The sequence below is a fragment of the Mercenaria mercenaria genome, chromosome 6 (genome assembly GCF_021730395.1).
Source record: "Mercenaria mercenaria strain notata chromosome 6, MADL_Memer_1, whole genome shotgun sequence".
Taxonomy (NCBI): Eukaryota; Metazoa; Mollusca; class Bivalvia; order Venerida; family Veneridae; genus Mercenaria; species Mercenaria mercenaria.
The window spans coordinates 72,640,033-72,712,121 of NC_069366.1; the positions used below are offsets into that span (position 1 = coordinate 72,640,033).

Here is a 72,089-nt window from a genome sequence, read left to right on the forward strand (position 1 = left end):
TAGTTTCTGATTTTATACCGTAATAACTGTCTAGCTAGTAAATTTCAGCTGTCCACAATGGGCTCTTACACAAATGGTATCGAGATTATAATGTGAATCATCGCAATAATATTTACAGGAAACTTTTGACTATTGAGACTCTTATTAGAAAACTTCGCTTTATCACGATAATTTCTTGAAGTATCGTGACAGCTACCTACCTATCTCGTGGCAGAGGTTATAATGCAGTAATTTAGTCAAAAATGTGCTTCCGTGGTGTGGGTGTAGTCGAAAGAAGTCCCTAATAAATAGATCTTAAGTTTTCTATATTTTTTCGCGCATTTTCGCATAAATCGGGAGCCAAATGGGCATCATTCTACTCGTGAATGAATTTTACATAAAATAGGACACTTTTCATGCTAATAGTCGCTTGTTTTCGAGTTGTTTTACTTGAAAACGAAAGTAGGGTTTTTATTCTGCGGACCGCTTTCTGAAATGCGCCAATATGAGGGTACCTGACTTCAGTTGACTTGCATTCCACTGCATACTATTCAACACCCCTTTTTCTTTTCGTTTTCTTGAAGGAAATGTTGTTACTCTGTTCTTCCTTTTAGTAAGCTAAATCTTGTTGTATTCAGCGGAATAAAACAATAACAAGCTTGATTTTCTTTTGCTATAGCTATATTTCAATATATGACTCGTTATTGTTGTAATTAACGATGTTCATTGTGATATACTTTAAAACTTGAGAAACCGATACATTGAAGAATAAAGAATTTTCCAGTTATGACAGTACAAAAATATCACATGGGTTTCTTATCTACGTCATCGCTTTTAAATGAGCTGTATGCAAGGACATCACTTATTTTTTTTACTGATTTAGTTGTGTTTTATATCACGTCGTCTTTATCTAATGCAAGAAATTTCACCACACTGAAAGAACCATCGGTCTACCGTAAACGTTGGATGGCTTCTTCCAATGAATGAATAATCACCTAATGCGAAGTCCAAACCAATAGTGGTATGGGAAAAGTCTGCTACATTAAGCACCAAGCAATAAATGTATATCAAAATAGTAAGCTGGTTTCCTGCTTAAATCTTTCGTCGTGCTTACACAAGTTTATATAGTTAGAGTAGTCCTAATGTTATTTCTACTTTTCAAGAAAACGCAAATTATATCAGCTAATTCAGCATGACAGTACAATAATAGCTCTGATTGATTATTCCCACTGAGCAGGTAATGGATACAAGGGTATCATCAAAGGCATCCGAATTCCAGTAGGGCGGCGCCATCTTGTACTCATGCATATTCATTACAAATAGCCTCTTTGCCAATGTGTGTTTACGCATCTTTAAGTCAATCTTTAGTGAAATATAACTATGTAAAAACAGACCTACAAGAAACAATAATATAGTTTAAATCATATAACTCCTAAATCTAACATGCCATAATGTAGAATCGAGATTAGTTAAATGAATATACATCATCTTAAAATAGACTCCCGCCCAAAAATATCGTCTGCTATTATTCTTCTTAGTTGCATTATTTGCTTCCAAAGGATCTTTTTACAGATTTTATTTCTTATCAACTATATTATTTTGACATAAGGTATTACCGTCAAAACATACTGTACTAATAAAGTAATTCGAGAGTGTTTCGCTTGTCTGTTAATGCTATTTGCACGCTACGCACCGTCACCGTATTACAACATTTCAATTACTTCCCTTGTTTTTATCCAAAACTGTATGCATTTTTTTTCTTCACTTTATTGAGCTATAAAATGTTTCGAACTTTGTAATTTTATGCCTTTTGATAAGTTGTTTGATTCAAGCTGTGAACTTTTTGTACGCATTATTTCAAACCCATTAGATTGTTGGTGCCGACTTATATATAAGCCCTTTTTCTCCTGGCTTAACTTTTATACGGTCTATATTCTACGTGGCATCTTTATGTTTCGTTGTGTCCGAAAAGGCGGATGGACCGTTATTAAACTTAAACACTGACTGACTGCTTAACTTTTATGGGGTCTATACTCTACATAGCTAAAAATGCTATATACTATGCCCGAATGGGCGGATGAACCCTTATTAAACTTAAATAGAAGAAGAAGCTTAACTCGCTTAGCGCAGATCTACGGATCTCGGGGTCGCGAGTTCGAGCCCTGGGCGTAAGTTCTCCGTGACGATTTGATAAAAGACATTGTGTCTGAAATCATTCGTCCTCCACCTCTGATTCATGTGGGGAAGTTGGCAGTTACTTGCGGAGAACAGGTTTGTACTGGTACAGAATCCAGGAACACTGGTTAGGTTAACAGCCCATCGTTACATAACTGAAATACTGTTGAAAAACGGCGTTAAACCCAAAACAAACAAAAAATCTTAACTGACGGCCATATTTCGTTCTGGAGCTGATAGTATCAATCATGCGATGCAATTTGCGTTTGGCAGCACCTTTCTGTCCATGTATTGCTATGTAAAACTTTAAAGTTACAAAGAGGCACACGGCCAAATTCCGATCTGTGCTACTAGGGAAGGTTACGAAATTTTGATAGAATGATGGTCTTTATTATTTATTGTCCGCTGATAATATTTAGGTAGAATCGTTTATCTAAAGGTGTTTGATTATTATTATAAGTTAAATAGATGTTTGTGTGAAATAACTTCAAATATTTTTAAAAGATAAGAATGCACGTAAACAAAACACATTTTTCATAATTGTTTTATTAAACATCTGTAACAGGATGCTAAAAACAGATCCTTTAAGATGAATATTTAATATGCGCTAGAAGGAACATTTTGGTAAGCTAAATCTTGTTGTATTCAGCGGAATAAAACAATAACAAGCTTGATTTTCTTTTGCTATAGCTATATTTCAATATATGACTCGTTATTGTTGTAATTAACGATGTTCATTGTGATATACTTTAAAACTTGAGAAACCGATACATTGAAGAATAAAGAATTTTCCAGTTATGACAGTACAAAAATATCACATGGGTTTCTTATCTACGTCATCGCTTTTAAATGAGCTGTATGCAAGGACATCACTTATTTTTTTTACTGATTTAGTTGTGTTTTATATCACGTCGTCTTTATCTAATGCAAGAAATTTCACCACACTGAAAGAACCATCGGTCTACCGTAAACGTTGGATGGCTTCTTCCAATGAATGAATAATCACCTAATGCGAAGTCCAAACCAATAGTGGTATGGGAAAAGTCTGCTACATTAAGCACCAAGCAATAAATGTATATCAAAATAGTAAGCTGGTTTCCTGCTTAAATCTTTCGTCGTGCTTACACAAGTTTATATAGTTAGAGTAGTCCTAATGTTATTTCTACTTTTCAAGAAAACGCAAATTATATCAGCTAATTCAGCATGACAGTACAATAATAGCTCTGATTGATTATTCCCTGTCATACCGTACAGCTTATGGAATATATATAAAACATCTAAGGCATAATATAACGAATTTCAATGAGGTAACCTTGGCTTTGTTAAAACATATACGTATCTGAATTTTGATGTCAAAAATCGGGAGTCTTTTTATTTGGTAGACATCTTCTACTTCGAATCAATTGTTATGGTTTTATGGGAGGCCGAGTCTTTGAACGTGGCCTTTCTTGTTTGATGTATGTTTTTATTAAGTCATAATAATGGAAGTACATCAAACGAAATAAGAGTAACTTAAAATCGGAAATTCATAATGACATTTATATTTACTTTAAGAGTATAAAAAAAGTTATGAAACAACTCCGTCCGTAGCATGCATATGGGAAAATTAGACCGATCGTGAAAATCACCACGGCTGTCACTACTGGATGCATATGCCATTAAATGGGTCATGAAAATGGCCTTAATTTTTTCAAAGGTTTTTTAACAGAGTTTTAACAGGTCACCATTAAAATTCACCCATTACTTCTTACTATTTAATGGGATTTTCATGACCATAGTTTTAATGTCATACATTAAAATGACTTTGATGGCCATGAAAAGCTGCTTAAAATAAACCATCAAAATAAGTTAACAGGCTCCTTAAAACTCCATGAAAAATTTTAATTGGCGTGAAATAATTGTGCCATTAAAAAATTACCCCTTAATTCCCCATTAATTAGTAAGAACTAATGGGGCCATTAATTTTTTTAATACTCTGTGAATGGCCGTTAATTGTTAAAAAATTGATTAATGGTCGCATTAAATATGTCAGATTCAATTTTAATGGGCTTATAATATTTTTATTGTATATCAAATTAAGGGCCATGAAAATTTGCCTTCAAGAATTAGACATCTTAAGATAATCAACTTCATATTAAAATTTGCCGTATTGTTTTAAACTACGTATTACTACACATGTTATAGTATCTATACATAATGTACTGTTTTGTAAAATGCTAGAAGAATATTTTTTCTTCTTTTTTCTCTTATTATTTTGTAATGTAAACACATGTAAGTTGTAACAGCCTCGTACAAACATTTGTTATATTGTATCCTTATTCTGTCATATGTTCATATGAAATGAGAAAATAAATGGATATTGTATTGTATTGAGTTGTATTGAGAAGGGTTTACAGGTACCGGTTTAATAGATTAAGTGACCATGTGGGTAGTTTTAAGTATTCAACATTATAATATTGACAAACATTCTGACCAAGTTTTTATTGGTACAGACATTAGACATCAGGTGTATAAAAAAAGCAACTGTTGATGACAATGTCAGCGCACAATGGGCAATCACAATTTAGCTCTACTTCAGTATTTTGTGCTCACATGCAAGCACTGTACAGCTAAGAGTAAATGTTTGAGGGATTGCATCAAAAGTAGCTTCTCCCATCTCCAATTAAGCGTACCACGTACACTCTTTGATTCATTGAAACAAAGAAGCAATTGATCTGCCCATGCCCCAAATGAATTTAAATCAGACTGTAAATCTTCACAATTATGTGTATAGTTCACTTCTCTATAAACCTTAGTTTCTACTCAAGAATTTGAAAATCTAAACTAGTCTGAACACATTTTATAATGTAAATTTCTTACCCCACCCATTTTCTTATACAAATGCTGATTATTTGGACAAAAAAAACAATGAACAGAAAAAGTGGCATGCATCAATACGTATTTACCCTTACCAAAATATTGTAGATTGATGTTATCAAATAAATTAATACGTTTCCATCCGACTTCCATTGAAATAAATCCGATTTTTGTAGGAACACAAAAGGAAAAAATGGCGTAACTGCATCAAGGGGAAATAACTTCAATGCAACTAAATATAACATCATGGTATATTATAGGCGATGTGTGCGTGGTAGGTATTTATTGTGATTAAAGTCCATTTTAGAACAATATGAGATGGAATTATAAGCATTCAATAGGAGAGCAAGCCAAAAACCAAAAAGAAAATATATACGAATCACTTTTTACAGAATTTAGGATTTAATGGGCATTACATTGCTGTTAAGGGCCATTAAGTTTACTCTTAAATGAAATCGTACACAACCTGAACATTTAATGGGTATTAAATCAAATCTAAGGGTCATGAATAATCCTGTTAAATTCAAAAAATACAGAATTTCACTACTTTTTCAAAGCCATTAACTATTTTAGCTACCAAACAAAATTTTTAATGGCATGATTCATGGTTAAAAATGGGTGTTTTAATGATATTTTAACACGTAACCCATTAATATTGTGAAACCTGTTAAATAAAGTGATGCAAGAATTAATGGGGTTAATTAACGTTTTTCCTATTTTAATGTATATTTTACAGGGTTTTAAACTATGTTTAATGGTATGTGCATCCAGTAGTGTGTCGAGACAGCTTGGTAGTTTTCGGTCTACTCCGTTATTTTAGGCCGATGTCTAACTTCACTAAAGTATCGTTAGATTAATACCTTTGATCATATTGATTTTTCAAAGCAATCGAATTTAAAGCTAGGATTGAATGTGAAATAACTTTTAAAACAGCTGAATTTCGATCTTGTGCTGATTTTATATGCGAGCGAGCTCGACGTTTGGAAAATCTAGCACTGTATGTCGAACAGGTTTGAAAGTCAAAGTCAAATTTTCAATCTGTATACCAAGCAGGTATTCAATTAAAAGCCAGTTGAAAGATCACAATTTAAATTTTCAAAATGCCGATTGACTAGAAATTCATACTAGCTCAAATATATGAATTTCGATCTTCCATCTGGCTCTAATTTCAATTTTACCTGGGAAGTTTGGTTCTTTGTTTTGATTATATGTCCCCAATAGGTGGGGAAGACGTATTGCTTTTGCCTCCGCCGTCTATCTGTCCGTCCGTTCGTCCTGCTGGCCGGATGTCGACGAAACATAAAGTATACACAAAAGACCATTTTCTTTTTTATAAAAATCATAAGAAAGGCACTGTATTGAATATTATCACATCGGTTATAAGTCAAATTACCTAAAATACTTTTTTCCATATATTTAAATAAAGTAAAGGACTCCTTTGCGCTCTATAAAATATTTTCACTCGATTTTTCCCTACGGCCAGTAATAATAAAGTTGAAATGTAAGCTATTTATAGTAACGACAAATGAAAGTATTTCTAAAAAGGGGTGCCTCATGGTGGTGAACAAGTGTGCCAAGTTACATCAAAAACCCTCTATGCATGAAAAAGAAATGATCCGGACAAAAATCATTCTTGAATTTGACATTTGACCTCTATGTGTGACCTTCACTTTAGACCTAGGGACCTGGTTCTTGCGCATGCCAATCCGTCTCATAGTGGTGAACATTTGTGCCAAGTAACATTAAAATCCCTGCATGCATGAAGAAGAAATGCTTCGGACAATGTCATTTATGTATCTGACGTTTGGCCTGTAAGTGTTTCCTTGACCTTAGACCTTGGGACCTGGTTCTTGCGCATGACACTCTGTCTTATAGTGGTGAACATTTAAGCCAGTAATATTAAAATCCCTTTAATGACTGTTGAGTTACAGACTGGACAGTAATAAAATCCCGTTTGGCCTTTGACTTCCAGGTGTGACCGTGACCTTTCAGCTAAGGGCCCGGGTTTTGCGCATGTCACATTGTCTTATTTAGGGGTATATTTGTGCCACCTGATACTTAAATCCTGTTTTGCATGACAAGGTTATAGATCGGACAGGAATGAAATCCTATGGATGGCAGAATTATGGACCGAACAGGGAAAAGGCCCTGTTCACTATAGACCTCCAATTATGACCTTAACCTCTGAGCCAGGGGTCGGGACTTGGCTCAAGACACGTCGTCTCATCATGGGGAACATTTGGGCCAAGTCTTATTTAAATCCCTAAATGAATGACAGAGTTACGAACCGGACATGAAATTTCGGACGGACACAATGACGGACAGACGTAAAAGCGCATTCCTATAGTTCCCGAAACTGCTTTTCAACCAGCAGACGACAAATAATTTGGCTGGTACTAAAACTGTATCTACTTTCAAATTAATACATAACATAATATGGTACTCTTCCCTGTTTATTTTCAGGCAGGTATACCGTACACGAGTTATGTTATTGTTTGTTTGTACTTAAGCTTATTATTAGTCATTACAGATAATGAAAAAATGTAGAAAGGTCTTCGCAAGCACCTAGCACTCGCTTAAGCGGAATACTATTACTAGAATAAAATGGACTCCGCGATCCCAAATGACCAGAATATACGTGTCCGAGTATTGCAGTGGCAATACAAAAGTCCTCTACCGGTATAAAACTTTGCTAGTGTTCGTTTTCTGTGGCTCTTGACAACTGTATTTAGACTAAAAATACTTCCAGGCATTAAGGAGCTACGAAACTAAAACTATTTTTACTAAAATGTCAATAGTGACCCTGACTTAGACCATGTACACAACACAATGCCTCGTCATGGGAAATATTTTTGTTCAGTATTAAGATAATCCTTCTAAGCACATTAAAATTATGGAGCGGAAACAATTTTTTTACTTGACCGACAACCATGGATTATGTGTGCATTAAATAGTGTAATCATAAGGAAGATTTCCTTTTCTAAAATCAATGCACTTAAAAGTTAAGGAACAGAAACAAATTTTCACTTGAACTTAAACAGTGACCTTTACCTTTAACTGACAAGCATAGATCATATACAAACCATATTGTCTCATCATTAGGAACATTAGTGTGCAGTATTAAGATAATCAATCAATGCATACACAAGTTTGTGTATGGAGCAGAAACAGTTTTTACTTGACCTTCAGTAGTGACCTTGACCTTTGATCTAAAGGCATAAGTTATTTACCTTCATTATCTAGATTTTGCCCTCTATACACATACCAAGTTTAGGAACCTAGCTTGAATACTTTTTGAGAAATTGCAGGATCCAGATTTGCAGACGAACAGACGGACGGACGGAGGGCATTGGTAGGGGACTAATAACCGCCCTTAAACCATATTGAGCGACTCCTCGAAAAGATTATTAGTCATTCATTTTCATGATAATGCAAGATGCAGGAGATCCTCAAATTCAATGAACTTCTTTCTTTCTTGGACTTGTGCCATCGTTTTGACATTATTGCTTGTAAATATTTTCACCTACCCTCCTATAAGATTTATCACACAATCGATCTGCCTTAATAACTTTGCTTTATCTAGTCAGTGTCAAGATATCACTTTTTTGGGAACTTATAATTTATATTTTTTGCATTGAAACCGTCACAAGCGCATTGAAAATGTTTGAACGTAGAAAATGAGTGGTCAAATCATAGGTTTTTATTCCAAAAGAAAACAGTTATTGCTATTTGTCCCTTTTACCGCACTTCAGCCGGAAATTTTGTAATCATTGTATTGGAAATTTTCTAACTAAGAAAAATGTGGTAATAGCAAAAGTTTTTATCCAGAAACAAAATAAGTTTTACAAATTTTTATTTTACTACAAAAAGAATTGCACTTGCAAACGTCATATATATGACGCCAAGTTTGCACGCTGTTGCTCTTTCCATTGACTTTTTTCGCAATTTTCTGAGCAGATAGGATAAATAGAATATTAGATTATTGTATGAAAAATTTTAATTTATTACTCTCGTCTACGAAGAAAAGGTGCGGCAGAGCCTCGCCTAATTACCTTTTCTTAAACTCGCCTAATACATTTTAATTTATCAGACAGTAACCTCTATGTAAAGTTATAATTCTCTATGTATTAAAGTCGAAAACCTATACATTTTCTATGTACTCAGTGTTATTACACAGTAACCTTGGTATGAGTAAAACAGTTTAGAAAACAGTATAAAATGTTTTATTTCATATGCAATTCTCATATATGCATGTCGATGTGGTTTTCTATTAAAAAAATCCGTATCGCCTTCAAAATATACCAGATATAGTATAAAAGCAGCTAAACTAACTATTATCAGGTCAGGAAGGTTTCACAAAAATCCACCGAACTGAGTATTTTGCAGCAAGCCATTTGATAAAAGATATGCATTCGAAATATCAAATCTCTGCAAGTCATGATCTAGTCAGAGTCGTCATAGTAATAACCATAATCTTCATCATAGAACGAATATCCGTAATAATCGTCATCTGACGAGTCTTCGTAGAAGTAGTCATCCGAATCGTCGTAACGTGAACTGGCGATTGTTCTTCTATATATTCCACTGGAGTCCCTGGCAGCCATCATGCAGTGGGGACATTCTATGTCGCAACGAAGCTTACTTTTCGGGATACAAACTTGAAAGAGATTGTCTTTTATTGTATCTGGGTAGCACCTGTCAGCTTCCCTAGGGAGTGGCAGCGGTTTCCAAGTTACATTTTCCATTGAACCTTCTGATATGACGCAACTGTGCGGAGTGCTTTCAAATTTGAATTCTTCATCATAGGTTTTGCGATAATAGTGATACCAAGTATTGTCACAGAAGTACAATTTCTCCTGAGAAAACTTTGTATTTAGAAATAATATTTCTGTAATCTTATATTTAATAGGAAGAGAAGGCCCAGTTAGCCTTTGCAGGCAGATACAACGTTTGTTATTGTAAATGACAAATCCATTCTCGCTTTGAACTAATTTGTCACTGTAATCTGTCTCGACTTGTATTCTTTCTAAAGTATGATCAACAAGATCAAGGACTGACACAAATTTCTTTGATTTGAAAAGCATCGCAAGAGTTGAATTATTATTTAAACAAATCTGTGATATCTGATCGTCTTTAAATGTAAGAAATGGTGACATCCTGACAACTTCATCGTCCACGTTTCCAATATACAACGTCGACGTGTCCGTATATACACTCGATCTGGTGCCATCGTCTTGCATCATTTGTATTGCAAGTATTTGGTCAAGTGGATTACATCCAAGGAGAGACAGGTACCGTAGACGACTATGTATATCAATGGATGGAGAAGTCTGGTTTGTCTGTTTGTTCGTTTTTACTCGTTCGTTGACATTGACAATACATACATCACCATGCATTTGTAGATCATCAATCTGCTTTAAATCATTTCCGCTTTCTTTTTCCATGAACTTGAATGTTTTGCACGTATCTGACTGCAAATTAAGCGTTACCATCTTAGACTGCTGGTAACCCTTGTCAGTAAAATATATTTCAAAATCATTGCTTCCTTTACCAGAAATATGAAAGCGATATTGATATGACCTGTCTCCTTCGTATGCCTCTGAACTAAGTCTGAACCATTTTTCTCTTTCTAAGTCTAAACACCAGAATGACCCTTCATCACTTTCGCTCTTCATTATTAAAACTCGGTGTGTACTCCATTCCTCGCTAATATTTCGTAAGACTTGTTCAAAATCTATGTTTTCTTTTAAACTGTGATCCTCTTTTAACTCTTGTAACAAGGATTTGCTGACGTCACGAAAATCAATAGCCATCAACAGTTCTTTCATGTAGACATTTCTTTGACTAGGCTGACTATCTCTCCATCTAAGAAGAAACATAAGCTTTTCATCCATCGGCACGTAGGCTAGTTTTCTATCCGAAAATAAGTATTCGATCGATTCTTTCGTCAGGTTCACCATTTGTAAATGTCTCAGCATTTCAGACAAGTGTGCCTCGATATATTGAGTGCAGTTTGGAATTTCAAAGCCGTAAATGCTCGACAGCTGTAGTAAAGTCATGCAATTTTCCTCTGTGACATCGGTAGTCTTCAACCAGCTTATACATGCAGACTTCAAATTTGGGATGAGAAGAAACTCCGCCAAGTGCAAGACATGCTCTATATTGTCGTGGGTTAACTTTGGTCTCTTTCCATAGAGGAACATTATCGCCATTTCCAAGGTGGTAGGAGTACCAAGTTTAATTTCAATCTTTCCTGAAGAAGCAAAGATAAAATTATTATTGTTCACTCTAAACTTAGCTATATGTGTTTTTTTTAGTTTATATTCATCGAAAATTTGAAGAAAACAGTATGCGATAGCTCTTTTGTTTATTAGCAGAATGGAATGGTATTACGTTATCGAATCGCCGATACTTTCATTAATTGTTTATCAGATGACCATTCTTGTAAAACTCTTGCAACATAAACACATTTACAAACAATACACGACAGGATTATATGCATAGGTTGACTCAGTTTGAATTACATAAAATGTGCGAGTTAGTGTTTTAATTTGTTTTAATGTCTACATATTGAGCAAATATGACAAACGCTGATGACAATTAGACTTGGTATAACACAAATCTAGTATAATGTTCTTGCGACTCTAAATTATCTCTAGAATGCATGTATTGTCTCCATGTTATATATTTAAAATATCTTTCTTTTTATAAGATTACATGATATGATACCCAATGTTTAAAATAGATCTTAATACAATTTGTTAAAGCCTCTCAAAATATATCCTCTACGAGTCGATATCGCTATCCCTCTTTGCAATCAACACACACACCTAATGCTGGTCAATCACATTTGAGCAACATTTATGACATTTTCCGGTCTATAATATAAAATTATCTAAAAGCGGGGTTTTCCTTTCGAATTCAGTATACTGTCTAGTTTTGCATTTTTCAAAAATGACCCCTGCAAACATATACATATTAATTAAGCACTCAGTATTCATAATTACTTGTGAATGATCAATTGTTTAAGTTTCAAACAAATCCAGTACTTGATCAAAATATGATTAACCAGCTTTATATACCAAAATATTTACCTTAAATAAAGCCACACCAATCAGGCTTAAATGTTGTCAGGCATTCAAATAGAAAGCTAAATTATGTAACTTACCTTTCTGCTCCTCTGGGAAGTTGTATAATTATAGCATATCCCTCTCAATAAGGATGTAATTAAATTATTTACCTGTCTGTTTCTCAAGAAAGTTGTTTTTAAGAACGTTGTCGAAGAACGGACTGGCTACAAGCACACAGCGGTGAAACTTCTTCTCCTGAATAAAATATCGTAAACTGGTTACTTTGGAGGCAGTAAACAGTTTTCAGCTGTTAGTGTCGAATTGGCCGGGGTCAAATTTACAAATAAGAGGCAGTTTACGGAATGAAGTGCATATTTGAACTTCTAAATAATAATAATTGCTAGAATTGAAGTTTCAGCGGCTAGAATTGAGTTTCACTTATTTAAAGAAAATCAGTTGAGTAGCCTTGATCTTGATAGTATGACGTAATGACTTGCAGGAGCGTATACATGCTTCCTCTGAGCTAGCTTAAAGTGGGGTTGTCATTTTAGCAGGGACCTCAGGAAAAGTGGAATAGTGAAAAAACGGTACGAATGGCACATATATTTCAGCCTATTTTCAAATTTTACAGTGTTACTGGAGTATGGAACAGTGTAGCAATTGGGGCTATCGTTGGCAGGGAATTTTCTGCAGCGATTGAAAAATTGGCAAATTTAGCTAATTCATCATCTAGTCCACGGCCATACGTAATCCCGCTCGAAAGTAGTTGCGAAATATAGCCACATATACCAAATTATTCCTTGGGCCAAGAGAAAAATAATATGTATGTATCTCTTCTGGGGACCGCGACTGGATCCGAAAATGACGTCATCAATATGGCGACCGTTTACGAAAATAATACTGCTGAATAATGATTGAAAATATTAGTAAAATTGCTTATAATATCGGATATGATTTTGTTAAACAAGCCAATTGGACATATCAAATATATTTTATTGGCACTTTCTCAATAGAAAGTATATTTAAGTTATTTTAATTGTTTATTTTGTACCCCACCCACCTAATTTACAATGCATTTTTACATGTCGCTTCTACCTCTTTAAATAAAATATTTTCGACTAATCTTATGGCGTTGAATCTGAAATAAGATTATTTCCAAACGTTACAAGAAATATAACATACAATAAGGGAAAATACGTTATTAATATCTGGTTTTAATCAGTACCTAGAAGGAAAGGATTTTATCGAAAATGCAATACAAAACAATGTCGGCACAAGTAATTTTCTATGCTGTTGTTATAAAAACATGTGCATATTACATGCATTGTTTGCAATTTTATTTAAACAAGATTTAAGTACGATCAAGACGACCATGCCGGTGGAAATTTAACAGATATTTTCTTAAAGTTAGATTCATAATAGTCGGCTTAATTACTCAGAATTACTGGTTAATCATATGCATTCAAACTTGACATCAACACTGAAAGCGTTTTACTTAATTTGTCTTCAGCTCCGCGAAAACAAAAGTATCTATAAACAATATTATTTATCAAACCTACATTTAAACGTTTATTGTGGGCTTTCCGTAATTATGTTTAGCTAAATGCAGGAGGAGTGGCAAAAGGGGCAGGGAATAATCATTTCATTTTCTTTCTTTCATCATTCTTTCTCTGAAACTGAAAATATTTCTCAACAGATCCGATTTGTGATAAACTCTGATTCATGTTAATGCAACGCATCTTTGAACCGTAAAACTCTGCAGCAATGCATGTATAGGTTAGAACATGATAAATACATGAACTAAGTAAAGCCAATAGACAGAAAGCTTAAAACGTAAAATAAAGGAACGTAGTGCGGCAAAGCCTTGGAACGGTCAGTTGCAAAACAATGCTGGTGTGCTTAAACAGTAGTTTGGCAATAATGCTGACATTCAATATCTCCACTTTATTCCCATGTTATAGAACATTATACGTAAACTCAATCCCCCGACTGCTGAGTGTCTTATTCACGCAAGGGAAACTGAGGGCACGCTATTAATTGAAACACAAAAATGATCGAGTAAATATCTACATTAAATATGTAAATAGCCTCTGGCCCTTTAGTATTATGAAGTTCGTTAAATATCATTATAATATAATTCAGCTTAAGCTGAAAGATTTTAAGATTTTTTCACCTTTCTAAACCTCTCAGGAACAAATTTAGTCACACCAAGTCTTCTATTATCTTGATTATTTGCGTTCTATACTTTCAAGAGATCTTCTTAAAGCTTTTAACAAATCATTTGCGCATGTTCTCCATGCCGTTACAGAAAGCAGAATACAAGCAGAACATTATTAAGGATCCGACAAATCAGGAAAGTAGAAATATACCAAAGCAGCTCAGCCCCAATGGCCTTTAAGAACCACCAGTCATGGCGTGGTCCACCTCTTTCGTTGGTCACGATCAAAGAAGAAAGTGTAGCATCCAGCAGACAAAAGAATGAACACCGAATATGCAACATATATCCAGATAAGAGGGTCAGAACTGCGTATGATAAAACATTTCATCATTTGTGAAAATTTTCATTTGAAATTAATAAATAACTACTGTTTAGATACACTTAGTAATAGAAGTGTTTTTAAATTGCTATTAAACTTTAAAAAAAGTAACCCACACAAGTCTGAATTACAATCGTGAAATTTAGTAAAATATTCTTGCGCTTGATAATAGCAGACTGAGTATATCTGCAAAAGGAAATATTGATAACGTTCACTGAATGCTTGAAAGTCGCTCTTGCAAATATATGAAGATTATATAAAAGTTAAGGAAAGTGTATTTATTAAACGTCGCATATAACCGACAAACAACATGACCTACAGCTGATTGTGACAAACTACGTATCTAGTAACAGGTAGTTATCTAAGCTGATATATTTCAGAAGATTGTATGGGGAACACCCCCATCTGAATAGAGAAAAACTCCAGTAAATAAACTTGAAAGTGTAAATCAATTTAAGATATGGAGATATATCAATCCCAAGCGATGCAGTATTATAGACTTTGAATTGATAGTTTCATTTAATAACTATACCTCCCTGACATAAACAAATGTCAACTATTCAAGCAACAACTGATTGTTTGTATTTGAAAACTTCATCAAGAATGCGTGAATTATTTTTCATATAGTAGCCACACATAACTGTGTTTAACGTTTTCTAAATCATACGACATGCTAGGCAGAAGTAGTTCTCATGGATTATTTATTATCTCTCGAAAAACTGAATTCCCTTACCGGAAATCGTTTAATAAGCAGATGCTTCGACAAACTGCCTCACAGGTTCACACGGAAATTATTTTTAGCAATGTTACAAGCAGAAAAATGCTTAACTGAAATTAAATACACGAGAAAAGGCGTTTAATTAAAGCAGTTCCTTTGTAATTCATTGGATTATTTGGTAAATAGGTATAAGGAGTAAAGGAATCATATGAAACGACGGAACAGCACACCCTGTAATTGCTGGATTTTAATTTTTCTGGGAATGTTTTTCAGAATCTGCATATACTTTGTCGCAATATTTTTTTCACATGAGGTAAATATCAGTTCGACATGAAGATATACGATTTAATAAATTAGAAGTGGTACATGTATTAGAGGTTAAATTATCTATGAAACGAGATAATCTAATTATATATGCAATTAAGGAATCGAAAATAATATTGCTGATCATATATGCGAGCTTTGCTTGAAAATACAAATGAAGGGATGTGATTAGTGACCAAATCCTGTTTATTGAAAGAACCCAAGGGGTAGTTTTTAGTATTATAAATTTTCTTCTGTAAAACGTAAATATACTGTAGCGCTAAACGACGATGACATCATAGACCACTAGTATGCTGGACAAAACATTCTTAGAGAAATCTTCTGATGATTCCTTTCGTAGATGTCTTTAACTTAGTTTTACTGGGAAGTATGTATTAATTGACTGGATTTATCAATTTCAATAGGAGAATCTGCACCACAAAAAAGTTTACAACAAGATGTAAATGCATTAGTAAAAGCATTCTTAAAATTGTAACAGATATTTTTTCTATTTATTTTGAGTTCTGGCCACAGTGTCGGGGCATTAAGCTGATCTGACACACTCATACAGATAACAAGGGTATATAGATATATATAATTATGCTAATCGACTATTGTAGTGATAGATTATCAGACTATTTCTATTTTAAATCGAAAATACTGCGCCATTAAATAGACATTTGCTCATTTAATATCGTTATTCAGTCGTTAACGTCATTTTTTGATATTTGTGGATATTTTTTTTTTATTTTAAGCATAATGAATTCCATTCTTTTCCATAGAAGTGTTTTATCTGCTAGAATAAACATTACCTTCACTAAATATATCAATTTTGCAATCATTACATAGTTTTCAAAGACGTTGTCACCTGTAATTATTCAGCAGCCTACGTTTTTTTATTTTCTCTTCAGCCGCCATATTTATGACGTCATAACTTTTTCCAGTCGCGTGTCTGGAAAGAGATACATTGGAAATTACGATAACTCACTTCAATCTACAATGTGGTATAGGTCTCTATATTTCTCAATATTTTTTCTCACGGCGGCCCATATTCCCACAAATTGACATGCACTAATCAGTTTCCGCGACCGGGAGAGCACAAAATTCAGGTCTTGTAAACAGAAACCTAGATATTAGAGATGTATTGCAGATGGTTTGTAACGACAGACATACAGTGATGTTAATGTTGCAATATCTTTATTTCAGGTGTGTGGTTACAGACTTTTGTGTGAGGTTTTGAAAGTTAGGTAGGCGACTTTAGGCCGAGAAGCTCAGAAAACTGTTTACTGCCTCCTTTATATAATAAATATACACTGTAGGTTTGATAGGAATACTTAACTTTCAGTTATACTGTACTTTTTCTTAAATGATGTGACGACCTAAACGGATATTTGATCGGTACTCATAAACTCAACAGAATTTCTAAATGGATACTTTTTGAACATAAAATACATACTTCAGAATATACATAACTCGGTTAATCTGTATAACACGAATTTTGATCTACATTTTAGAGCACGGGACGGGCGTGTTTTGAAATCAGTTCCAATTCTTTACCATGCCTATACATATAGTAACGTTAAATAACAGAAGAAACTATTAAAAAGAAAGTATTAAACAAATAATCAAGGCATCCGAGTGTTTTGTCGTCCAATTTATCACAGTTCAGAGTTCAGATGCGCAGGAATTGAACCACCAGGGCGTTAACCCGAACGATTAGATATCAAACGCTCGTTGAAACGAGTCATCTGATTGGTTCAAATAACAAGAGGGCCATGATGGCTCTATATCGCTCACCTGTTATCATTGCACTTGAGGACAAGAAGGTCCTCAGAAAAAATATCTAAGTCCAAAGGACAGGAACAACAAAGGAAAGAAATTTAACCAAAAAGAAAGAAAAAATTCTTACAAGGTACAGATATGTCAAAATACACCTAAAAATTGGAGGTACCATCCATCCATGTTGTACCACAGAAAAGTGGTCTTGGTTTTTCCCTACGGCCAATAATAAAAAGTTACTAAAAACAAGCTATTTATATTAACGTAAAAGGGAAGTAATTAAAAAGAAAATTATTGTAAGTGAACAAAAGAAGGATCTGCCAAATAAATCTGTTGACATAAATGAAATTTCAGATCAGTATCTTCATTAGTTACGGAGATATACCCATTTTAATTTGAAATAAAGGGAGGTAATTTGACATAAAATCAGTCCATCGTTATCTACCCTGATTGACTCAGTCCAACTAATGATAATAATGAAATTTCAAATAAGTCCTATAAGTACTTATTGATATAAATCCATTTTGACTACAATCAGGGGAGGTAATCAGATATAAAATAACTCTGGAACCTACGATTGGATCTGATTTGTCATGGAATCCAAGATTTATTGTTGTTGAAGATATTTTGGAAGTTTGTATCAAATAAAACCATAAATGAAGTCTCTATCTGGCTGCAAAAGCCAAAATAGCCAATTTTGGACCTTTAAGGGGCCATAACTCTGGAACCCATGACGGAATCTGGCCAGTTCAAGAAAGGAACCAAGATCTTGTGGTGATACAGGTTGTGTGCAAGTTTGGTTAAAATCAAATCATAAATGAAGTTGCTATTGTGCAGACAAGGTCAAAATAGCTAATTTTGGCCCTTTCAGGGGCCATAACTCTGGAACCCATTACGGGATCTGGCCGGTTCAACAAAGGAACTGAGATCTTATGGCAACACAAGTTTTGTGCAAGTTTGATTAAATTCTAATCATAAATGAAGCTGCTATTGTGCAGACAAGGTCAAAATAGCTAATTCTGGCCCTTTCAGGGGCCATTACTCTAGAACCCATGATGGAATCTAGCCAGTTCAAGAAAGGAATCAAGATCTTATAGTGATACAAGTTGTGTGCAAGTTTGGTTAAAATCAAATTATAAATGAAGCTGCTATAGTGCAGACAAGGTCAAAATAGCTATTTCTGGCCCTTTCAGGGGCCATAACTCTGGAACCCATGATGGGATCTGGCCAGTTCAAGAAAGGAACCGAGATCTTATGGTGATACAAGTTGTGTGCAAGTTTACTTAAAATAAAATCATAAACGAAACCACTATCGTGCAGACACGAAATTTTTGACGCACGGACGCACAGACGACGGACGAAGGGTGATCACAAAAGCTCACCTTGTCACTATGTGACAGCTGAGCTAAAAATAGACCGGTGGAAATAGAAATAGTAATATCGAAAATCACAAGCATTTTGGAAGAATTGCTTATACAAAACTAGGGCCGTAGGAACAGGGGGTGGGGGAGCATATTTACCATAATCGGTCAAATTATTGGGGACCCCCTGCCCCCCCCCCCCCCCCCCCCCCCCCCCCCCCCCCCCCACCCCCTCTGTTCCTACGGCCCTGTATGGTAATTATCTTGGCAATTAATTATTTTTGACAGAGTCCATTTTAGCTGTGACCTGTCACCCGACATGCAGTTTTATAATTGTATTGTTAACCTTATTAGTGTCAAATCAAAACTGAAAACGTGTAAAAATGATAAAAACGTCTTAGAAAAGCGTTTCTTTGTCGGACCCAAGCCCGAGAAAAAGGTGAGGGGTTTTACACTATACTCATTATACTGTATTCATTTGAAAATGTCAAAACATGGGGTATATTGTATATAAGATTTCAGTGGTAGAAGTGTTCTTAAATGCTCCCAAAATGCCCCATAATGCAGGAAATGAAGCGCTGAATTTCAAAATTTTCTTGGTCTGTTATAGGTCGACTGATTTTTATAATGTGTGACCTACCTAATGCTTCCTACGGGCCTGAAAACGAAAGGTCGGACGCCCTTTTATAATTTGAAACTCTCTTACAAATTATATTTTACATTACACTCAAACGCTTTTATGATGCGCTCTGAAACCTTAACCATAAAATATTGTAAACACAGTAAGGTGCTATTTTTCTAATAGTATTTGTCAAAGTATAATTATCTGATCCCAATCATATTTACTGAAATAATGAGCAGGTATTGAGGTTATATGCAATTTCTCTTTTCAACTGCCACACGTGCACGATTTCTTTATTACTGCATTGTACGTAGTATGAGTAAAATGAGTAATTATATCACCTGTGACCGAAACATTAACGGCAAATTACACGTGTTTCCGTTGGGGCCATCGCAGTTTCGCGTGTCGTACCTAAGGCGAAATCGCGAAACGACGATATATTTAAACGCGAAAACGCGATACTTTGGACACAAAACACGAATGCTATAACGCGAAAACACAAACAGAATTTACGCGTTTTCCGCTGTTAATAATCGTTTTCGCTTTTTCGTCCTTGATCCCAATCGTCTTTTCCGTTGTGTCGCCGGCTGGAATAGGCGAAAAACCAAAACACGATATTGGCAGCGCGAAAACGCGATATATTTTGCATCGTATTTACGCGACCTTGCTCGTTTTTCCGCGTTTTCGCCCTCTCAAACGCATAGGCAAACCGCGAAAACACTATTGAATTAAATATCTAATTCGACTCCGGTTGGACTTGCGCAAACCTTGCAAAGACTTAAATTCGAACCCCGCAACATTTTAACCCAAACTTACGATGTTCCTTGGACATTTCAACCCTCCTTGGACATTTCACCCCCAATCTTTGATAAGCATGTCATGCAAAAGATGTCATTTTTTGAAAAGCGTTTACCATTCATCCATTTTTTCCGACACCATCGGTATAAGCATGAGTTAAAAAGATGTAGCAGGTTAGTTTATCAGTCCATTTTAGAGTAATATTGACAAAAGATAATATGTATAAACATGTAATAAAATGATAAAACGAGATTGATTGATTAAGAAATATGTTATTCCATTTTATCCGGTATATGCCTGCTGCCTGTCAACCTTTTCATCAGTCAGAATAATTAGAACTTGCTATGACTTATAAATGTGTTTTTACTTAGAAATCTTTTTAAAATAAAAGGCAGCCTGAATATACTTACGTAACATTTACAAAAGTAATTTATTTAAAGCAGGGAAATGTCTCTAAAATATACCTATTTTTTTGTAAGAAAACCTATATAAAAATACTGTGTGACTCCAGGAGGCGATAGCTTATTCAAAAACACCACGAATGTATAAAACGGATTGTTAGCCGCAACTTAACATACTAATAAAATACATATTATCAATTTTAATATGTCATCGACTGTAATCCCGCAAAAAAAAAACAAAAAAAAGAAACACAAAAAACAAAAAACAAACTTTGGATTACGCGAAGAACACAATGCACACTTTTACATTGTTGTGATTAAAAGTCATAGCCGCTTATCCAACTACTACAGGGTCCAAAAAAAGATAAAACTGGCAAAGTCTGTCAATGCCGAGAGTTCAATAAAAGTATCCATACGGCGGCTATATATCAGAAAAATGTTCATTCAGATTTAGAACAACATAAAAATAATGAATATTTTGGCTATATGGCGAAATAAAACATTTCTATTTTCTTTACATTTTCACAGCTACGGTAGAAATAGAATAACCACCCAAATCTCAATCAATACTTTATTTGCAAAAAAAAATGACAAAACATTCGGCTTGATTTTCGATGATCATTCAGTTGAGAATAAGCCCAGTGACAAAAATGCCTCTCTATCCATATACTGTGTGGCGTTTTTGTCTGTCATTTGTGCTGTCCAGTCTGTCTGTCTATATATATTGTATTTGTATGCCATTTACTACAATGAATCTGCGATAGTTTGTCCTTGAAAGGACAACAAATTCCTGTGACGACTAGCGCGGGAAGCAAAAAGAAAAATTTTAGATTGGGCAGTGTTTTGTAATAAAATGGACCATATACTATAATAAATTTCTCTAATAAAATTAATGTCGAGCATTAATTAAAGGTATGACCAAAAAAGTTCCATAAAAGAATTTTAAAAAATCTGCATATAGAAAGTTTTATGTTTTCAAAAATTTATCTTTTTTCACCTACAAGTATTACTGAATTTTTTGTGTTTACTTTGCATACTTACTCATTTACAAATTTATCCCAGAAAAGGTCAAATGTCCTACTTAACCAAACCTCTTTAGAAATACTTCATATGTTAAAATAGAGTGGCTATAAATTATAACAATCTACGTTATGTTACTTTGACTGAAAAGTGATCTATTCCGCAAACAACAAAAATAAAACCTCCTAATATGCTAATATCGCGTCAAATTTTGTTTGAGCTGTCCCAAAAGATACACTTTGAGGCCAAAGATGGATCTTTAGATGACCACACATCTAACAAACTCATTGATTAATAATAGTATTATGCAAAGAGTGTTTTCAAACAACCAATTTTATGCACAATGCGGTTATACGCCGGGCGTAATAAATTATCACACGAGGGCGCAGCCCGATGGAATTATTTTACGAACGTATTACCATCCGAGTGGATTTAATAGTGTTAAAAAACGCTTTGGCATAAATTATTTCGATTCAAATATGCCTTTAATCTAAAAACAGTAGATAAACTATTGTAGCGCTCTTTAAACAACATTAACAACACCTCACGTTAATCGACGTACATCTACTAGGAGTGTTTTATTTAACAGAGAAAACCTAACTAAGAATTCCAGTTAAAACCGAATATGAAATTCAGCTCTGTAGACCAAATTGCGTACAGATCTTTGGTAACATTTACAAATGCGATCCATATGTTAAAAAGGTGTTACAAATGAATCGTCATATGTAACAGATAATCAACATACATTTGTACAATTTTGGAGACAAAAGTGAGCGCTCCGATTTCATTTGATGCCACCTCTGATCACATTGTCACACGACATTTTCAAACCGGAAAAACTGAACAAAAAGTGCATTTTTACATCCTGAAACACATTTAACGATGTTTTTAGCTCACTTGTACAAATGACAAAGTAGCTATTGGGACCATCCTTTGTGACGTCGGTCCGTCGTCCGACCTTCCGTGTCCTTCACATTTTTTTCTGTAATACATAAGAGACAACATATATTATTGTTTTTAACAAAACTCTGCAAAACTTATAAATCCTATGCTATCTCGGTACTTTTAAAAACCACAAATCACCTTATCGTCTTGGAGTTATTCCCCAGAATTGCATATAATTACTGATTTTAGCCTTTGAACGCGATAGTGACCACATTTTTGTTATTTTTTCTAACTTGCACCACAACTATATTCTAAACGAGCTGTTTCCTTTCAAAAACAACCCTTTTGCACCATTTTATTGAAAAAAAGGTTTTTACGGCCCCTGAATTTGGCAAAAAAATGCTGATTTTACCTGTCAACACAATGAATTACATTTATTATTTGGATCTTTATTAACTATAAAGGATCGCTCTTTCTTTAAAACAACAGCCATAACCGCGCCAATTTGTCTGGAGTAAATGGCTGACATGCAAAATTGCTTATTTAGTCTTGTGAACACAATAGAGACAAAATTTATTATTTCAATTTTAGATCAAACTTGTAGAGTAATTATATATCTAGAACATCCGTTCTTGCGAAAACCAGCTATATACACCATTTGATCCCCTAAGTATATGCACCCTAAATGTGACAAAATTTGCGACTTTACATTGTAAACATGACATAATCACATTTAATATTTGATTTTACCAAACTTTGCATTGAAATTATATAACATTAAGATCTAGCTTTTTTTCCCTCGAAGAGTACCACATCACACTATTTGTCATAGAGTTTGGCCCCTGAAATGGCTAAAACGCAATTTAATAACATATAATGTAAAAATAAAAGTTTTATTACTCATGTTAGCGATATGACCATGACGACCCCCTTTGTTGATTAGAGATATTCCGGTCAGTTAATATCTTGGTACTGTTTGATATCTGCAATAAACTTGAAAAATAACGTTATCATGACTGGTCTGTCAAGTAGCAAAGTAACTACATGTAAGATGTCACTTATAAATTTCCATATGTTTTGGTTTTAAGATTTCAATATAACTGAAACATTAATATGTATGCTTGAAAGGAAGATCACACCACATGCAATCCCAGTTCGACTGTTTATAGATTGTATCGCTTCACCACCAATAAAATGCACTAAAAAACAAGATTAAGCATCTCAACATAGAAAGCTGTAAAAAGCTTGTTTTCGTAGAACACCCCGGGGTAAATATTTAATAATATATATATATATATATAATATATAAAGATAATATATATATATATATATATAAATATAAATATAATATAATATAATATCAATACTAATATCTATGACTTACTTGATGTAGCCATTCGAAATAGCTGCTCATCGGCCGTATAGTTCTATCTATGTCGTCCGCGACGTGAGTTCGCTGCAAGATAGGTTTTCCGTTTTCGTTTTGTTTATCTTTGTCAATTCGCATTGCTTTTGAACATCAAAACTTAAAAACAAAAAACTTATAACTGACACAGAACCATCAAATGAAATATTTCCATTCAAAAACCCCAACGTGAATTTTTACTGCAATATATTTTCCTAAGAGAGTTTCTTGCCTGGCCTGTTGTCTGCATTCGTATGCACCACTACTTATGGGATCTCGATATGCGGGCACAAGTAACCCATCGGTGAGTGTGTGCAGTGGATAGTTATGCAGAATACAAAAACTCGTCGAAAAAACCGCGACCTGTTGAAACTCAACAATCTGGGCCGAATTTCCAGAGAGAAATGTGTCTCTCGTCTCCCCAGTTAAACTGTTAAAACAGTGTAACGGTGCGTTCTAAAAAATACCAACCCCACCGAATGTATGAGTGTAAACAACTCGTAATTAGCCAGGGTATAATTTCAAATAATATTATATGGGAGATACTATACCAACGACTAGAGAGTCGAGGATACACGTTCGAGACCGTTGTGAACCTACTCGTATCTGTTGCTAATATTCGCCTATCGGTGCTGTTTCAAACTGGGAATAGGTGTCTGTTACAACATAAATATACTGTTGAACTGATTTTGATATTTTGACCATGTTTACATCCATAATCACACTCATCATCATCATAATCACCATCCTTTTCTTGGACGGTCCGTTGTAGGATCATGGTAAGATTAACTGCCCCCTTAAAGTGTATTACCTAAATACTGTGCCAACAGTCGCTCTGAATTCAACAAACAAACAAAATATTCACCAAAACATTCTACAGGGTGCCAAAATATGAGCCGTAGCGCAGTAATAGGTGTAATATGATCACTACAGATAGTCAATAAATGGTGTTATTTGTACCAAGGTATTTGGACATCTGACTACAGCAGTTATAACCGACACAAACGAATATATTACAAGCAAAATAAGAAAACAAATCTAATTCAAGCTGGACCCATGATCTTGGATTGCAACATGGATCATGATCGCAAACATACCTTCTATTCCGTGCTGATCATTTTACACACAATATTTGAAATCGGACAATGCATGGGTCAAAGTTATACAAGACAGGAACCTATATATAACATGCACGAACCACAAACTCAGCTATTCACCGGATTATAATAAACGAAGGCCTATTTCCTTAAACGAGCTCAGTGGGGTGAGGTAAATAAAAACTACGTGTATTTTCTAAATATCTCATCGACATTAGTTCGCACCATGCACAAGTCGGGCACTCTAACTTAAGGCTAACGAACTGTCCATGACCACATTGTGTATAATTTGCCACCAGGATATGGGGGGGCAACTTCCTGTTTGTCACCCAACTTAACCCTCGTGTATAACGCAGATAGCTATAAATGTATGTCGCCACCGGGTTTTCGAACCAGACCCCCCCCCTGACATGTGGCTTCATTTCAGCTAGTCGAGGTAACAGTAAATTAGCTACGTTGTAATCATAATATAGTGTGTAAGGGCAGTGGACAAAATGATAATAAAAATTGAGCCAAGTCACGAAAATTGGCATTCCGACTTTTTTGTGATTTCCGAAACTCTATCTTAAGCTTACCTGCAGTTATGCATCGAATTGCAGAGAACTTCATATTCAGGTAAAAAATCTTCTTTGAAATAGCACGAACGGTGTTGCCATGAGCATACTGCCGATGCACAGCCGTCTGGCCCACACTGGTTGCAAAGCTCGAAAATTACCGAATGCATTTCCTCATGATGCGGCTCAAAAAATTTTATGACGTTTTGACGTCCGCGACTCCGACGCTAACTTGTGAATGGTGCCTTATGCAGTCATTAAGGATATTGCGATACAACCACTAATTGAACCATTTGCAGCATAATACTCACAATGATCAGATCCCATGTTGGACAAACACATCGTAACACATTTTACCTGTTTACGAATGCGAATCCAACGTAAGAAATCTGTTACAAATGCGAAACTGTTAACAAATGTGTCTACAAAAGCCTCTGTATTTTAAGAAGGCCTTCGAGTGGTTTTTGTCGACTAATTTAGAGTCAAAAACGTAGGAAACTGAACACGAATGCTTAGCCGTGCTAAATACTGAAGCATCGAACGATGAACGTGGAAAGTTAACGTCTACAACACATCACAAAAAGGCAATTGATATATTTTCGTTCATGACATATTTTAATAAAATTAGCTGGCTTCATTTACCCATGACAATGTAATCGGACGCCATCGCAATTGACGATCATCGTTATGACGTCCTATGACGTCATAATGCTCTCTACCGTTCCCTCGTCAACCGTTGTTTATCGCAGATTCTAACAGGGCGCTATTTGATTTCCAGTAAAACAAAAAGGAAATCAAGTCTGTATATTCTGCTATAAACAACGGTTGACTCATGGACCGGAAAGAGGCATTATGAACGTCAAAATGCCCCCATGATGTCTAATACTTACTCCTTCGTAATGAAACCAGCATAATTAAAAAAAAATAATTTTATAGCAAAAGAGTGTTTTAACATTATCACGATTGGGTAATACGTCGACTAATAATGCACAGGGCGCAGCCCGAATGAAAATTATTTTGTACACGTAAAATACCGCCTGCAATATTTCGATTCCTAATATGCCCTTAATACAAAACATAGATCAAAACTATAGGAGCGCTCATTCTGGTCGCAACAAAAACATTGACTCACCGCACTTAACGAGACGCATTCTATCGTAAGAGTGTTAAACAGAGAAAATAAGCATATTAAAATTTATTAAAATAAGTCACTGAGCTTTCAGAATGAAAAACAATCAGGACTCTTGTGATTTATCGTTTAATTTACCACGGTTCATCGTTCAGATGCCTTCTGTATTTAACCACTCTACGCATCTGAACTCTAACATGGTAAACTAGACAATAAACAACTCGAAGCCATGATTATTTGTTTAGATATATAGAGCTAGATGTCCATCTTTGTTTTAACTGTAAATAAAATCGAGTCATATTAGAATCTACGATAAACACCAATAGAATCGCGCAGACCGGTAAGAGACATTTAGACGTCAATTGAAAACGTCAAATTGCCGCATAACGTCCGATACATTCTCAGCGTATATAAGTCCAGCATCTTTTTTTAAATATGTCAATGAGCATTCAGAACAAACACTCAAGCCTTCTGTGACTATCGCTATATTTACCACGTCCATCGTTCAGATGCTTTCAGTAATTTTTATCTGTATAATGTTTAAAGACTGGATTAATTTAATGTTGAAAGACACAAATGTAATAAACTTTTGGTTGCATGTAAGCTTTTCATTTTCTGTCGAAACACGAAAGACAGTTTGCTTACATCTTATAGACAAGTAAGTTTCGACCAAATCTCCTATCAGTCAATTCTGTCTATAAAGTACCACCCTTAGGAGTGCCAAAATGTTGTCCCCTTTATGGGAGGTGGTCTTTATTCACAGGTTAAAATACACTTTAACTGTGATAATGGGAAGACGAAAACATGTTGTCTTTAAGCCATAGTCTTTGTTCCAGAGGTGGTCTTTAATACAGTTTGACTGTATTTGAAACTTGACAGTAACATGATCAGTAACAACAGTACTTGTGCATGTGCATGTTGGTTTCTTTCAGAAACAATATTTGCTTAGTTATGGGAATTTTGTTTTCTGTTACTATACTATATACATAGAGTCTGCATATGCAATCTTGTGCGCACCTAATCTCCTGAACCCATGTACGCAATTTAATATGACTCAACACAAGTGTTAGTACGAACCCTAGTTGTGCATGGTGCATGTTACGTTCCTTCAGAAAACCTCTGCACAAATATGGGACTTATTTTGGATAATACATTATATACGTACAGTGCATATGCAATCTTGTGTGCGTGTAATATCCTTTACCCATGCACACAATTTAATGAAACTTAACACAAATGATCAGTAGTAACCCTAGTTGTGCATGGTGCATATGGGAAAATTAGACCCATCGTGAAAATCACCACAAAAGCCGATAATACGTTTGGCCAGGTAAACCGGCTGTCGAGACTGTTCGCTAGTTTTCGGCCTATTCCGTATCAGGCCGATGTCTAACCCTTCTTCGCCAATGTACCGTTACATTAACACGGGTGGTAAACGCGCAACCCAATTACCGCCGGGAATACGCTTAAAATGGGTTGCACGACTTCCGGTGCTGGTGTTGCGCGTAAAAATAGACGAAATTGAGATATGTGAAGTCATGATTTTGCTTCGTATGAGACAAGAATATTTTTTCTCGAAAATAGGAAAATGCTATTCGACACAAATATGATGATACATCGTATATATAAAATATCTGGTTTGTAATTAATGATTCGGCTCTATTATCACAAAAACTCTGGCGGCACGAAGTGTGAAAAAAGCATGAAATCAACAAAAATGGAAGTTTCTGACCTCATATACCTAATCTGAGGACATCTGATGCTTTTATGATAACTCAACTGTTATATAGTAACGAATATCAAAATTATTTGCTTCAAATCCTGCTTACAGGGACATAATTGACAAAAAATCATCGGGAATGGGGTTGCGCACCGGGAATGGAGTTGCTCGTATACATCATAATGTATATAATGTATACGCGCAACTCCATTCCCAGGGCGCAACCCCATTCCCGATTGTTTTTTTTTTGCCAATCTTTCCCCCTAAAGCAACATTTCGTTCAAGTGTGTGTAATATTCATGACTGTTATACACGTGTTTGATCATTAGAAGCGTCACATTTCCAGAAAGAAGGCACAAGAGTTAGAAAATTTGCATTTTTATGATTCCAAACTTTCTGACAGACCGAGCCAGCAGAGTTTTCATATCAGGGCTGATTCTTAAATTAATAATTTCGCATTTCAAACAAATGTTTTTTATTCATTTTTGGGAATAGCATTTGCTTTTTTCGAAAACCCCAAAAATGGTCTTTTTTAAAAAAAAAAAAACCCCCTACCTCGTTTTTGTATATATTGACCAACACCAGCCCGAAGCGTGCAACCCTTTTAAGCGTTTCCCAAGGGAAAAATAGGTTTGCGCTTTTACCCCCGTGAAAAATGCTTTTTGATTATATGGATTTGGGGATTTCAGCCCGTAGTACACTGACACAGGGGGGCCGTCCCCCGTTTTTTCTGAAAATTTTATAAAAAAAAAGGGATATTTTTGAAATCACCATTTTAAAAGGAAAACCCAACTTAGGCACTTTTTCCGTATTTTTTTTAATATCAAAATAAACCATACTGCCGTAGAAGACAAAATTTTACCGGGGAAAAGAGTATGGCGTTTGTTCGGGGTTTTTAGGTAAATTTAAGGTAAAGTCAAACCCCCGACGGGCAAAATTTGGAAGGTTTTTCCCCCCTCCCCAAATGGGGGTTTTGGGGGGCTCCCCCATAAAACAGATTTTGATATTAAAAAAAAAAAAACACTTTTTTTGCCTTTTTTTTTTAAAAAACAAATTTCCTTCCTCCTAACCCCCCGGGTACTAATACCGATTTAGTTTGTAATGTTCGCTTTTCAAGGGGGTTCGGACAACACAGACTTACTTTTTGGGAATGTTTTTAATTTTATTCTCTTGATGGAGTGCTGATTACTTAAAAAAAAAATTAAATGAAAATGTTGAAACAATTTTCCCTAAAATAAAGTTCCTTTAAAATTTCCTCAGCGAAAAGGGTTTTTTTAAAAAAAAAGTTTTTCTTTATAAATGGAAAGGGTTTTGTAAAAAGACGGGATACCAAAGGGGGTAAGAAAAAATCGTTTTAACAATTGTTTGAAGGGGTAAATTAAAAATAAAATTTCAAAAGGTGAAAAAAACTTTTAAAACCCATACAATTAATGATTACACAAAATATTTATCTTTTTGATCACAATCCCCCCATGTTCACCACGTTGCCAACAAGAATTTCCCCCTTCTTTCTTCAAAAAAATGAAACTAACACCCCAGACCACGAAAAACATGTAGAAAAAATTATCTGGGTTTCACAAAAACCCCCCTTGAACTGTCCCTGCACCGTCGTGTTTGGCTATTCCACCATAACAGCGTGTAAGTTTTATAATGATCGAAATGATTTATAACATTTTTTTTTAAAAAGGGGAGGGGGTGGGGAAGTGGTGTTTAACCCCAAAAAAATTCAACTGGCTACGGCCTGATTTCCGATAGGGAAAAACAAATCAAAAAAAAAATACAGTTTATGAATATGGAAACATGACAAAGCCTCATCCCTTTCGCCGATTTTTTTAATTGCTTTTTTGATATTTATAGAATTCCCCCCAGCTATAAAAAGTCGAGCGTATGTCTTTTGGGTCTTACACAGCTCTTGTTTTTATTGATTTAAATTTAAATTTTTAGGTCGAAAGATAACATTTTTAAATTAACGTTAGACCTTTTAAAACCAATCTTTTTAAAACACGAATTACATGTACTGTGAGAGGTAACATAGTGATAACAAAATTTTTTAAATTCTAATGTATTTAAGACGTGTACGATGTTTAAATTGGAGGGGACGATTACTCGTTAATGGGACCCGGCAATACTTGGGAAACCGGGGTTTAAATTTTTGAAAAACCGCTATCCTCTTAAACAATAAAATCACGAATCGCTTTACTTTAAATTTCTAATTTTTTTCCCCAACTTTGACCCATATATTTTTCCCAAAAACCCAATCACAACATAATCTTTTTTGGATTTGCCCGTCGTAAAATATTAAAATTGAAATACACCAAAATGACATTTAATTATCAACTCTTGCAAATATGAAGTCCGTAACCCCTAATGAATAGCGCGGAAGCCCGTACGGTCTCAGGAAAGAAAGAGCTTTTTTAAATGGGGGCCGTTTAAACCGGTTCGGTTTCGATTTAAAACAAATGATAACCCTTTAAAAATTTTTGGAAATCGCCCGGCCCCGTTTAAATATGAAAATTCTTATATGTACTGTAATAGCACAATAAAGAAAAATTGATATTTTACCCCTTTTTTATTTTTAGGCTTTTCCCAGTTTCAAAGATATTAAAACAGTTTACACTACAAAAGAATGGCCCCGGAAAACTAAAAATTTTACTTAAAAAGGGGCCATAATTGGGTAAAAAATCCTTGACAAGTTGTTCCTCTACCTAAATTGACAGGGTAAAGGTCACAAGTGTTGAAACTATATGAAAAAAGGTTTTGTCAAATTGAACTGATACGAAAAATTTAACCAAGGGTGACGACAACACCTTTTGTGAGTGAACCTCCTTATTTTCAAATAGTCGAGCTAAAATAAATTTTTAGGGAACATTTTGCACACATTTATAAAATATAATCATTAAATTTAAAAGGGGTTTAGAATAAATCCGCCCCCGCGAAAACCTGTTTTAAAGTAGCTATTCACAGATTAAGCAGCCGTCCTTCTTAATCACCTGAGTCGTTTTCCTTTGAGGGCTGCTTAAGATGTTTGCTTAGCCCCCTTCCCACTTTTTGCTAAAAGAGTAAGAAGCAAAAACATTGTTTTAAAAGGAAAGTACTTCAATATTGTTTTGAAAGGGCAACACCATGACCCCCAACCTTGCCCTACTAAAATTTTGGGAGTTATTTGAAAATAAAAGGGGGAAGATCAAATTTTAAATTTTTGGTATCTGCAAAAATTTATTAATTTTTTGACACAAATTTTAGGGATATATTTAAAGCTATGAAAAAAAAAGTGAAATAGTTTGGGGGCGCTGTCTGTTTTTTTATTCAACGGATTTACAGGGCTTTTATTCCTATTTTATTTCAAAAATTTTCCAATGCGCTGCAACTTAGCCCCATTTTCCATGTAATGGGATCCAACCAACTAACAACTAAAAGGCATAAAAACTTACTTTGGGGCATTCATTCCGTTTTTAAACTTTAAGATCATTTTTTCCACGGTATTTTAATTGTTTCTTTAGCGGTTTTATTACATGCAAAGTAATTTAATATGAAACATCCTTGACTCCAAAATTTGTTTTATATTACCGGCTATTTTTGGTAAATCGTTTGAAGATTTTTTAAATTTTTTTTCTTTATTGCGTGTCAAATCATGAATGAATCTTAAAATGTCAACCTACATCAGTTTTTTTTGGGGGGTAAAACTTGTTGAAATCTTTAGTATAAAGTAAATTCATAAAGAATTGGAGGGGGAAGTTTTTTTTTTTATATAGAATATAATATGGTTTCGAATAACTTAACCAAGCAAAAAACAGACAATCCTTTAAATTGGCGTTTAGAGGACAAAACCAAATATTTGGGTTTAAAAAAGTAACAAAAAATTTTGAAATCAAAAAAAAACGACAAAAAGGCATCCAAAAAAAACCCCAAAGGGAGCATGCCCAGGGACCCCCTCCCAAAATGCCCCCATTTTTTTCCCTTTTGGTAGGGGCCCGATTGTTAGCCAAAATTTACAGTGTTGCAAAGGAAATTAGAAATAAAAACCCAAAAAGGCTTTTGGGGTGGTTTAATCAAATCCCTTTTTAAACGGATTCTAAACAAAAATTATTAAAAAACCAAAAAATGACTTTCCAAAAAAATTTCTACTTTTACAATCAATGGAAACTCGTTTTTAAAACTTTTTGAGTTCAGATTATAAATAAAGAAAAAGTAGTTTTTATTAATCAAATAACTGCACATTTTTATAAGTCGAGGGGGGCCAAAACTAGTTTAGAATTTATACCTCGAAGATCGAATTCAATTCAAAATTATCAAATTTTGATCCTAAGCTCACCTAAAATCGAAAAAGTCAATTGCAAAAAAGTTTTTTAATTTGGGGCCCATCAATATCAATTTTTAAATTTTCCCAAAACGCCAAATTTCGATTCGTATTGAATGAACACCTTTAAAAGATTGAAAGTGAAAAAAAAGGTCAAATACGAGCAAAAATTTGGCGACATCCGAAAATCGTACTTCAAATTTAAAAAAGGAATTTCAGATAATACTGAAACTGCGATTCTCAAGATTCCGTTTAAAAATCGTAAGATGGATATTCGAAATTCAATTTTTTATCCCCCCCGGCATCTATGATGCGGGGGGGCATTTAGTGATTGTCCTGTCCGCCTTCGTTGTCCGTTACCTCCCCGTCCGTCCTCCTCGAGGTTAACCAAGGGGCCCGTTCGCACACAATCCCCCTTACAAAGTTTTGAAAATGAGTTAACATTGACCTTCCTCTCTTCAACATCACCTGACCTCATTTTGACCTTGCCCTTGAAATTGACCTCGTTTTGGCTTAGGTTGTTTTGTTCGACAAGAGCCCCCGGGGGGCATCAAGATTTTTAAACAAAACCCGTTAAAAATTAAAAAAATTACCCGGGTATTATTTTCAAGAAAAGCCAAATTTTTCAAAGCAACGAATTTAAAAGGGTATTTGAAGGGAAACTATCTTTTAAACCCCCAGTTTCCCGGGAAAACAAATTTGGGTGCAATGAGAAAGGGTCGGAGACCTTTCACGGAGCTCGAACCCCACCCCCCCCTTTTGGTTGGGGGGGCCGACACTTTATTCAGGCGCCCGCCCCCCTCAAAATTTTTGAAATGGGTCACCCTGCTGATCTAATTTCAACTCTGCCTCAAAATTCGACAAATTTCTTTTCTTTTTTAATTTCAATTTCCGAGTTTGGAAATTCAATTAAGCGAAATTCAACATCCCCAAAATTTAAATTTTTGTTTTTCTACTTCTAACTTCCCCAAAATAGCCCATAAAATTTCAACTTTTCTTTTTTAAATTTTGAACAAACACCCAGCTGTTTCAAATTTGATTTGGCTGTAACAATCAATTTATGGAGCGTCCAAAATTTTAAAAATCCGACATGGTGTGTTGGGGGGTGGGGAAAAATAATTTTTTCTGAAAGGAGCAAAACCGTAAGAATTGACAAACCCCAACGAAAATTTAGTCTCCCGATGGAAAAAAAAATAACCATTGCAAAATGTTTAAAAAAAACCATTTTCTTTTTCCCAAAAACTGAAATTGATAAACAAAAGCTAAAAAAAATTAGAAAAAGTTGTTTGCAAAGGCTTTAAGCACACTAAATCTATTTTTTTTCTTTTTTAAAACAGAAAAATTTTCAAAATTTACCCAAATTTCAATTGTTGATAACGGATAAAGATACGCAAAAAAGCCATTTTTTTAAATTCATTTTTAAAATAAAAATTCATAAAAAGACAATGCATTGAATATTATCAATCGTTTTCAAAGCTAAAAACCTATTACTTTTTTATGAATTTTTAAAAAAAAGTAAAGGGTCCCTTTGGCTAATAAAATTTTTCACTGTGTGAAAAAAACTGGGGCAATTTTCCCATATGATATAATTTTTATCAGAAAAAAAATCTGCACAGTTACAGGACTTTGTTTTTAGCTCCCCTATTTTGGACAATAGGGGGGTTTTTAGCCCACCTATGGAGAACAAGTGTTTACTCGCCTTTGGCGTCGGCGTGGCTTTTTGGAAAAAGGGTTTTTAGCAATCTTTGTTTTTAAACTCGACTTCGAAGAATAGTTAGCATTTACTCACCCCCGGGTCGGCGTCCACCTTGGTTAAAAATTTTGCATGCAAAACTAGGCCCTCAAAACCCAATACTTTTTAAAAAATTTTCTTCTTTTTGTCGGTCAAATACCAACCCCATGGGGTTTTCTGTTAAAAAAAGTTTAATAACAAACAGTCCACATAAATTTTTGCAATCTTGGTCATTAAATTGCAATGTCTGGTCAGTTTCACTATTTAATATAACACCCCTTGAAACCAACGATGATATAATTTTCCCCCGGCTCTACTGATGCGGAAGGCTAAAGTATCGTCCTGTCCGCCCTCCGTTCGTTGCCCTCCGACGAGGTTACCAAATGGGACCGTTTCGCTAGCACAATACCCCCAACTAAATACTTGAAAACTAATGCAGATGTAACCTGGACCCTTTTCCCTCTTAAAATCACCGCCTCTGTTGACCTTTACCTTTACCCCATTTGGGCTTTAAATTTCTTTATATGGGCCATCTTTGGTTAAACCCAAAAGGGACCGTTTTTCTCCTCGATACCGCAAAAAAGAATGAATTTAATAATACGGTAACCTGTGACCATTTTTCACGTCAAACACACCCACCCAGTTTGACCCTTACCTTTACCCCCATTTGGACTTTTTTTGCTTTTTAAAGGGCCTCTCTTGGTTTAACCCAAAAGGGGTGTTCGTTTAGCATCAATACTCTTACAGAATGAATTGATACTAAACAGAGAACCCGTGACCATTCCTCATCGTCAACATCCCTGACCTCGTTTACCTTGACCTCTTTTTTTCGACAAGACCACCGGGGGTCAAACGTTTATTGAAAGCGTCCTTTTTCATACGTACCCCACACCGTTACTTTTTGCAAAAGCATGGAAAAAATTTTACGAAAAAAAATTTTTTTCGGCGGAATGTCCAAGTATTGTAAAAAAAAACTTCCCAAAAAATTTTTTTTTAAAAAAAAAAAAATTTTAAAAAAAAAAAATTTTTTTTTACTGTAAAATAGCGAAAAAAAACGGGCACCGCTCGTTTTCGCTGTAAGTCTTTAATTTTCCCCACCCCCATTTTTACATGCAGATTTTGTCTCAAAATTTCAGAAGAACTGTTTTCATTTTAGAGGCAATAATTAAAAAACCCAAAAAAAATTTACAAAAACAAAAATTTTATTTTAAAAAAGTATTTTATTTTTTAAGCCTTTTCCGATTTCTTTCTGTTTATCGTCTAGTGTATACAGAATGCATGTTTTACAAAAAAGGGGGAAGAAAAAAAAAACTTCTTATCAAACATTTTTTTTGCCTTTTCCCCCCAAGAAACTTTGTTAATTTTTTGAAAAGCCTAAATGTTTAAAATTTAAAAAAATTAAAAAAAACCCTTTTACTAACGAATTTTTTCAAACTACGAGCAGAAAAAATTTGGGAAAAAAGCACAGAAAAACCTACGTTTTTTCCCCCAGTTTTTTAATCAAGTTCAATTATTTTGTGATTTTTTTTGCGGGCCCTTTTTTGAACGGTTTGTTTCATTATTTATTGGCTTTTATCCGTTTCAACTTTTTTTAAATAGCAAAATACAATTTCCCCCGAACCGGGAGATGTTACTTGAGCCAATAGCTCACGTTCCATGAAGTGGGAAAAATGCAAAGTTTTTTCAAATGCAACTTTGAAATATAAAAAAAGGGTATTAAACCACCGACGTGCAAAATTTAAAGGGGTTAGACAGGGGGTAACACAATTAATGGTTTTCAAACGCAAAGTCAAAACTTTTTTATTCCCTTTTTAACCTTTTAATGATGCTTAACTCAGGCTCCGGACTGCATACTTTGGTTTAAATTAAAAATTTGGGGTTGTACCCATTTTCTCAACATTTATTCTTTAGAGCACTAAAACCTTTTTCCCCCAATAAAAAACGTCTCATTTAAAAAAATTATCACGGATAAAGTGACTGACCGGGCACCAAACCAAAAAACCCTTCGGTGACGGCAAGGTCCCAAACCCTTTTGTCCTTTGGGGCGACATGAAGGGCGTTGGTTTTTTCGTGGTGAATTTAAAAAAAACTTTTTTTTAATCATTGTAAAAAAGTTTTCAAATCGAAATTATTCTAAAATACATATTGTTTAACTGGTTAAAAAAGTTCATTTTGAAAAGAGAAAGTTTAACATCCCATAAAATCACTATTCAAAATTTTAAAAAAAAAACAAAAAAAATATTTTTAAAAAAGGTGGAAGTTTTATCTGGGTTAAATAAACGGCAAATGCGGACAAAATCAAACCTACGTTTTTTTTCTGACATTTTAAGAATAAATAATTTCTTTCTTCAATGCGTTTTCAGCTTTTAAAGGAAAAAAATTCAGAAAATAAATTTTAAAAAAAAAAAAATAGTTATTCCACTCCTTTCTGAACTGCAATAATATTTTATTGTTTTTAAATACAAAAAAGCGAAAAGCACTTTTTTTAGGCACCAAAGTGCGGGGATCTTGTCTACAGACATTTTAACATATTTTTAAAAAATTCTCACGTCCCAAAGCCCATCCCCGGATATTATGCACATAGCTTTAATTTTCAAAAAAATTGTCTTCTTACATTTAAATGATAAGCTGCATTTTCCAGGGGAGCGCAGGGCCAGGGGGGATCCTCTTGTTTATTTACTGTTTGATTTGTTCTTCAGAAAAAACCAAGTCTTTTTTGCTTTTTAGTGTTTCAAGTGTTTGAAAAGAAGACCCAAAAAAAATACAGTTAGTCAAAACAATAAAAAAAACTGAAGAAGACAATCGAAAAAAATAAAAAAACGAAGCAACACAAATAGATTTTTCTTTGTATTTTCGGACGTTTTTGGCTTTTAATCAAGATACTATCCCGGAATTATGTTCGTCAAATACAAAATATTTTTAAAGTTTTGACCTTAAACAGGTATATTTCCAACGAAAAAACGGGTCCGGTTGCAGATGAGAGAAATGAAATTTCCAATTAAATTAACATTTCTCTCATCATTTGCATGTTTTAAAAACATAGATAATCTAACTACACTGTTTTAAATGTTTTTAATTTTTTCCCATTAACTTTTTTCCCCTAATTAAAACCCTTTAAACAAAAACTTAAACTTTTCTTCGAGAAAACCGTCAACTGTGTATAAAAAAAAAGAAAAGAAAAAAAAAAATAAAAACAGGAAGTCAATACTTTTTTTCTGAATCAAAGGAATTGAATGTAAAAACAAGTTTTTTTGGGCAAGACCATAATTGAAATTTCCCTTTTCCAATAATTCTGGTACAAATATAAAATGCGCTTTCCACAAGGGGTTTCCTTTTCCCTGTCTCCCCTTAAATAAGTGTTTTCCCCTCTGTTTGTACTAAATCCAATTCCACTAAAAAATTGCTAAACAGAAAACAACGCAACTTTGCACAAGAAAAACCAAAACAAAAACGAAAAAAAAATCAAAAATGAAAAAGCCAGTTTTTTTGCACACGACCCTTTTTTTCCCCCGAAAAGAACAAGACGGGAAAACATCATTTTCAAATAAATCATTTCGTCAAATAAACCCTTTTTTAAATTAGCAGCCGGGTCCATGGCATCCACCCCTCATGTCCCGACCACAAAACTTTCAACGTAAAACAATGAGGAAATGTGGGCAATTTTCTAATGTACAAGTAACACATGTTTCTTATAAATTGATAGAGTTATTGTGAGGGGGGGAGGGGGGGAATTACGTTTACGTATTTTCTTTTCAATTACCTAAAATGGATTAATAAATACACTTACATATTTTTAAACCCCCGGCGTGTCGAAAAAGGGGGAAAAAATTACACCGCTTTAAAAAAAAGCACTTTTTACCTGCTAGCTTTCATAGATTTGGGTTTTAAAAAGTCCAAGGAGGGGGTTAAAAGTCCAAGGAACTGAAAGGGGGGGGTTCGGAGTCGAATTTACGGTCTCGAAATGTCTTGCAAGCGTTTGCGCAAGTCTTACCAGAAGACGAAATTATGATATTGAAACATCGTGTTTTCGCGGTTTCGCCTTTGAAGTTGAGAGGGCGAAAACACGATTCAAGGTCGCGAAAACACGATGCAAAAAATATCGCGTTTTCGCGCTGCCAATATCGTGTTTTCGCGTTTTCGCCCTACTTACCACGATTGCGAAAACACGAAAAGACGATGTCAGATCGAGGGCGAAAACGCGAAAACACGATATTAACAGCGCGAAAACGCGATATTTTCTGTTTCGTGTTTTCGCGTTAAAGCATCGTGTTTTCGCGTCAAAGTATCGCGTTTTCGCGTCAAAATATCGTGTTTTCGCGATTTTGCCCTTAGGACGACAACGCGAAACTGCGATGGCCCCAACGGAACACCGTAAATTACTGTATTAGTCATTTTCAAATTTGTTGTATTCCTCTGCTTATACATGTCGCTATAAACAGTTAAGATAATCCAAATCGTAAAACGGTGCATATAAGAGTAAACAAAATAGCTAAGCTACGTCCCTGCATACCTTTAAATTCGCTTTAATGTCAGTTAACAATACAATGATATCGATCGATTGTATCTAGTTTTATCTACATTATAATTATGTCTTAGATAGACAACATAAACTCACATTAAACACACAATGTTTATAAAAACTAGTTTCGCCTTCGTGTTATTTAGAAAAATTCAAATGATAAAAAGGGTATTCATTTGCAGAGTACGTGACATGATTACTGTAGTTTTGAAAATATTGCGTTAAACTGGCTTTTCAAGCACACAGGTAATAACCAAACTTAAAATGCCAATATCTGATATCCTAGAAATACATGTACAGTGTTTCTTTGTCAGGATCAAGATTTATTTGAACAAAATTACATACCCAATGTCCCATCTTTACAATCACATCACACAAGTCAGACTGTTCTTGAACTTGTTGTACAAGGTACTTCCGGTTTGATTCCGGTTTTGTTTTCCTTTCTTCGTATTGCATGTTTCGTGACTGTTGTTTCGAACTGCTGGAATGCAAATTTCAATATTATATTAGAACAACATAACTAAGAAGCGATGCATGTGCATGTTAGCACTTATTTTTACTTACTTATTATTCTTTCATGCCAGACAGGATATTCCCATGTTTTTGCTAGTGCCAGAAAATCTCGTCTTATACAATGCATGGAATGTAAGATGACTCACGTCCTGCAATTTATGAATGAATGCGAAAATTCATACGCTACTATAACAAAATAGTGCCCAAAAGAAAAGCATTCGCACTACTTCATTTCTTCTGTTAGTTTACGAATATGGCATGTAAGAAAAAGAATCTATCACTAGTCGAAGGTGTGGATGCCTCCCGTGTAACTGTTTACAGCCTCGTTACCGCCTAAACAGTTAACCCCGAGCCAGATATAACCATCCGCACTTTCAACCAGTGAAATGTTCTTATAATAATTAGGTATTATGGCAGTCCAGCGATCTATTAAACACAGGGGCATATCCAGATCTTAAATTGGATACAAAGACGAAGGGACTGCCCTCATAATCTGCAGTCACACGTTCAGACAGGTCGTCAGATACACGCTGAGAACACACAGTCCAGATTCCAAATCACATAAACTTAACGTCTTTTCATTAAAGAAATGATGTCAAACTATTAATCTGCCCATTTTTGAATACTGGTATGAAATTCCGCAGTTTAAAACTATTACAGTATATTGAAAATTCGTTAGACAACATGTAAAGTTCTCATTCGCGAAAGCCAAAATTGATTAAGATTATCGTATGATATAAATAATATAAGAATATACAATAAAAAAACTCACGAAACCAGCTCCTTCTCTGGATCTTTACTGTAGCAGTTGTGCAATACCACGTTAGTCACGTTATTTTTCGAAAATACTGATTAAACCGAGTTTTCAGGAAACGGTCTACATTCTTCGATAAAACACTACCTTGTTTACAATATATCAATTAGCGGTGTATCAGATTAAATTGTATTGCTATATAAACTATATAAAGTGCCGGTTAATTGACACAAGTAAACGGTTTATAGTTGAACAAAAATTTATTTGTGATTTCATATAAAATAACACTTATTAAATGGCTTAGGACATCTAATAATTGTTGACATGATAAATGCAAGTCATCCAAGCAGTAAGTATGTAAGATTACTTTAAAATGGCACTTCTTTACTGGAAAATGGGCGAGTTTACTCCAGTAAGATATTTTCCACGAATTTTGCGATTAGAACAAGCAGCTAAATGTTTATATACAAATATTACCAGGTTCATCTTGTGTATGAAAGTTAATGAAAAACAAAAATAAAATAGATGTAAAGGAAACTATTATATATCACCTAACCTATTAATACATTGCAAGCAAAAACAAATTCAGGGGTGTACAGGTTCTCACTCAAATTTATTTTGGAGGAAATAAACTTGTTTTATTTGTTTAGCTGACTGTGTTTTACGCTTTTTCTTAGATGTAAGATAAAATTATATAGGTAATTATGATGAAAAACTATATACATGTTTGTCGGTCCATTGTTCAAGTCTTTATTTTTTTAATTCCCTGTCTAACATATGCGTAATTTAGTTCTATGCACAAAATCTTTGTGCACAATGTATATCTCACAGAACATTTGCAAAGGAAATTCGTCAATCAGCTTCGTAAACATTCCATATAGAAGTATAGTTGTCTATGCATGAACATACAGGCGGTTTGGAGATTTCTCTAGCTCGGCATTTTATCAAAAATAAATCTTCGCTTATTCTGGTATAGAATACAACGTCAAAACAAATTTGATAACAATGTAAATCGAAATAATGAACAATTTGAATTACCAACTTCAACACGGGACTCGACTATGTTTGGATAAGGTCCAGAATTTAATTGCTGTTACCTACTTCGCCACTCATTCATTTGTCGCCTTCCTGTAGTGCATGCGCTGTATAAATATACATTCCTTTTGGATAATTTTAAGCATCGGACACGTTCCCCATCTAAGATGGTTCCTGCAACTGTCATATCTCATAACAATGGCGTGCGCATGCGTTACAGGAAGGTGATAAAGCGAAAAGAACACGAGATTTTTCAGCCTTTTCGCTTTGTCCCGGTGCGTTAAAAATCTCGCTATTTCGCCTTGTCACGTTGTAGTTAGTCGCTTTTCGAGTTCCAAATCTCGCCTTTTCTCTCTGTCGCCGCGTAGTCGCCCGTTACAAAGCGAAAAGATGAAAATGAGCCCAAACCAGAAATTTTTTTACCTTTCATCCTGGCGTGCGCGAAAGCGAAAAGGTAACAACCCGCCAAAAGAAAAATCTGGCGGAAAAGTGGTTGGCACAAATCAGTCACCATGAAACCACCTGGCTATTGAGCGTGTTTAAACAAATATTTTGTCTCCTCCTGATCAACGTATGGATAACTATATTTTAATGCCTTTGCTACAGAGTTAAACAATAAACAGTTTGATAACTGATAGATATACGAGGGGTGTATTACATATTGCTGTTTTTCGCTTAGACCAACAGCAACACGAATACGATTCGAATGAAAAGTAAACTTACACTTTACTGTTTATTACTAAGAGTATGCATTTTACCTAGAGCATTTTATTTTCAAGGGAAATAATTGTGGTCTGACTGTATTATTTCAAAAATCACATTTAATTTTTTTTTTACTTGCACACCGGTACAGTTTTTGCGGGGAAGCGAAAGTTGCTGGAATTTTGTCTTCTTCTAAAAACAAGGTAAGTTGACAGTCTTTGTTGAAATATATATCTGATAGCTGACACTTAGGAGAATGTTTTGGTTTATATTCATCGTACAGATTGTTTGAAAATGAAGAGAAATAGGGGGAATTCTGTAAATTTCTTTTTATATGCAAACGAGCTGAAAATGTATTGAAATGACTAGATCAGAAGTGCATGCTTTTCCAGTAAGTTTTTCCCTACCTTTGACGAAAGTTATTAAAAAGTATAGATATCAACCTCTTTTCTGATATTAGTATCTAAAATTTTGAGCCTGTGATTTGCTGTGGAAATTTGGGACTTCCTTATTTAAAGATATAAATAGATCTTAGCTATATTTAGACTAAAGTTTATTTCAGTATAACAGCATCTAGGGAACCCTTACGTACAGTCAAACATTCTTGAAATTGCAAGAAAATATAATGCATAGTGCATACTTGATATAGGCCATTGTCAGTGTCAACTATCATTTTACTGACATTTGAAGTTTTTTTTTCTAAATTGACTCCCTTATATATACATTTTCCTTCAACTATTTAATTGATAATTACTTCCCTTTATGTTTTAGCAATAATTTCTCAGATTGCATTTAATTAATTCCCTTTATTTAACATAAAAAATATCTTGTATAATGATTATTTGTTCGGCGAACGCCGTCTAAATTCGTTTTCGTTTCCTATGCCACGTGACTTCAGTTTGCAAATCAAACTACTTGATAACGCATTATAGATAATTTATCAAAATGGAAGATTTATGTAACACTCTGCCTGATTGGACGAGAGTGTCAATTTCTTTCACTCTGTTGATTGTGCTACGCCGAGTGAAATGTAGACAAAGCGTTTATCCTAAACGACGCTGTTCACAGTTTTAAAGCTAACTTTGGCTCAGTATATTTAGCAAGAATATTGATATATCTCAAAATGATAAGTAAGTTTAATAAATATGATAAAAACCTGTTCAAATACCAACAAATGTCAAATTAAAGAAAGAGCTGAATATGGTCTGCGTATCACATGAATAAGGATGTGATAAGAGTCTTTTATGTAGAGAAGTGCTTTTTAAAAGATTTTCCTTGTTACAATTGTCGTCTGTATATGAAAAGGTTTCTTGCTTTTGTGACTTATTCAGATTGCATATTAAAATGAGTACTTGTTTGCTTTGATATATTTGTTATAAATTATTTAACTGATTTATTATATATGAATATTTTTCTTTAGTATGGTATGCAAATATTGAAATCTGTTTTATTATATATATGCTATATAATGACTGAATCTCATTACACTGAAATGAAGGTACGCTGCATACAGTTTATCTATGTGATATGACTATGGTCAAACTTTCCTTATGAAACAAAAATATTGAAATAATTACGATTGTATGTTTTGCTTGACCTTCACTTTTTTATAGGTGTGACTTCATTGTCCAAAGATTCGTGAATAGCGAATATGCTTTTGTTAAAGCGGGATCAGTTGGCCTATTTTAGAAATAAATAAAAATAATAAATAAAAAAATCCTTTAATTGATTTTTTTCTCATGTATTCTAATCAAACTTGATTTGTAGCCAACTATGTTCAGCTGGGACATTTGACCCCTTTTAGGGGCTGCTAGAGCTAAAACTAGAAATGCCTTTATACAGCGTCTCATGAACAGCTTGGTGGATCTTTGTCATACTTGGTCTGGATCATCATTATAAGGTCCTCTTCCAAATTTATTTATATAGGAAATTGGGCCCTATTAGGGACCACTATAGCTAAAAGTAGATATGCCTTTCTTCGCATTAACCACTAAAATGTAATGGATTTTTATCAAACTCGATGTGTAACAATATCGTAAGGTCTGCTGCTATTTTGTTACAAATGGGGATAGGGACCAATTTAGCTAAAAATATAAACACGTTTAATGACCTCGCTTCATGAATCTTCATCATACTACTGCTGTAATTATTCGCCTAAGGATAAACGAAACAAAATTGCAACCCTACGAAACCTTTGCGAAAAATTAAAATAGAAGCATTTAAATTGGTAAAGTGCGGTGTTTAGTTTTGCAATTTGAAAAATGTTAGATGAAAGATGAATGCTAGATGAAAAATTCATAAACTTCTATCTTTATTACAATTCGCCGACCATCATTTTTAAAGATATTTCTTGTTTATTTTAGTTTCAGTGTCTGATACATGTAGTTGCAGTCTGCCATTGGAAGCTGTTGAAGTAACAAGAAAGAGGCTACATTGACATCCTGGTATACTTTGTTATATATGAAGTTTATTGATGGCATTCATGATATCATTATAGAGTACCCTACATTGATTTTCTGACAGTCATGTGTTATTACATTTGAACTGGGACTGTTTCATAATCAGGTTCATGATACTTTTTTTAATATATACAATTGTTGCAGTTTTTTGTTTTATTTTCAATACTAATTGCAGCTTATAAATTAGAACACTTCAGCTTCATGTTTATTAATAATTATAATTTTAAACATAAAATGAGTTATGAGATATTTTATTAATTTCATTATATTTACATTAATATATGTAAAAGGTCTATATTAAATGTATAGGTCATCTTTTGTACGAAAATAAAGGGAAAAATTGTATAATTTTCATTTTCAGTTTTGGTAGGAAGAAGTTTGAGTATGTACAGTTGTTTGACCTGTCTTACCATGTGGCAGTCCCAGAAGATATTACCATTATGAATAAATGCAGGGGGTATTATGCTTTTGTATGTTAAACAAAGGTCTCAAAGCATTTATATGTATGACTAGATACTTGCTTCTGAAATAATTGTACAAGGCAGCTTTAAGACTGACATTCCTGACAAGATGTGAACCTTCTGGACTTTATGTCAGCCTGGCATAAGCATTTCTTTCCTGTAGCTTTGTGTATCCCTCAATGTACATATCTTCATTAAAGATAATGCTAATAGATATGTTTTAGTAATAAATGTGTGATAGCTTTGTAATGTAAACACTTTAAAAATAGAATGAAAATGTACTTTGATAACAAACATTGAAATAAAAATTTATCAGTATATTGTTTCAGTCAGTAAAAACATGAAGTACATTTGTATCTTTATATCAAGAAAATTAAAATAATTATATTCAAATGCTTTGACAATGATTTTATGTTGGTTGCCTAGAAAGTATGTGAATTAATGTTTTACGAGGGGTGATTGAAAAGTTTTGCAACTGCCGTAAAATCTCGAAATCCACGTGCAATACATGCACCAACCTTGCGTGTATTTGTAATTCAAACATTTATCTATTGATGTGTAAAATTTCACTCATGTGTATTGTACATGTTACGAGAACGAGCGAATTGAAAATCTCTACTCGATGACACTGTGTTAAAAATGCCTGGATTTAGAAGTAGTAAATGGCTAGAAATTCGGACCTACATTAAAGCAAGGAGTCATTTGGGTTTAAGTGCAAAGGATCTTTTTGCTGAAATTTGTGACATATATGGACACTACGAAGTGTCTTACAGCACTGTTATCAGGTGGATATCCCATTTTAAATCGGGTCGGGAGCAGTTGCAAGATTTACCAAGGAGTGGGCGGCCAAAGTCTGTGACCACCGACAAATACGTCAAAAAAATAAAACAACTTTTAGAGAAAGATGCTAGATAAACTTTGCGAGAACTAGCTCGTCTTACGGGGATATCATCGGAACGAGTTTATTCTGTTCTAAAGGAAAAGCTCAAAGTTACAAAGATTTCTGCTCGTTGGATCCCTCATTTGCTGACACCACAGCAGAAACGGGAGCGCGTTAAAAAGGCCAAGTCACTACTGAAGCTGTACTCAAAATGTAAAGGTAATGCGTTCTCTGAATTGGTAACGGGTGACGAAACATGGGTACATTATTTTGAACCTCGGCGAAAGTGTTCAAATCGTGTTTGGGCAACAAAACATTCAAAGAGACCCGTAATTGCCAAGAGAATTGCAACAGTGCGCAAGGTTTTATATTGCGTTTTCTTCAACCGTAAAGGGCCTGTCATCCAAGTTCCTGTGCCTAAAGGAAGAACTGTCAATGCTAAATTCTATAGAAAAGTGGTTTTGACAAAGCTTGATCGTTACTTTCAAAAACGCCGACCAAGAAAGGGTATGCGGAACATTTCACTGCTACATGACAATGCTTCCAGCCACAAAGCCCAACTTGTGAAGGATTTCCTGGCAGAAAGGAAGGTGCGAGTGTTAGACCATCCTGCTTATTCCCCGGACCTGGCCCCGTGCGATTATTTTTTGTTCCCGAGACTGAAATCTGAACTTGCTGGTAGACGCTATGACTCTCGAAACGGCCTAGGGGCAGCAATTTATCAGTGCCTTAAGGGTATACCTATTGAGGACTATCAAAAATGTTTTCAATATTAGATTAAACGCTTGAAACTTTGTGTGAAGGTAAAAGGAGATTACTTTGAGGGAATGAAATCCTAAAGTTGTTGATTTGACTGCTAATTAAAGAAATAGAAGGTGGGTTGCAAAACTTTTCAATCACCCCTCGTACAATATTTCAGAACTTGAAGACAATGATGAGGGCAGAAGGGACATAAAAGTAATATGAAAGTAACAGATATAAATAAGGTAAATTATTGTGATAAAAAGACATGGCCAGTGCTGCACATCACAAAGGCAACATTTAAATTTAATTTTGCCACTTATGAGTTCTGTAAAGCTGATTTTGCAATATATATGGACTGATTAGATTAATATTTTTACTGTGACCTTTTTTCACATGATTTTATCAAAACTGACAATTTGTTCATTGGAATAAAATAGTTAAAGGCGACATTGTATCACATAAAAATATGTCTGCATAGTTGCTTAACATTAAATGTCAAATTGTAAACAAGGAAATTCTAAATTTGGAGAATCTGTTGTTGTTTTTCTCCATTTAGCTCAGTTGAGAGAGATGGAGTTTGAAGCAATTTATACAGTACAACCTGGCCAGAGTAGCTCACTCTGAAGCAAAAACCTCTCAATAACAACATCATAAGAATTTCCCTAAGCTGAAATATATCAAATTTACCTCTCCAGAACAACAACCTCAACATAACTAAAAATAGTTGTATATCCCACAGGGTGTTGCTCTACAGAGGTTGCACTGTACTTATAATATCTATTGTTAATGCTTTAAGAAAAACAACACTTTCAACAAGGGGAAAAGTGAACATCTATTACTCATAAGGTGAAGTTTTGGCTGTTCTCAAGTTCATTGTTTTTGCATGTTATATAAAAACACTTAAGGAAGTTTATCATTATTACATCATAAACTAATCAAAGGTTGTAGGTTGTTGTTGGAGCTTTTAGGTGAGATCATAGGTGAACATCATCAGATTTATCTTTTTATTGTTTTCACTATTCTACTGAATATGTACATTGAATGTTATAAAATATGCAATCTTTTCAGACAGTCCTATTATATAACTTGTCATTTAGTGAATCTAAGTATATGTAAAATCAAAATAAAGCAACAAGCCAAGTAGGAACACAATCTTGCTGCTTAAGACAGGTGATTCTCCTTAGACAAGTTGAAATTAGACAAAATGTCAATTTGTAGAGTTACCTGACTTGCTGCTTGATAATATATTTCTAAGAATATCTGCAAATGTCAAAAATGATGTTATAATCGTTTTACAAACTGCTATGTTTATTCTCTTTATGTAATAAGGTTTTACTTTGTATTTCCAGAAGTGCTACAAGTGTGTTGTCATGTGAAAAGGACTTTACCCCAACTGTGCTGCATGATGTATATTCAAGAGTGAGACAGCCATGCACCATCTGTAAACTGAGACGGACCCACACATGAAATATGTTGACTTTTCTATGTATTATCATCTGTACAGAATGTGTTTATGACAAGACTGTATACATATATTGTTAAATCATTTTTTATTTCCATTATGGTATGCATGCATGTAAGAAGAAAGCATTAATTAAACAATTGCATTCATAGAAATGTTAAAATGTGATCAATCTAATTTAAAGAATAACCTTTAATTGGACTTTCTAAGTTTCATATTATTTTTGGTGGAGATTGACCCAGTCATTCAGCAACTTATACTGTCTGTGAGTCATTTCTTGTATGTTATAGTTTTCTTAATAATGCATAAAATTTCAAAATAATGATTAGATGAACTCATTCATCACTTGTACATTAATGTTAAAGCAGTTCAACATTTTACCATAACTTAATAAATATTCTATTAACCAGATTTTTCACATATTTTCATATAAACATTTGTATAATACAGTCTAATCTAATCTAGAAATGATGTTCCAGAATTTTTTAATTATACTTTATTTTGTTTTGATGTCTCAACATATAATTACTAACATCAACAAAACTTAGATATTTTACAATTTGGTTGGTATAAATGGTTGTTTTGTTGATATGTTTTATTTACTTCCATCCAGGGGAATAAGGAAATATACATTTTAAAATATCATTCCAGATAAGAACACTATATAATCAAGATAAAAGAAATAAGAAAAATTATGTTGGTGGAATTTTATTTTAAAAAATTGATATAAAATTGATATATAGTTTTTGTAGTATTTACTTCTTTAGATATGTTGGACTGAAATGGGAATAACAACATACTTTAAATTTTTGTAGTCATAAGTTAATATGAGAATTATTAACTTGAAATAGATTTTATCTCGCTGTTATGCCATCTGAGCTTTAATATTTTTCAACATTGTCATTGGCAACAAGGCTAAACATTATTTCTTATGTATACTTTGCATTCATGTGTGATAAATGATTTTATGGTATTCTTTGATATGATATATGCTTTTCATCTTACCATGGATTAAAAAAATATATATATTTATTTGTCTGAAAATTAAGGTAAAAATACTGACTGATTAAATTGCAATATAAGAAAGCTTATATGAGATAAAGGGAGGTAATTCCATAAAAAATATGTAGAATGTAGATGATAAATATAATGAAGGGAGGTAATAAAATATTGTGAAGTTAATAGTCTTCATTTCTTTGATGAACTAATTAATTGTTTTACATGTTGGTTTATTAACTACAAGTATGACCTAACATGTGTATTTGTCCTGTAGGAAAATAAAAAAGGTTGTTTGATGTCCTTGTACTGTTAAGTTGTTCCTGGATTTGTTTACATTCCATGCCTGAATGAACAGGTGAAACAGACTTTAATGAGAGTATCACGGGAAAATACCTAAGTTTATTTTTATATCAGCAAATTTGATGAGATAGTCATTCAGGAGTTGTCTATCCTGTTTCCAAAAATGTTATGGGGACTAAATTTTTTGGAGTAAATATCTCTTAATAAATGACACACAACATTTTAATGTTGTGTTTATATTATCTGATGCGCTTAGCAATATATATTTGGAGTCTTAATGCTAAAAAATCCGATTTTAATTTTTTAGTTACAGTGTCTACTTAGTGCATCAAAGTTGAGACAGGAGCAATACGAAATGATCAAGTTTATTTTTAACAGATCGGATCGAGCTTTTGATAAAATCCATGATAAACATTCCTAATGATGTAAACATACCCGCAGAAAATAACAATGAAAAGACCATACTATTTACTTCTGATTTGCCATCGTATTGGCTTATGCAAATGATGCATGTTACAAATTAGTATAAATTTGGAGACAAATTGAGGATTGCCGGACAACAACTGAAACGGACTAGATTGAAAAAGCCGGTCAGGGCTAAGGCCTTGCGCTGTGCACAGCCTGAGAAAGAATAAAGAATGTTTGGGGGCGGGGTGACAAAGCGGACTAAGCATGACAAGTTAAGAGTTCAGAAAGGCTAAAAGGCCTATTTATATTAGAACGACATTAAAACGATTTTTAGCTCTGTCAGTTAGAAATTGTACTAACGGGAAATAAACTAGATAGAAACTAACAGTGTACAGTGTATTAAGTATCCAGCGGATGTAGAAACGCTACGCTGCAAAATAGAGTATTTCTAGTCAAATACTCTTGTCTCACATTTGGTAACGTATTAATTCATATTGCTGCTTCTTTACAAGTCAGTGTTATTGCATTACATACAGCGTATTTATGCTCATCAGCCATTATAGATTTTCGAGGAACCAACAATACCGGTATTTAAGTTCGCACATTGAGTCGTCATAAAATGTTGTACACGTGCAAAACATGGCAGTTTCACATAGCCTCACAACGGGAGAAATACACAATACCTATGGTCGGAAAACAAACGAAGGCTTCCGTTCCGTGTACAATGTACATTATTATAGGCCTTTAATGCATGTTTGAAGAGAATCACTTTTACATTCATGATTGAAATTAGTTATACTGCCATATTTCGCAAGTATTTCGCAAAAATATTCTTTAAGATAACTTATCCGATTTTTTTATCAGTCAAGCCTATCATAATAGCACAATCGTGTTGTAGTCTGGTATGAAACGGGAATAATTACAATGGCTATTAGACCTATTTATGGTACCAAGCTGACTTGAACGATCAAAACTGATTAGTACGGCAATCCTCTCATACAAATAATTGCCGAGTAGTCCGCAAAGATAATTCATCCATACCCGATTTAATTACAGAAAAAAGCGTTACATTACATTGGTTCTAGGCTTTGACCATTAATTCCTCAATTAAGTGAACTAATTGAGTACCTGCCTTTAAGATAGTTCTGCAAGTTTGAAAAACCGGAAGTGATGGCGTAACGTCATTTATCCGGAAAACGTAGAATAAAGTCTGGATTCGTTGTAAGGAAATGAAATTCAAATAATGAATAAATCGAAACCTGTAAGCAAATTTGTTACAATGTCACTGTTGCTATATTTCTAAAGTCAAAAAATGATATTAAAACATATGACACGTTAAAAAAATCAAAATAATGTCTTAAAATTAACGTGAAATGTCCGGTTCCCTTTAATCATGGTCAGATATCTCAAAAATAAGCACACGGACCTATACATTTTATTTCATCAAATTATATACCATGAGTTTATTTACAACTGTGAAAAGTTTCATCAAAATCTACATTGCAAACAAAATTCTATTCGCGAAAATGTTATGAAAGTTATGATTTTCCCATAGACTCCCATTATGAAATATTGCGTGAGGTCCAAATTTTTCAAGTCAGCCTAGCAAAAACGCAAGCACACGACCCTATCCTTTTTATTTGCTGAATTTTGTAGGTATATTCTGAAGTTTTGAAAAATTGGAGTTTAATCAAATTCTACATTGTAGAAAATTTTTTGATCCAAACGTGCAGAACTACCTCAACACAAGTGGCGTACAATTATTATAGCTAATATAATAAATAGAATGAATACAAATGAAGTAAAGAAAATGATTTACGATGACAAACTTGAACATGACATGAAAATAAAAGGTTCAAAAGCTCGCGAGAACGATCCAGATGAGAACCAAGCTACCATCCTGATCTAACTGACTAAACTAAAATAAATAGCAACAAACATTCCCAGAACAAAAGCTTACAACTTTGTACGTATGGATGTGTACAGTGATATACAGAAAATGTAAAACATGACAACGAGTAAATAAAGTGGAATGATCAATGGCAAAGTAGTATCATCAGAAACACTGAGCACAACACAAGGCAAGCCATCCTCAAAGTTTTAACTTTTCTTTAAAGATATGTCGGAGAGACTATATCTAGGAAAATGGTTTAAAAAATGGGGGATGGGGAGGTGAGGGTCGAAGTACGGGTGAAACCAGAGGGCCATGCTGGCTCTATATCGCTCACCTGAGTACCGTTGCTCTTAATGATAAGATCAAGAGTTGACATAGATCACACAGGCATACACATTAAATATCACCAGGAAAAATATTTTCTTGTAACAGTCCTTTTTGACCTGTGGGTCATATACTAGTCAGGGCAAATCTCCATACCAAGTTTGAGGGTTTCTTACCCTGGAAGACTTGAATAACATTTAAAACCAATCTCATTAGATGCTGCTCAGCTATATTCATTTACATAAAAAGGGAGGTAATTTGTCATAAATTCAGTTAAAAGTTATCTGCCCTGATTGCCCGAGTCCATCTGATGGCATAAATGACATTTCAAATCACGGTTTCACTGGTTACTGTGATACACCCATTTTAATTTGAAACAAAGGGAGGCAATTTGACATAAAATCAGTCTATAGTTATCTACTCTGATTGTCTCATTCCAACTCATGACAATAATGAAATTTCAAATGAGTCCTATAAATATCAGGGGTGGTATAGTACGTCACCAACAGGTGCGCGCAACACTTCCCACACCTCGATTTGGTGAGTAAACTTGCGATTATTTCATTGGTAACGAATAGATTTGGAAATGACATATAGTCTACAGTACCCGCATGTGTCTCTAGTTTATCACTGACGTTTGCATTTTTCAAGAAAGTCTTACGTTTAAGGGAACATTCGGGCACAATGCACTTCATGGAAACACTTCCCCATTCACCGCACCATATTATATCGAATAAAAGGAGTTTTCATGCATTTCTAATAACTGAATGTCTTGACGGGTGTTCTTTTATGGCAAACTGAGGTCAGTGATACCTCAATTAATTATCGGAATCTATAGTTTCAAAGAAATCAGTAATATAAAATTTCGCCTTCCCGGTTCACCAGGTTAAACGATGCACTTCCTGGCATAGTGTTTGGCTTAATTATATGTAGCCTTTCAATTTATTTTGACGCAAGGTACTTCGGTTGCCATACCAGCAAAACTAACAATGAACGTTTATGTCAGTAAAAATAGTGCTTAATTTACCTTCAAGGGCTATATTATGACAGATTCACTCTTTCTTTTTCAGATCACAACAGAAACACCTGAGATATTCTGTTTATCAGAATCAAATTATGAAGCTAACACTTGGGGTTCAGCAGTATGATATCTGTAGACAGATGAACGTAAACTGCATATAATAATTCATGCATTTCTCGGGAATCAAATGACACGTCAAAAAATCAGAATTGTAGAAAGAACAATACCCGCTTGTTGTGGATGTTTGTGAAAAAGTCAGAAAGGAAGACCACAAAAGTAGTCGTTGTTTGAGGTTCACTCACTGGTAATATGTGCAGACAGCTCACTGTTACGTGTGACCACGAACTGCTTTTGTAGACGGAATTTAATGTGATTTTGCGTGATTATGGTGCCCCTCAAACAATTGTGATTTTTTATTGAAACATATTGTTTTGTCTGTCTGTGTTGAAGTCACATAGTCTTGTCAGTGCCTCTCCTTTCTTCTAAATAACATTTGAGAGATTTTGATGAAAGGCAACAGCAGTATTAAACTTTGTATGAAATGTAGTTGACACTATATGCTCATTAAACGGTTAAAACACAGCTATGCAAATATTCTTGTTATCTCTATGTTTCGGTCAGTAAACGTTCACAGATTATATTACATTGCCAGTTTATCAATTTTTATAATTAATGTAGTTGCGCAAAACCTCAACATTATCCACTTTAATGGTTTCAAGAGTTATTATGTTCTGATTTTTGTTGATTTTGAAGTATAGGCAGTGCATCTCCACTTCAACCTTTTCATAAATTTCATAATTACAAAAAACATGTACACGGTGTATGTCATGGCAATAATTGGTTTTAACGGTAACTTATCAATAACATTCAGAGCTTTCTTTTCCGTGTAATTCCTTCCCCTGTAGATGTTGACATATTCTTTGACATTTTTCCACAGAAAGCTGCTGTCATCTATTCAGAATGTGGATGAAAACAAACTGCCATTTAGAATAAAACACCTTTAATTTCATAATAAGCATGTTGTTGAGGGTATTGTGCGTTTCAGAATATGTGATAATAAATTACCAAGAGTCTTTTATCGTTTTTCTTTTACACTAAAATTACCACAAAAGTTTTGTAATTATTTTAGGGTTCCCTGTCGTGTCTGAATATTACCAATTATTGAGAATATGTGACATAGATATGTACACTACTTCTTGATCGAAGAAAACTAAGGCATAAAATGTGGAACGAATTTGTCAGATATGCGATCTTAATGAAACTTGAGGTGAATTTCATTTTTTTAAATGTTGAGTTATAAAGAATTACGTCCAAAGGTAATGAAAGATTATCATTATACTCGTATAAGCGTGTATAAAATTAAGAATTGCTACAATCAAGTAATAAATCTACTTTCGTTGATATGTGTAAATATATAACATTAGCAGATAACAAGGAATATGTTGCTATGTCTTGAAAGTGTATGTGTGTATGTTTATGTCGCAACGGCTTCCACTGTGTAAGGGTTTAAATAAAAAAATCAGTAAAATTTCCTATTTTAAATAAGCTTTTATACAACAACATTTTCAACAATTAAACAGTTTAAGAAAAGTGAAATAATTTACATTGCAAGTAAAATTGTTCTACCACTGTTCAAGCTCACATCGAGTTTTAACATGTAATTGGGTGCACTAAGATTTGCAAGCAAAATCTGAACATTAGTAAAATGTTAAATCCTGAACCGCTTTCTAGTGTAGATTCAGTCGATGTCCCATTCTACTACGTGGTAATTATAATTCGGTTGCAGTCACTCTTGTTCTTTCCTTGCGCACATCTAAAACCCCTTAATAAGAACATTTCGTTGGCGCGATACAGTAATTTCTCATCTTTCCCGAGCAATTGTGATGAACATGTGGCCCTGAAACGTTAAACAAAATTAAATAGTAGCGACTAATAGTGCGACTTCATACCTTTAAAAATATATTAATAGGTTGCTCCTTTAAAAAACAGCACATGATAATAATTTAACTATATAATTTTGCTTTACTTAGCATATTATCAATGCAAATTCTTATTTGTTTCACCGAGTCTTACCTTGAACTCAAGTTCGGAATCAAAGCCACCATACTCGACTATTTTCGATGACATGCCATATATAGCTATCATGAAAAAAAAGTTAGAGTAACAAGTTAACTAATGATTTCCAAAATACTTTCTATTTATATTATCATGTGTTAAAGTGCCTATCTAACTATACCCCTGATGAAGGTTTATCTACTGTAAAATTATTGAAATGAAATCAATTATTTATATCCATACCATCCATACCTTCAAACAGCAACCGACATATTCGTGTTTGGTACGGAGACCTGGTTGAGCGTTGAAATCCTTGTCTGGGGTAATTTCGTTAGAGGATGTTCTCTACTTCTCAAACATTATGTCGTGCAGCTTTTGGAAAATATAATATATAATACTTTTTAACATACATTGACAATTCCATTGATGCAGACTAGAAGTTTTGTTTCCTTTTTCATTTTTCATGTACCTAAAATAACAAATATAAGGACATGATAGAACATGGATCATACATATGCACGTTTATAGTATACAACATATGTACAAGATATGCCTCGTTCTTTCAATATTATCTTCAAATGCTTAATGAATTTACGGACCATCAAACACTCTAACAATTAGTTATTCCAATTAATAGAACTTCCAGGCAAGCGTGATCACATTTACATGAGCACCAGCACGATGTTAGTCATGCTGGCAATTGGTGAGCCGGAAAGGACATCAATTCAGTTGGTGAACCGGGAAGGCGAAATTTTAGTTTACTGATTTTTCGGGAAGTTTAGATTCCAATGACTAATCAAGGTATCACAGACATCTGTTTACCATAAAAGAACACCCGTCAATGCTTGGATTTATCAGAAATGCGTGTAAACTCTTGTTATGCGACATAATATGGGGTGGTGAATAGAGAAGTGTTTCCATGAAGTGCATTTTGCACGAATGTTCTCTTAAACGGAAGGCTTTCTTGAAAAATGCAAACGTAAATGATGAACTAGACGCATGTGCGGGTACTTTAGACTATATGTCATTTCCGAATTTATTAGTTGTCAATGTAACAATTGCAAGTTTACTCACCGAATCGAGATGTTTTGACACAAAAAAGCCGCATCGGGAAGTGTTGCGCGCACCTGTTGATGACGTACTATACCACCCCTGAATATTTACTGAGATAAATCCATTTTTATTAAAATCAGGAGAGGTAATCATGCATTGGTATATGCATGTAGAAGATACAGAGTACAAGCCTTTACAACAATATATTAGAAAAGTATTAATATCGATAAACGTTCAATCAAGAGTTATCTAACATGACTATTTCTTACCATGGAAGACATAATAACGTTTCAGACCAATTTCATTAGAAACTGCTAGGTATATTCATTTACATCAAAAAATTAAAGTGAGAAAATTTGTCATAAATTCAGTCAATATATATCTTCACTGATTGTCTAAGTCCATCTGATGGCATATTCAATGGAATTTCAGATCGGTATCTTCATTAGTTATGGAGATATACCCATTTAAATTTGAAAAAAATGGGAGGTAATTTGACATAAAATCAGTCCGTAGTTATCTACCCTGATTGCCTCAGTCCAACTAATAACAATAATGAAATTTTAGATGGGTCTTCTAAGTACTTACTGATATAAATCCATTTTGATTAAAATCAGGGGAGGTAATCAGATATAAAATAACTCCGGAACCTATAATTGGATCTGACAGATTCATCATGGAATCCAAGATTTATTGTTGTTGAAGATATTTTGCAAGTTTGTATCAAATCAAACCATAAATGAAGTCTCTATATGGCTGCAAAAGCCAAAATAGCAAATATTGGACCTTTAAAGGGCCATAACTCTAGAACCCATGAAGGGATCTGGCCAGTTTCGAAAAGAACCGAGATATTATGCAAGTTTGATTAAAGTTGGTTGCAAAATGTTGTTTCAATCGTGCTCACAAGCCAAAAATAGCAAATTTTGGCCCTTTAAGGGGCCATAACTCTAGAACCCATGATGGGATCTGGTCAGTTTTCGAAAGAAACAGAGATATTATGTCCATACAAGTTGTGTGCAAGTTTGATTAAAATCAAATACAAAATGTGGTCTCTATCGTGGTCACAAGGAAATTGTAGACGGACGGACGACGGACGACTGACGGACGACGGACGACGAACGAAGGGCGATCACAAAAGCTCACCCTGTCACTATGTGACAGGTGAGCTAGAAAGGTTTGAGGGAAGTAACACCACAGTCATATAAGACAATATACATTCGCTACAGAACGGTGAGGACATGAAGCAAGACGGCCTTTGAACTGTCAGTAATCATTGGCAAGGTAATAGGAGGAGGAGTTGTAAACGAATATGGTGCATACCATCCTCACACGTGTTCTAAATTCATCTTGATAGACGAGACAGTTAATTCCCTGTTGAATTACATTGCAATAAATGTTGCATTATCGAATGTTTACAGTAACACATGTATGTAAGGTCAATCCAAAATAGGAGTACAACTATTATACTCAGTAGCATATCTGAAAACAAGTGCATTGAACTCCCAACGTTACAGCATCGAGAGATAACTTGCAGATTAGACAAATATCATCCCCTTCCGTCCGATAAAGAAAAACACTACTAATATCAAATTAAACGAAGTCATGACTGTAGATGGTCCATTTATAAACATGCATTTTGCTTAACGATATTATGATACAAAGTTGCAGGATATATAATATCCGCCATATAAACCATTCAGTATAAACCATTCAGATGTTACAAGGGGAACTAAAAAATTGTAACCTGAAAAGTCGATAGCTGCAAACTGGTTATCAATTAGGTAGACTGGAAAATGTTTGTGAGTCGTCGTCTCATTCAATAGAATATGATTTGGATTGTAATAGTTTTCTAACTTGTTTTGTCATTGTTTATTTGCATATTTTGAGCAATTATGTAATGGGAAATATATATGAAACAAACGTGAATTGTATTTTGTATTTTAAGTAGCACCTACGTGATAAAATTCTGATGGCGAATATCAGGAGGTTAAAGTCAATTTTCAACAGTTTTTCAGTTATGTAACGGCTGACAGTTAACCTAACTGTTTTCCTGGATTCTGTACCAGTAAAAACTTGGTTTCCGCAAGTAACTGCAAACTTCCCCACATAAATCAGAGGTGGAGGACAAATGATTTCAGACACAACGTCTTTTATCAAATCGTCACGGAGAACATACGTCCCGCCCGGGGATCAAACTCACAACCCTGCGATCCATAGATCTGCGCTGCACATATTAAGCTAAGCGGTCGGAATGACACTAGTTCGAGTATGCTATATAACACAGCTTAATATTTCAAGACACCTCAATATGTGCCTACCTGTAGATAACATGTTGCTTCAAAATGTGACCATTCTATTAGTTATACACGTTTGATAAACCGGAGGTGATGGCGTAACGTTAATACAGGTTTATACCGTCAATGCAACTGACGGACTACTTTTAGAAGTATATGAGCTATAGGCAGTGTTAACTGGGCCAAGAGTTTGAAGCTCAAACATTTTATCATTTTACGAGGATAGCCACGGTAAAAAAATAAAAAAAACTGGTTGTCTCTATCCAAGTAAACCTCAATGCGGAATGGTACGGTGACGGCTTTTAAAGTCTTGGTGAATCGGCCTTCAGACTTTGTGTATTTTGGCGTTCACTCATTTTAGTTAAAAACCAGATTTGAGCAGTCGCTTATTGTAATTATTGGATCTAAACCATTCATGGTGGAAGGAATTTCATTTATCTCACATTGTCTTGTACAGAAACGGAGTGAATTTAAGATAGAGACTGCGGGCATTTGAATTCATCTCAAGCGTGGTTTTCGGCTGTATTTTATCCGAGTCAAAACCATTCTGCTTGTTTTGTACACGAATGCCCTGTTAGCACCGATGATTTATAATACACAGAACTTCAGAAGGCAAAGTATGAGGTACGAAATAATGTTTTATTGCAAGGAATCATGTGTAACTGGATCAAGCAGTCATGAACTGTTTTTCATAAGATTTTGTTTGTAATAGAAAAACATTATTTAAGAAAATGTATATTATACACAAACTTTATTGTCTGCAGGATAAATAGAATATTAGGTAAATGTCTTTCTTAACTTAAGTTTATCCACCTCGTCTCCGAAAGATTTATCACCCTCGGCAAGATTCGGGTGGATAAACCTTTCTCCAACTCGGTGGATAAACTTAAGTTAAGAAAGACAGTAACCTTATATTCTCTATTTATCCTACCAATATGCATTTGTCAGGCCGATATCTGCCTGCCGTGTAAACTTGAGGTTTATTCGGTCAATACAGGTTTATACCGTCAATGCAACTGACGGACTTCTTTTTCAAATATAAGTGTAAAGGCAGTATAAACTGGGCCAAGAGTTCGAAGCTCAAACATTTTGTCATTTTACGAGGATAGCCACGGTTAAAAAATAAATAAATTAAAAAAAATGGTTGTCTTAATCCAAGTAAACCTCAATATGGAATGGTACGGTGACGGTTTTTAAAGTCTGGGTGAATCGACCTTGACTTTGTGTATTTTGGCGTTCACTCAATTTAGTTGAAAAATTACACAAATAACCAGATTTAAGCAGTGGTTTATTGTAATTATTCAGTTTAACTGACTTAACAGAGAAAAACTATTATTTTTCATTTATAAACTTTCTGATAAAGAAATAAGATAAAATATCCGTGACAGGGATTTTTTATTTCGTTGTATATATATACTTTAGCTCTCTTTCAATCTTTATTCGCGAATCACTCAAAAAAAACAAACATTATTTTTCACGCGACATTAAATGACCTAAATGTATCCGCAGAACACTTATAGTATTTACTAAAGTACAAAATTATATTTTAATGCCAATCAGCGTACTATGTAGGATTGTTCTTTGTATATGATAATATTATTTTTAAAAATCGACTTTAAACCGTTGTATCTATATACCTTTTTTAACGGTATAACAGAATACTTATCCCCAACGAAAGGAAAATGGATTCATTTGATTTAACTACAGAACCAGTGTAGTCTATTCAAGAAATAATCAGTATCAAACTTAGGTTCATCGTAGAAAAACCTGAGTTTGAAGTTTTTATGCGTATGAATATATCATGAATGCCGAAGGCTTGAGTGATATTTTTCTACGCGTAACAACGACAAAAGAGGTTTATTCTACGATAAATATTTATTATGACTTACTTCAAATAGGTTAGGCGAGAATTAAGGGAGTATTTGTATCGAACGTAAATTACAACTGCGTGCTACGCCGCAGCATCTAACCAAAACACAGTGCGCGCGCAGCATAGTTCAACGTCGGTTTAATACAGAATAACCCGAGATAGACTTTGCTCTGTTAGATATCTGCGAATTAAGACGATCTGCGCACACCTAGAACGATCGATATTTTAAGGAGGACATCTCAACATTTAAATTATATTATGTGCAGACAATAATTCATTTCCATAATAACAATAAGGTCTGTCTTATCATCCCCTGACGAAGGCGAAGGGATATTGTTTTGGCGTAATCCATCCAAATGTTGGTCCGCCCTTGCGTCTGTGCGACCGTACGTCCGTCCGCAATTGAAAATGCTTATGATTCAAAAAGCGTTTAGATAACAAAAAGTTATGAAGAGGCATACCTTTGCTTATTCGTAGAATTATTTCCCTTGACCCAGTAAAAACAGAGTTTTTCCCCTTTGGTTTTTTTTTAAAAAAAATGCTTATAATTCAAAAAAGTTTTCAGCTTGATTAACCAAACCTAACATAAATATATGTAAATATTAATTAGCATATGAACTTTGCTTACACATAATATCATCCTCCTTGACCCAGTCAAAGCAGATATTTTCCCCTCCATTTCTTTGCAATAAAAAAAAATGAAAATGCTTATGATTCAAAAAGAATTTCAGCTAGAACCACAAAACCTCACATAATTATTAATTAGTACTTGATCTTTGCTCACACGTAGAATTACGACCCCCCCCCCCCCCCCGCACACACACACCCTCCATTTTTGACAGTATCTAAGTAACCTATTCATGGATCTTCATGAAACTTTGCAAAAATGTAGATCACTATAGGGCAGCGGTGCATACGCAATATCGTCAGGATTTCTTAGTTATTGCCCTTTGATTTTTTTTAGTTTCCATAAAGTCCGACATAAAAAAAGTGACTTGATGAAATTTTATCACAAATGTGGATCACTATAGGGCGGTGTTGCATGCGTACCTTTCATCAGAATCTCTCAAGTAACTGCATTAATTAAAAAACGTTAGATGACCAAGTTTCAATCTTGACCTAGAATTGATGCAGGTAAATATTATGACTGTGTTTCATATAAATCAGGTAAACAATTTAGTCTCTAGGGTGTTTACAAGGCTTTTCTATTTTTTTTGCTTAATGACCCAGTTTTTCAACCCGTTTTAAAGTTGACCTACATTTGATAAAGGCAAATTATTTTTTCATAAGATCCAGCATAAAATATTGCCTCTAGATTATTAAGAATGTTTTATTGTCTATGATACAGCTTTTGATCTCGTTTTTAATCTTCCAAAATATGTCTAGATATTTTGAAGTTAAATACTCTAACCAGGTTTTATAAAGATCAAAAGTAAATCACGACCTCTAGTGTGTTAACGATGTTGTCCCATTATTTCATCTAATGATAATGTTGGACCCTAGATAATCTAGTTTTCAAACTTGAAGTAAATTTTGTAAAGATATTCTGGCCAGGTCTTATATAGATCCAGTATGCAAAAGGAGTCTTGAATGTTAACAAGGTTTTTTTATGATATGACATAGTCACATAATGACCCGGTATCGAAATTTTCTCAACACAACATTCTGACTAAGTTTCATTAAGACTGAACTTCAATTGCATCCTCTAAGTTAACAGTGAAATTGTGAACGACAAACGACGTCGGACGACACTGTCCTACCACAATGGCTCACTTTGAGCACTTTGAGCTCAAGATATATTGCGCAACTCATATTGTTGAATAACATTCCAACACAATTTCATTACGGGGAAAGAGTTTCTAAAAAAGTTTATTAGCTTACTACTCGATCACTAGCTTTTGTAACAAGAGACCATGATGGTCCTGAATCGCTCACCTCTTCCAACATGATCCAGTTTTGAGTATGACGTCGTTTTATCTGTTATTTGACATAGTGACCTAGCTCATGTGACCCAGTTTTGAACTTGACCTAGATATTATCAAGGTAAAAATTCTGACCAATTTTCATGAAGATCCATTGAAAAATATGGTCTCTAGAGAGGTCACAAGGTTTTTCTATTATTTGACCTATTGACCTAGTTTTTTAAGGCACGTGACCCAGTTTCAAAGTTGACCTAGATTTCATCAAGGTGAACATTCTGACCAATTTTCATGAAGATCCATTCAAGGGTATGGCCTCTAGAGAGGTCACAAGGTTTTTCTATTTCAAGACCTACTGACCTAGTTTTTGATTGCAGTTGACCCAGTTTCAAACTTGACCTAGAAATCATCAAGATAAACATTCAGACCAACTTTCATACAGATCCCATGAAAAATATGGCCTCTATAGAGGTCACAACGTTTTTTCATTTTTTGACCTACTGACCTACTTTTCGATGGCACGCGACCCACTTTCGACCTTGACCTAGATATCATCAAGATGAACATTCTGACCAAATTTTATGGAGATCCATTCACAAGTATGGCCTCTAGAGAGGTCACAAGGTTTTTCTATTTTTAGACCTACTGACCTAGTTTTTGACCGCACATAACCTGTTTCGAACTTGACCTAGATATCATCAAGATGAACATTCAGACCAACTTTCATGAAGATCCATTGAAAAATATGGCCTTTAGAGAGGTCACAAAGTTTTTCTATTGTTTGACCTACTGACCTAGTTTTTGATGGCACCTGACCCACTTTCAAATTTGATCTAGATATCATCAAGATGAACATTCAGACCAACTTTCATACAGATCCCATGGAAAATATGGCCTCTAGAGAGGTCACAAGGTTTTTCTATTATTTGACTTACTGACCTAGTTTTTGAAGGCACGTGACCCACTTTCAAACTTGACTTAGATATCATCAAGATAAACATTCAGACCAATTTTCATGAAGATTTCATGAAATATATGGCCTCTAGAGAGGTCACAAGGTTTTTCTATTTTTAGAGCTACTGACCTAGTTTTTGACCTCACGTGACCCAGTTTCGAACTTGACCTAGATATCATCAAGGTAAATTTTCAGACCAATTTTCATACAGATCCCCTGAAAAATATGGCCTTTAGAGAGGTCACAAGCTTTTTCTATTATTTGACCTACTGACCTAGTTTTTAAAGGCACGTGACCCAGTTTCGAACTTCATTTAGATATCTTCAAGGTGAATGTTCTGACTAATTTTCATGAAGATCTTATGAAATATATGGCCTCTAGAAAGGTCACAAGGTTTTTCTATTTTTAGACCTACTGACCTAGTTTTTGACCGCACGTAACCCAGTTTCGAAGTTGACCTAGATATCATCAAGATAAACATTCAGTCTTACTTTCATACAGATCCCATGAAAAATGTGGCCTTTAGAGAGGTCACAAGGTTTTTCTATTATTTGACCTACTGACCTAGTTTTTGAAGGCACCTAACCCAGTTTCAAATTTGACCTAGACATCATCAAGATAAACGTTCTGACCAATTTTCATGAAGATCTTGTGAAATATATGGCCTCTAGAGAGGTCACAATGTTTTTCTATTTTTAGACCAACTGACCTAGTTTTTGAAGGCACGTGACCCAGTTTCAAACCTGACCTAGATATCATCAAGGTAAACATTCTGACCAATTTTCATGAAGATCCATTGAAAATTATGGCCTCTAGAGAGGTCACAAGGTTTTTCTATTTTTAGACCTACTGACCTAGTTTTTGATGGCACGTGACCCAGTTTCGAATTTGACCTAGAATTTACCAAGATGAACATTCTGACCCATTTTCATAAAGATCCGATGAAAAATGTGACCTCTAGAGATGTCACAAAGAAAAGTTTACACACGGACGCACGGACGGACGCACGGACGACGGACACTGCGCGATCACAAAAGCTCACCTTGTCACATCGTGACAGGTGAGCTAAAAATGTATAATAATAATTGTAATCACATGCTGAATAAAATAAAATATTGTTTAAACCAATTTCATGACGGTCTTTCAACACTTTTTGCGACGGTCGTTCAATACTTTTTATGATATGTGTATTACATATTTTCTCTGATGGACAGACGAACCCCGCAACATACAATATGGTTTTCTCAGCTGGGTACTCTTCGTATTGTACAGAACAATGCTAAATAACCTGATAGTATAGATATTACTCGTGCATTAGCACTTAGCAGTCACATTTAAGCAACGTCTTATGTTATTTACCCATTTCAAATTTTCTACTAGATATATTCAAAGGACAAAAAGACCAATTATATAGTTATATTCATATAAGAAGTATATATCATTTTTTTGTTATAATTTTTAGTTTTTCGTTTACATTTGATAGACACTTGGAAATTGCAAAATACAAATATTGAAAACAACCAAGACAGACAGACGGACGTCTGGGGGGGGGGGGGGGGGGGGGGGGGGGGGGGGGGGGGGGGGCAATAAGGTCTACCATGCATCCCTGCTAGACATTTTTTCATAGGTACCAAACTGTTCGGCAGGACAAACTCTTTCAAAATAAAAAATATTCCCATGAAAAAAAATCATTGAACTATATATGATTTCACTGTTTCCATGGCAACCATTCATTTTTGGAAAGGACAACCATACAGATGATAATCAGTCATATCCTGGTCAGTTTTGGTGATAAACAATAAAAATGGTATCAAAATAGAGGTAACACATTGGCCTTAAAATGGCAGTATTTGTATATTAATTAAATAATTTGCATATTCATGAATATTAATGAGAATGTTACAAAATGACAAAATTTTATTAGACAATAATATTTTCTAAGTTTTGAATCAATTTAAATGTACCAAACAGTTTTGATCTGTTCTGAAAGTCTCTCGGTGTTTTCTTAAATAGGATTTTGTAACACTGATAGTAAATATTTTACTCCAAAATAGGTATGTTTAGCTAATTTGCATAAAATTAACCACTACCACAACCAACGTCTCAGGAAACAAGATACCACTAAAGTTTAATAAAAAGATATAATTAATTGTTATCAATAAAATAACAATTATGTGAGCTATATTGTTTGGTAATGTAGTTTAAACACCTTTTCGAAGGAGGAATCAGTATGTAACATACTTTACACATGTTACGTTACCATTTCAATAACCTTGGTTTATTACATCAATTATTTAGAAAATATAGATCAGACAGTTTTGATCTGGACTTACTGTCTCCCAGTGTTTTCTAGAATAGTATTTTGTTACTCTGAAGGTAAATAATTTTTTCTACATTAGGTATTTTAGCTAATTTGCATAAATTAATCATGCTAAAACATCTGGAAACAAGATATAAATAAAACTGAACAACATGATGAAATAAAATGTAATCAATAAACTTGTGTTATTTGAGCTAAATCATATGTAAATATAGTGTAAATACTTATTTGAAGGAGGAATCTGTTTGTTACATACTTTACACATGTTACGTTACCATTCCAGTAATTTTGTTTTACTGTATCGTTATTTTCTCAGAAAATAGTAGAGGAATATTTAGTTATCAAGTTATTAAATACTCTTACAAAATAGTATAGTTCCATACTTCTCAAGCAATGAGATTTTTTTCCATAACTGCGCTTTAAAATACGTTACCACTGTATTTTGGTGTATTTACAAATGTGTAGGAAGAAATTTGAATCATTGTTATCAATATTATGATATCATTGATCTGTTAAAACTTTAAAGTATTAATTCAAACATTCTTTCTTTACTTTTGTCAACCAAGAAATCATCTCAAACATTCATCACACATTCAATGTTCCTTTTTTATTTTGAATTATTGCATCTATCAGTTTAATTATACTAAAATCAGTTTCTTAATTGTGATGTTCTTTTATTTGATGGTTTCAATATTGTTGTCAATAATTACCTTTTACATTGATTATGTATTTTTATGTATATATTCTGTACATATTAATTATGTATAAATCCCTGCTAACACCCATACACTGATAATAGGGTTACAATTTGGGGCTGCCTTTCATGGAATATGTTCTTATAATGGAATATTTATCTTGTTTTTTTGTGATTGTGAAGTGTATCTATGCAGTTTTTTAGGTGAGAAATAAAGCATTTTATTTTTGAGTTTGAGAAAAATATGCATTGTATCTAAATATTTATGGGCTTATTAATAAATTATTCACTGTTGAAAAGCAGCACTGAACAAAAACTAAAAAACAAAATGAAATATTTAGGTACTTTAAGTAATCTTTAGATTTAAAGTTATGAAATTGCAAAAAGCTGTCAAGAATGTGAACAATATCAATTGTTTGAAAACCAAAATTGTTAAGAAAACAATTATATAATGCTATTCAAAACTTCTAGGAAGATACCGAGTGCCTTCTGAACGACACTTCAGGGTTGCTGAAAACATGATGCAATTGACTTTAAGAAGATCTTTTAGAAGCAAAGAAAGCAACCAAGCAAATAAATAGCAAACTCAGTCAGATCATGTCTGTTTATGAGAGGTAATGAAGTATGAAACACACCTTACGCCCCCCCCCCCCCCACACACACACACACCCCTCGCACTGGCTTATGGCTTAAGAGGAATTCTGTTTTAGTAAACAAGGTCCAAAAGGGCCAGAAAATCTAACAACACTGAAACCGAGTACGAGGAGACTTTTTATAAACATCACATAACACTTAAAGACTTTTTTTGTGATAGCAAAATATTTTTTAAGATGATCCTTTGGAAACATAAGAATACAACCAATCAAAATAACAGCTGATTTGATTTGATTGTGTCTTTTCGTTAGATGTAGTAAAATGTAAAATTGCCCTCACACCCCTAGCACTAGCTTAAACATTGTTCTGTAATAGTTAAATTGTATGGATTAGTTAAAATCTGAATCTAAAATAAAATGAAATGTCTGAAAAATATGAACTACACACAATTTGAGGCAGCAGTGTTACAAGAAAATCACATTCTGCACGTCTTGATTAAGATGTGACTTACGATATTTTCACTTTAATGTTACCTTATATAGTATATTTGCTCTCTTGTTGGTTAGCTGTTATGAATAATTGCTTTATAACATATTATTTATAAAATAGAAAGTAACTGGCAAAGAAGATCATAGGCTCTCAAAAATCACTTTATTATTATGAATGACATTTGATTACACTTTGATTCAGAAGCAATTTGTATCATGCTCTCGAGTTTCTTGCTACAGTTTGAACTTTTGACAAAGACAGGTCATGCCTTTGACATAACCTTTGGTACGTAACCTAATTGATAATCAAACTTTATTTGTTAGGATTGATGCATAACTTCTCTTAGTAGTGTTTCTCTTAATGTTCCGGTATATCCAGGAATATTCCATCACATGATACAATTTAGTCCTTGCCTGTACAATTTAAAATATTTGAAAAAATATTTTGTACATTCTGTCATTCTTGTAAATGTTTCAAAATGACAACAATAGTTTTCTTTATTTCATATCTATAAAGTTTTATATATTTATTATATCTTGATTGATATCACTAAAACAGTTTTGTCAATCTGGTAAAAGTTTTAAATCTAAAGTGTTTACTTAAATACCTGCATATTTTCTTTTGTTTGTTAGTTTTGGTTTAGCACCGTTTTGCAATAGAAATTCAGTCATGTAATGTTGAGCAGTTAACCTAACAAGTGTCCCTGGATTATGTACCGGAACTACTCAGTTCTCTACAGGCAAGTGCTAATTCCTCTGTTTTAATACAGGTGTAAGTCTATTGACTTCAGACACAATATCTTTATTGAATCGTCATGGAGAGCAAAGGCCTCATCCACATATCTGACTCAAGACACTATGGTTCGTCCTAAAGAGCTAGGGTTGGTTTTGTATATGTTCTTATAATGCTAATATTTCTTAAATGCAAAAAAAAACTTTTTATAAACTTGCTTTTTACTCACAGGACGACTGCACATATCAGCTGTATGATCATAATATTATGAAAACACAGATGGATATTAATGTATGTTTTATTGAAATTCCATCTAAAATTATATAGTTACATGGATGTTGCAATATATATTTCAGGCAATTTCTGAAATAAAAGAAGAAAACCTTCTCAAAACTTACCACTAACAGCTGAAATAAATCACTATGTGAAAATTTGGGCTTCAATTTCGTCTTAAATATCTTTTTAAAAAGCGATGGTAGTGGTAACGTATTTTAAAGTGCGTTACGGGAAAAAATCACACTCTCTGACAAATAAAGAAACATATTGTATTATTATAGTACAAAATAAGTAATATTAGTTATGTTTCTGGAATATTTACTAAATAATTGATGCAATACAACAAGGTTGTTGAAATGGTAACGTAAAATGTGTAATGTATATTACATTTTTATTCTTCCTTCAAAAATGTGTTAACGCGATATCTGCGAACATTATAGACCATATAAAAATTGTAATTTCATTTATAACGACTAATGATATCATTTTATTCAGTTTTAGTGGTCTCAGAATTTTAGTCGTTGTTTGTGACACTGGTTCATTTTATGCAAATTAGCTGAGCACATCCACTTTTGAGTAAAAAAAATATACCACAAGTGTACTAAATAATATAATAAAACACACCGAGAGACTTTAAGACCAGACCAAAGCTGTTTGGTACATCTAAATTGATTTGAAACTTAAAAAATGTTATTTTTAACAAAATTTTCTCATTTTGTAAAATTCTCATTAATATTCATAAATATGCAAATTAGTTAATTAACATACAAATAATGCTATGTAAAGACCAATGTGTTACCTCTGTTTGTTGCCATGGAAACAGTGAAATCATATGTAGTTCAAAAGAGTTTTTTCATGGGAACATATTTTATTTTGGAAGAGTTGGTCCTGCCGAACAATTTGGTACCTATGAAAAAAAGTCTAGGGGTGGGGGGGGATGTATGGTAGACCTTATTGGCCCCCGTACTAATATCGATTTCTCAAGAAAGTTGAAATAAAGTACTTTCCAGGCTACCTGTCGTCTCTTAAGAAAATTGTAACTGAGTAAATGACCTGTAAAGTAATGTACTTGTCTTTTTCTACAGAAAGTTGTAATTTTGTAAATGACATGTCTGTTTCTGACGAAAGTTGTAACTGAGGGTAACTGAAATGTCGGTTATCATAAAAGTTGTAATAAAGTAATGAAACGTCTGTTTCTTTTTTAATTGTAATGAAATAATGTACATATTTATTTCTCAAGAAAGTTCAAACAAAGAAAATGTATGTTTCTCAAGAAAGTTGTAATAAAGTAATGTACATGCCTTTTACAGATGGTTGTAATGGGACGATTTACCTGTCTGTTTTTCAAGAAAGTTGTTTTTAAGAACAGTGTCGAAGAAGGGACTGGCTGCAAGCACACAGCGATGAAACTTCTTCTCCTGAATAAAATATCGTAAACTGGTACTATTTGTACTTTGTAACATAAACATACACTGTAGGTTGGACAGGAATATCATTTATTCAGTTTCACTGTACTGCTTCATTTGATGCGCAGTTTTATATGGTAGTTATAACTAGTACACTAAGTGCTATTTAATACACTTGCTGGTTTTACGGTGTTTCGTTTGGACAATCGTGACCTTTTATTTAATACTAATCTGCGATGCATGATGGTACGATGACGAAAACGCGATGGCACGACGATGAAACAACGATGGTACGATGGTGAAAACGCGATGGCACGATGATGAGATCGCGATAGTGCGATGGTGAAATGTCGATGTAGTTAAAATAAAAAATAAAAATGATAGGTACCCGTGCTTCTTTTTTCAAAATTCAAAGTTTATTAACAACACGAAATTGGTACATTTTGTCTGAAGAAACAATACATACAGTCATATTATAATTAAACAAGTGCATACAGCTATTAACTTAAAAATTTATTCTGATGTTACTATTTTTGCATTACAATTAATGAATCCACTATAACTATGCATAAAATGTCAACATATAGGTATATTAACACAGACAAATTACTCTTGACAGATGTCGAAAGTATTTGAAATTGAGAAAAAAACAAAAAAAATCCTAAAGATATAAAAAAAAATCTAGCAGACAGAATTTAACTAAATTTTGTATTATGTTAGCTAGAACTAGGACAAATAATATTTGACAAAAAAATCAACCCGTGCTTATTTTCAAGAAAAGATAAAAAATGTTCACTCCAAACACAAAAGTATTTTTTTATTACCCCACCCACCTAAAAATTATGAGCATTTGTTTTTCTTACACAACAAATTGCACAATGTTATAAACAGTTTTATAACTATTTTTCTTACTCACATGCTGGATAATACTCCTTTAAGGTTTCATGCCTCTAGGTCAAATACTTTTTGATATACATGGTAAACAAACGTTTATGCCATTAACGTATATAGCTAGCTTCTGGACTTCTTTAGTATTTTAACTATTGTTGTCATCATTTTGTATTACCTGCTAACGAACACATGTTAGAGATTGCCGAAAAATTGCAATACACTGTTATAATGCAAACATTACTTTTTTTTATCAAACTTTGCTTTCAACCCAAATTTCCAATCGGAAAATTGCAATATCGCTCATGAACGTAAATTTTCTTCTTTTATCTTTATTGTTATGGTAAAATATTTTCAATTTTGGACTTGGGTGTTTTTACAGTGTACACTCCAATGGAACGCCGATGCGTAAAATCTCGGTGAACAGAGGCTTTGTATTTGATAATGGTTTTAAAATATCTATCTAAATGTTTGAATTAGCTATGTGCTGTCGACCTGCAATCAGTCATTTTTATTGCAAAGCATACTGTAGTATTATTGTGTATTCAAGAGAAACTGTTCCGCCATAGAAATAAGCATACATGTTCTCTATTTATTATTTCAGCTGTGTGCTTTAATGCATAAAAATGAAATGTTTAAAATGCTTTCTATGTTCTCAGATGCAATAAGCCTATTTTCACTTTATGATATAGCAATCTTAGCGCAACCTATGGATATTAAATCTAATTCTGGGCCGTTAAATTTTATGCCAATTTTTCATTGGAATGCTAGAAGTATAAGTAATAAACTAGATTATTTGGATGATATTGCAGGGCAATTCAATTATATATATTTATTTTACTGAAACGCATTTAAACGAAACTTTTCTAAACGTAGACTAAGAAATACCTGGATTCATCAAGCCATTTAGGAAAAACAGATCTTTAGCAGGAGGCGGAGTATTAGTGTATGTCTCTGAGTTGTTCAAAAGCCGAAGGAGAAAATATCTAGAATTCCTAGGAGGTGAAGTGATATGGGTTGAATTAAAGATTAACCATTATACTCTTCTAATATGTAATTTATACAGACCATTAAAATCCAGATAACTTCTGATATAATTTGAAATACTCATTTGAAAAAAAAGCTTTAGATGTTAATAAGAATATAGTTGTGGTTGGTGATATCAGTGTTAATTTATTAGATGTTCAAAGATTTCATATTCTTACAGATATCATGTTATGTTTAATTTACGAAATGTTATTACTGAACCATCACGTGTCTGTAATACTCGTAATAGTTTGTTAGATTCTATTTTATTAACTGATTCATGTTTATGTAATGAAGCTTCAGTTATAAAAAACAAACTTAATCTATAGTGGCATTTATGCATGCTTAGCATATGTTGATATAGCCATTTCATTATCTACCAAAACAGAAATGTTGTTTAAACTTCTATGCTATTCTATGCAAAAACAAAATATCTCCGTCAAATTTGAAGAAAAAATGTTGAACTTAACGCAACAGACTATCACAAACAACTTGAAGTCATCTCAGCTGATGCAAAGTGGACTAGTGCGCAGTACCATTGTGTATATTAAATGCAATAAGATATTATTAAATCAGTCATCTTAGGATGATGTTAGATGGATTTT

General features: G+C 33.9%; 1 protein-coding gene and 1 long non-coding RNA gene across 4 annotated transcripts; one reads left to right on the forward strand and one right to left on the reverse strand.

The window, feature by feature from the left end:
• Positions 1-8,730: 8,730 nt before the first annotated feature.
• Positions 8,731-40,382, reverse strand: LOC123548629 (uncharacterized). 3 transcript variants are annotated; one of them, XM_053546307.1, is made up of 3 exons: positions 40,243-40,382; positions 39,303-39,438; positions 8,731-12,335 (listed from the first exon to the last, which is right to left on the reverse strand). In XM_053546307.1, the coding sequence occupies exon 3, from the start codon at positions 11,220-11,222 to the stop codon at positions 9,453-9,455; it is 1,770 nt and encodes a 589-aa protein (XP_053402282.1). In that variant the 5' UTR covers positions 11,223-12,335; positions 39,303-39,438; positions 40,243-40,382; the 3' UTR covers positions 8,731-9,452. The 3 variants fall into 3 exon arrangements, with proteins under 3 accessions (XP_053402282.1, XP_053402284.1, XP_053402283.1); XM_053546309.1 differs by having other exon boundaries at positions 39,303-39,435; positions 40,243-40,376; XM_053546308.1 differs by lacking the exon at positions 40,243-40,382 and adding an exon at positions 39,522-39,648.
• Positions 40,383-46,972: 6,590 nt separating this feature from the next.
• On the forward strand, positions 46,973-49,149 carry LOC128557836 (uncharacterized). Its single transcript, XR_008371430.1, has 2 exons — positions 46,973-47,351; positions 47,855-49,149. It is a non-coding gene; the product is annotated as an uncharacterized LOC128557836 (long non-coding RNA).
• The last annotated feature ends 22,940 nt before the right edge of the window (positions 49,150-72,089 follow it).

What these genes read in the sequence shown, in the direction of transcription:
- LOC123548629 (XM_053546307.1), bottom strand. Translation starts at nt 11,222, where the DNA reads ATGGCGATAATGTTCCTCTATGGAAAGAGACCAAAGTTAACCCACGAC.